The 65,743-nt window shown below is 60.0% G+C and overlaps 1 protein-coding gene and 1 long non-coding RNA gene across 5 annotated transcripts; one reads left to right on the top strand and one right to left on the bottom strand.

Annotated features, from left to right (window-relative positions):
* Positions 1 to 1,834: 1,834 nt before the first annotated feature.
* Positions 1,835 to 8,166, top strand: LOC115512858. The gene is made up of 4 exons (XR_003968524.1): positions 1,835 to 2,144; positions 3,087 to 3,139; positions 6,618 to 6,769; positions 7,035 to 8,166. It is a non-coding gene; the product is annotated as an uncharacterized LOC115512858 (long non-coding RNA).
* A 2,324-nt stretch (positions 8,167 to 10,490) lies between these two features.
* ACOX3 (acyl-CoA oxidase 3, pristanoyl) lies at positions 10,491 to 57,383 on the bottom strand. Of its 4 annotated transcripts, XR_003968521.2 has the most exons (19): positions 56,063 to 56,156; positions 50,694 to 50,851; positions 50,128 to 50,361; positions 48,938 to 49,012; positions 48,484 to 48,573; positions 45,985 to 46,128; positions 41,255 to 41,343; positions 38,255 to 38,351; positions 36,436 to 36,618; positions 34,623 to 34,745; positions 33,013 to 33,133; positions 30,651 to 30,773; positions 30,358 to 30,471; positions 25,297 to 25,412; positions 20,632 to 20,806; positions 19,498 to 19,565; positions 17,256 to 17,342; positions 14,183 to 14,627; positions 10,491 to 11,057 (listed from the first exon to the last, which is right to left on the bottom strand). XR_003968521.2 is itself a non-coding variant. In XM_030314296.1 (18 exons), the coding sequence occupies exons 2-18, from the start codon at positions 50,835 to 50,837 to the stop codon at positions 14,508 to 14,510; spliced, it is 2,103 nt and encodes a 700-aa protein (XP_030170156.1). In that variant the 5' UTR covers positions 50,838 to 50,851; positions 57,285 to 57,383; the 3' UTR covers positions 14,152 to 14,507. The 4 variants fall into 4 exon arrangements, 3 of the variants coding, with proteins under 3 accessions (XP_030170156.1, XP_030170155.1, XP_030170157.1); XM_030314296.1 differs by lacking the exons at positions 10,491 to 11,057; positions 56,063 to 56,156 and adding an exon at positions 57,285 to 57,383 and having other exon boundaries at positions 14,152 to 14,627; XM_030314295.2 differs by lacking the exon at positions 10,491 to 11,057 and having other exon boundaries at positions 14,152 to 14,627; positions 56,063 to 56,217.
* Between the last annotated feature and the right edge of the window lie 8,360 nt (positions 57,384 to 65,743).

The raw sequence follows: 65,743 nt of genomic DNA on the forward strand, positions 1-65,743 counted from the left end.
ACGCCAGTCCGAGGCGCCGCCACTGGGCCCCCAGAGCGGTGGGAGCATGGAGGCTGGCTCGGGGGGTAGCGGTCCCAGGAGGGCCCCAGAGGGAGGGAGCACCCTGAGCCTTGGCAGGCCCAGGTACCAGGGGGCCGAGGGTCCCCTGGGAATCCAGCTGGTGATCCCAAGGATGCGCCTTCCTGGGGAGGAGGGGGCCGGGCCAAGCTACTTTCTTGGGGACCTGGCTCCGGCTGCCTGGTCCAGGGGAGGCGGGAACCCAGGGGCCCTGGCACCTGCCCAGCGCTCTCCCACGGTGGGCAGACCTTCCCTCCAAGGGTCGGTCTCCTCGAGGAGCAGAGAATAAAACCTCTTTTGAGCCTGGCTCCCCCGAGACGCGGCCCCACCCGAGGGCTGCGCCCGCTGCCAGGAGACGCACACACACGCACGCTAAACCCACGGGGGGTCTCTTTCCAGCCATGAAATCAAAACGTTCTGGAATAGCAGAGCCGGCACTGGGGGGTGAGCTGGCTGCCGCGTCCCATGCTTTGCTGTTGACTTTATAAATTGGGATAATGAGTCTGAAATGGAAACTTAGATCAGCCATTAAACAACAAAAACGTTCGTGGACCGCAACCCAGAAATTCTGCTTCTGGGAGTGCATCCTAAAGAAACAGTCCCAAATACGTGGAGGAGAGGGACGTGCACGCAGCCGCCCATCCACCCTTGCTGTGCCGTTCGCCAGGAACCGGAACGCAGGCTTCGGGTCCAGCGGCGGGGGAAGGGCCGAGGGACGGGGCCGGCTTGCTGGATGGAATAGTACGCAGCCGTTTACAAGGTCCGCACGAGCGCTGCACGGCGCCACGGGAAACACCAGAAGTGGAGCGTGAACAGAAGAAACAAGGGAAGGATGGGTCAGCCCGGGAGACTCACTGCAGGAGGGGGTGTGCAGAGCACCATGCAGTGAGGCACTTGTCCTCTGATTTTGGAACCTCATAGAATTTGTTTATATGGTTTGTATGGTTTTAACCAAGAGAGATGCTCTCAGCTGCAAGGCCCGTGCTAGAGCTTTGAGTTCAAACCCGCGCGTTTAGGAGCCGGAGGAACTGAGGCACGGCCGGGAAGGGGGCCCGAGGCTCCGTGGCAGAAGGGAAGGCGGAGGCCTCCTCACGCACAGGGCACCGGGGCACGGCCCCACCCGGGGGGTCTTCCTCGAGCCCCCAGCTGGGCCGGGAGCTGAGGGTTTCCTGGAAGGACACAGGCCTAGCCTGGGAACACCCTGCAGCAGGGAGGGGACGGGCCCCGGGCCCCGGGGGAGGGGAGGAGCGCTGCCCGGTGAGGGGAGTGCCCGCCTCCAGGAGCTGGAGCCCAGGCGCTGCCTGGCTCTTCCACACCCCGCCCCCGCCCCGGGTCCGCAGGGCTGGGCTCCCCGGGCGCCAGAGTCTGCGTCTTGAAATCCTCAGGCTCAGGCGCCCTCCACAGGGGTGTCGCCGTCAGCTGTGGGAAGAGGCGCCGTGGGGCCCCCCCGACTCACTCAGCTTCATCAACCATCGGGGAACCACAGACCGAAACCGCGGCGAGACGTTTCTGCACCGCCGGAGAGGAGGCAGTGTCGAGCGGGGGGGGGGGGGGGCCGAGGAGCAGGCCACGTGCAGTCCCCCGGCCGTGAGCTCCCGGCGGAGACGCGCCGGGTGCACCCAGAGACCCGGGACGGCCTCAGGGCAGCCGCGCGGACACGGCCCGGACGCACGGGTAAACCGAGGCGCGGCCGCACGGCGGAGACCACGGGGCGTGACATGGCGGTCTCCAGCCACACACGTCACTTGGGCGCTTCTCCCAGATGCACAGCAGAGTGAGCACAGCCAGACACAGAAGGCCTCGCGTCCGCGCCGAGCGGCCACGCTTGGGTGGTACAGTGACCCGGGTGGGGGTGCGGGGAGGGGACAAAGCAGGCCGGGTTCTGCTCACGCGGCCTGGTCAGTAGGAGCAGTGTGAATCTGCCCGGGCAACCGGCCGGACGTCCGTCACGCAGAGAGAGAGCTGTGCACCGCGGTCCGGGGAAGAAGGCTGTGGCTTCCCCGTCACCCTCTGGGCTCCCATCTCCTCAGGACATCTGCCGAACGAACGGGACAGGGCCTTCTGGGCCCTGGCCGCTGCCTGCTCGGGTGGGTCCCTGCCCTCCTGGGCCCTTCCAGGAGAGTTTGGGGGGTCGGGTGGGGTGGCCAGGAGCAGCGTGCTCTCCCGTCGTGGTTAGCTTCCTGTGGGCCGAGAGGTCACAACAGAAGTGGGGGGCCGAGGACCGAGACGGAGGACTCCAGCAGCGTGCGAGGCAGGCCCTGGCAGGGGCACGGCGGGGAGCCGGCAGGGTCAGGGGGTCAGCCATGGCCTGATCTCCCAAGTCAGGGTGGTGCAGCAGCCAGGCCCTGTAGGGCTCCCCACCCCCCCCCAAGGACCCCCACACTCACCCTAGACATGCTGTGTTCCGAGTGCTTGCTGCCCAGAGGGCTTTGAGGGTAGCAGTAGAGTTTGCTGCAGAACGGGGTCAGTAGCAAAGAGAGAAGCCCTCCGCGTGCTCCGCAAGCCCACTGCACCCCTGCAGCGGGGCTTGGCGAGGCAGGTGTCAGGGCCGGCTCGAGCCCCCACCTCTCCCTTCCCGGCAGCTGGACCCTGGCCGGCCTGGCGCACAGGTGGGGAGACGCAGCTTGAAACGACCTTGAGATTGAACAGCCTAATTAGGATTGACTTTCCCCAGCTGCAAGCAAAGGTCGTGAGGCCACCTGGATGGAGCTCAGGTTGGGGTAGGGGGACTCCCAGAGCCCTCCAAACACAGGGACAAACAGCCGCCTGCCCTTCTGCCTCCACTCACTTGCACCCTGGACCTCCCACCGTCTGCATGTGGGGAAACCGAGGCCCAGAAAGGGCCAGGAATTCGTGTCAGACCGCACAGCAAGGAACTGGGCCCTGGGTCCTTCTGCCAACCCAGGACACTGGGGTTCCGATGACAAGCATTCGAGGCCTCGTGCCCCGGGGCCAAGGGGCTGGGCGGGGACCAGGCAGGATGAGTGTCACAGCCCGGACACATCGTCAATACCGTCCTCCGCAAACAGTTGTCACAAAGAAGGTCGGCTTGGCAGAAGCGATTGCTGACGACTGGCGAGAGGTAGGAGGGTCCTCTGGATTTGGTGCCTCTGTGGCCTGGGGCCTGCGGTGCAGGCGCCCCAGATGGGCCGGGGGTCAAGCGTGGGCACGGGGAAGAAGCCGGCCCCTTACAGGGGGGACGGAGAGGCCAGGCCTGTGCTGGTCAGCCAGGAGCGCTGCAAGGGACAGGACACCGCCCTGCAGGGGCCTAAACAGGGGGTCTGTCCCACCAGCAAGCAGCCTGGGACTCAGATGGCCACTCAGGGGCCCTGCTGCTGTCACTGCTTTGCCCATCGCTGTCCCTGGAGGCCCCCATGGTCTCAAAGCAGGTGCCACCTTTCCAGGCGGGCGGGTGGCGGAGGGCAGAGGGGCTTCCCAGAATCTATCACTTTCCGAAACCTTCCCAGAAACCCCATCCCCACCGCTGACACCCGCTGCCCAACCTAGGAGGCGCGGCGAACTGGCTTCCCGGGGCCACCGTAACAAAGAACCACACGCTGACATCTGTTCTCACGCTTTCCAGAGGCCAGAGGCCCGAGGTCAAGGCGTGAGGCCTCTCTCCTTGGCAGGGAGCTGTCCTCTCCCCACGTCCTCACGTGGTTGTGCCCCTGTGTCTGTGTCCTAATCTCCCTTTTTATAAGGACACGGCCCTAGCGACCTCATTTTACCCTAGTCACCTCTTTAAAGACCCCATGTCCAAATACGTCACGTCTGGGGGGGGCACCACTCAGCCATCACGCGTGGCCACCCCCAGCCAGTCCAGCGCGGGCCGGACAGGTCTGCGCGCTGGCCCAGGGCTGGTCAAACCACAACCGTTGGAGCCCGCTGTCTTGTCACCCTCTGTCCTCGAGGCTTCCTACTTACTCGTTTAGCCTGAGGGGTCTGCTCCCATGTGGTGACCTCACCAGAAAGAGGTATCCGGGGGCTTCTGCCCTGGCGCAAAGTCTATGCAAAGGTAACAGGTGGTGAAATGTTCTGGGGCTTCCTTCACCAGGGGCCTGAGCCAGCCGCAGCCGTCTGGAACTCCGCCCGTGTTTACTGAGCACCTAGCATGTGCCCAGCACGGCGACAGGCGCTTGGCGGGCACAGCGAGAGGCAGTGGCTTCCCAGGAGGTCCAGGACGCCCGGGGGAAGTTCTCGGGGGCGGCAGGAAGGGCGTTCCAGGCGAGGGAGCAGCCGTGCCAAGGCCCAGCGGTGTGAGGAGGGGCTGCAGGCAGCAGCGGGAGGCAGGCTGGAGTCCAGGCTCCTGCCCGAGGGCAGTGGGACCCCCGCGAAAACTCCGGGCCGGGGCTGGGCTCGGGTTTGTGTTGGACACACCTGGGGAGACTGGGCCGGAAGGATGGGCTCCGAACAGGGGGGAGGTGTGCAGCTGGGACCGACGCGCTCAGTAAGAACCTAGAGCAGCTGGACGGAGCAGGGAGGCAGGAAGGACACACCCGGACATCTGGCAGGAGCGAAGACATAGTCATCCTTGCTGAGTGTGGGGGTGCTGGGTGAGTGTGGGAGGGGCGGGTGGATGTCCAGCGGGAGCGGGAGAGATGGGGGGGTGGGGCTGGTGGATGTGGGAGGGGCTGGGTGGAGGTGGGGGAGGGGCTGGTAGATGGGGGGGCTGGTAGATGTGAGAAGGGCTGGGTGGAGGAGGGGGTGGGGCTGGGTGCAGGTGGGAGGGGCTCGGTGGAGGTTGGGGAAGAGGATGGAAGTAAGGGAGGGGGATGAAGATGGGATGGGCTGGATGGCGGCAGGTAGGATGATGGAAGTGGGGCAGGGGTGTGGAGGTGGGAGGGGCTGGGTGGAGATGGGAGGGACTGGATGGAGGTGGGAGGGGCTTGTGGAAGTAGGAGGGGCTGGGTGGAGGTGGGGTGGGGGATAGAAGTTGGGGGAGGGACTGGATGGAGGTGGGAGGGGCTGGTGGAGGTGGGAGGGGCTGGCGGAGGAGGGAGGGGCTGGTGGAGATGGGAGGGGCTGGGTGGAGGGGGGAGGGGCTGGTGGAGATGGGAGGGGCTGGGTGGAGGAGATAGGAGGAGCTGGGTGGGGTGGGAGGGCCTGGAGGAGATGGGAGGGGTTGGGTGGAGGTGGGAGGGGCTTGTGGAGATGGGAGGGACCGGATGGAGGTGGGAGGGGTTGGGTGGAGGTGGGAGGGGCTGGTGGAGGTGGGAGGGGCTGGGTGGAGGTGGGAGGGACCGGATGGAGGTGGGAGGGGTTGGGTGGAGGTGGGAGGGGCTTGTGGAGATGAGAGGGACTGGATGGAGGTGGGAGGGGCTGGCGGAGGTGGGGCACAGGATGGAAGTTGGGGGAGGGACTGGATGGAGGTGGGAGGGGCTGGTGGAGGTGGGAGGGGCTTGTGGAGATGGGAGGGGCTGGAGGAGATGGGAGGGGCTGGGTGGAGGAGATAGGAGGGGCTGGGTGGAGGTGGGAGGGGCTTGTGGAGTTGGGAGGGACCGGATGGAGGAGGGAGGGGCTGGAGGAGATGAGAGGGGCTGGGTGGAGGTGGGGCGGCGGAATGGAAGTTGGGGGAGGGACCGGATGGAGGTGGGAGGGGCTGGTGGAGGTGGGAGGGGCTGGAAGGCCCAGGCACCCACGGTGCTGGTGGCCACGGCACCCCCCTGCCCCCGGAGTTTTCAGGGGGGCTTGGGGAAGTGCGGTACCTGGTCGGAGGCCCGGGTCTGTTGAAACCACTGTGGTCCTGGTCCTGGAGCACACCAGGGAAAGGACATGGTGGCTCCCCGGCAGCCGGTGGAAGGGGCACTTCTCCAGCCTGGCTGCGGGAAGACAGGGAGCAAACACAGACCAGACGCCCATCTGATGCCAGCAGCTGGGCAGGATGCCCATGCCAGCTTCCCTCCTGTCCCCACAAAGGACCGTGTGTCCCCCTGGCTGGGCTGCTGTCACAGCTTTCTGCGCGAAGCGAGGTCTCGGCCGCCTGGGCCTGCCGAAGGCCAGCCAGGCAGGGGTGGGGTACCCTGGGATGGGGGCGGGCACCGTCCGCAGAGCTGTCATCATCGCCGTCACCGTCACCATCACCATGGCCGCAGACAGGAAGTAGGAGGGGTGCAGAGGTGAGGGTTCTGCGGCCTCCTGTCCCTGAGTGCCCTGTACCGCCTGCCCTCTCTGGGAGGTTGGGTCTGCCTGGCTGTAAACCCAGCTCCTCACACCCCCAGGGGCTCACCTGACTGCAGGTGAGTGAGCGCACGGGGGTGGGGAGGGTCCGACCGGACACCCACCTTCTTCACGGTCCAGTGAGGACGGACCATCCCAAACTCCTCGGGCTTTCTATTCCGTAACAGTCTTTCCTAAATCTTTAACACTCCCTGCCCACCCCAAACGCTCCAGAAAGAACCACCAACTTGTGTCCTGTGACCCCCTGGTATGCCAGTGTGGCTGGAAGGGCCTGAGGAGAGGGTGGAGGGAAGGAACCTTCTAGAAGGAAGAGCTTACCACAGACAGAACACCCAGACAGACCACAAGGCAGAAAGTCTCCCTTTGCTCTTTTTCGCACACAGCGGTCCCGGAGCCTCCTCTGGACTAGCCCCTCGCCCGAGGGAGCCCTCCCCGAGGTGACCGCAGGCTGGTCACTGAGGCCGTCCCAGTATCAGCCTCCTCATCTGGAGAATGGGGATGACCCCCACCTCTCGAATCAAGTGACACGTGGACGGTAAACTGCTGGGGGCCTGCGCTGTGGCGGAGGGGGGGTTGGGTTTGCCCCCAGCTCCCGCCTGTGGGCCGCTGCCCACCCTCAGGGCTCACGTCCTCGCTCTGACGCTGGCTGTGTGGCGGGCCCCATGTGGACACTGATTCCCCAGCCAGCGTCACGCACACGTCTCCCGCCGCCTCCCCGTGAACATCCGTGTGGCCCAGTGTCCACCCGCCCTGTGAATTCCCTGGACACACGTGTCCCCTTATTTCTCTCCGGGCAGCAGAACCAGAAATTGAAATCCACACACCCCGCGTGCATGCACCCCACTGTCAGAGGGACCCTGGGCCAGCCGCCATGCCACTCGCTGCCTCAGTTTCCTTCTCGGAAATGGGTGGAGATCCAGGCTTCTCTCCTCACGCTTCTGGAGGCTGGGAGTCTGAGATCCAGGCTGGTTCCCCAGAGGCCTCTCTGCCTGGCGTGTTGACGGCCATCACTCCCCGTGTCCTCACATGGCCGGCCCTCTGCATGTCTGTGTCCTACTCTCCTTACAAGGACATTTGTTGCACTGGATCGGGACTCACCCACGTGACCTCATTATCACCTCCGTAAAGTCCCCATCTCCAAACACGGTCACGTTCTGAGATGCTGGGGGTGAGGGCTTCGCATATGGGTTTGCGGGGACACGGTTCGGCCATGACACCTTGGGTGGCTGTTACTTCGGGGAAGGAGGGCGTAAAAGCCGAGATCCGAAGCACCGTGGCCACAAGACCCGGGACTTCAGAGTCCTTCTTGCGGAGCTCCCCTCCTCCACTCGCCCTGCCCGGCAGCCGGCCCCCTCCTGCACGGGTCCCCACGGAGGGCCTGCACCCTGCGCGGAGTGACGGGCTGAGCATGTGCGACCGCAGCCTCCTTGGGCAGTTCTGGAGTTCGTGCTCACAAACCGTCATCCCGCGTCCTGTCATCCACGTGATATTCTCCACGGGAATAGACCCGCCTGCCTCAAAGGCTTCAGTTACTGCAACTGGCAAGCGAGCATCTCTGGAAACAACATTTGTTCGCTCCGTAGGACTGGAGGAGAGCTGCGGCTTGCGCTTTTCTCCTTGGGATGATTTTTAAAGAATTTCAACTGCAATGATGTTGCAAGAGGAAAAACGTGTTTTTCACCGGCTCTTGAGCTCTGTCTGGTCCTAGGGCTCCAGCATCAGTTTTGAGGCTGTCCACAGGGTATGCCTGCTGGAGATGGGACTCCATCCGTCCTTGGGGTGAAGGACGCGTCCACCCCTCTGCTCACCCCTCCCTCCACCCAGCACCTCATGGGCGGGGCCCTGTGAGGGGCTCAACAAGAACCCCCTCCCTGGTCCAGAGGGAGGCAGCCCCACCCAGGGGCGGCTAACCAGAGGTTGCAGCCAGCATTGGGGCTGGAAAGGTGGCAGGGGTGGGGAGGGGTCAGCGTGGGGGCCGAAGCAACAGCACAAACCCAGGCTAGTGACAGGAAAGCCCATGTCTCCTATGGGGAGGGGTGAGTCGCCCCACTTGGTAGAGTGATGAGACCACAGCTGTATATGCCCATCGCTAAGGAACTTGGGGCCAAAATGGTCCTCCTTCCCTGTGCAATATCTAGACCCACCCAATTCATTCATTCATTCATTGATTCATTCATTCATTGATTCATTTCATTCATTTACTCATTCATCTTTTTCATTTAACTCATTGATTCATCTGTCCACCCACCCACCCCCCATCCACACACCCACCCACCCAACATTCACCCATCCATCCACCCTTCTATCGATCCTTCTACTCACCCACTCACCCACCCATCCATCCACCCACCCACCCATCCACTCACCCATTCACCCACCCACTCACCCATCTATCCACCCATCCATCCATCCATGCCTCCCTTCAGTGCTTGCCAAACACTTCCCATGAGTGGTCTTGTGCTGCGCGCTGAAGGCAATGGAGGATTCAGATCCAATCCAATCCCTGACTTTAATGAGCTTCCAGGCTGGTGGGAAGACTGACCACAAACCAGTCAGTGTTTTCCAGGGAATTCTGGGCTATGACACGGAGGAGGAGGAATGTCACGTAATCCCTTTTGGGAAAAGGGGGACAGCTGGGCAGGGAAAGTAATGGGCCGCAGTAGCTGTCACGTGAAGTGGGAAGCAAGATCCTTCCCGGTACTACACCCGCATCCACACAGAAGCCCCGAGGAAGGACACCGAGGGCGCCAGGCTCAGGCGCGGTGCCCAGCGGCTATCCTGGGGCTGGAAAGTCACGTGGGCAGCCAAGCAGCACCCAGGGATGGAGCGAACTGCCCACCAGACCCCTGGCCCTTGATGACCGGGTGTTGGGGGTGCCCATACGGAGACAAAGACCACGTAACCAGGGCGCGCCCAAGGGGTGGCCCTCTGTGCAGGTCCAGGATCCACGGGAAGTTCCTGCTGTGGCCACCCTGGTTCCTGGAAAACACCCTCTTTTGAGGTGGGAGGGCTGGAGGCCAAGAGCAGAGCTGGCCCCTGGGCGCGTGTGGGCAGCTGGCGGGACCACACAGGGTCATTCCCCATCTTGGCATCTTTGTAAAGGCCATGGGACGGCTCTTCCCGTCCCCAGGGTCACTGGCTACCCCGTTCTCCCCAGAATCCAGGCCCATAACAGAGGTGGGGGTCCTCAGACTCCGCACATCACCACTGGCCACAGTGCCCGGTCACAAGGGTCCTGGTCAGTGAGCTGTAGGCCTTCCACATGCTCGGGGCTATGACTTATAAAGGAGCAAACACCCTCAGGAACGGGAAGCAGTGTGCCCAAGCCTCCACACCCAGTGACCACACAGGCCTTGAACCTGGACCCACGTCCAAAGCTGGTCCTCTCCAGAAGCTGCCACCACCCTCTCCGGGCTGCCAGAAGGAACATCGGGCGTTTAAGGACGATGACCTGAGAAAACAGTCCCGAAAACTGACTTTGTTTCTGCAAGCCTTGCTCAGGGGGAAGATCTCGAGAGATGTCAGAACTGTTTGCGAACTGAATTCAGGCACTTGGGACACGCACCCAGGGACTGTTCTCGCGTCCTGTTTTCACGCCCCAAGCCTCCGGCCTTTGTAGGCGCACACTCAGGTTTCCTCTTGCAAAGCAAACAGTTCAGCACAACGTGGGCCCCTCCCCGAGAGACTGGCGAACCTAGCTCTATGCGCGAGCACGTAAAGGGAGTGACTGTGCTCACATACCATTTCACGGGGCCAGGACTGCCTGCCTCTAGGGCTCTCAGAGCTGGGCCACCTCCCCGGGCCGCTGGGCAGCCTGGCGCGACAGGAACCAGCTGAGGTCTGTCCTTGTGCTTGAAGGGAAACGGGGCAGGAGAGTTTTCCCGGCAGCCGGCAGGACCCCTGGGTTCTCACAGGGCCTCCCTGACCTCCTGGACTCAGGATCAGTGCCCACAGACGAGAAGAGTCCCCGCACAGAAGTTTCGATGACAGCAGGTGGCCGTAGGGAGAATGCGAAGGCAAAGCAGGGGCTGCGTGGGCTCGCTGGGCTGCACCACGTGGCCAGGAGTCCCCGATCCAGAGACTGAGGATGTCTTCCTGCCCCCCATGGAGAGTGGACCTCACACACACATAGTCAGGAGCCACCCTGCAGGGCTGTTCTGCAGGTGACTGGGGGGCCGGTCTGACGCCGGGGCTCCCTGCGTGGGGTCTGTCGGCCCGGGTGGCCTGCCTTGAGCTGCTCCTGTGCCTGGAGGCCGTTGCCTGAAGCCGTGTGGCCTCCTGTGTCTTCTGACAGGGCCCACCGTCTGGCGGGACCACAGTCCGCATGGAGCGTGGGCAATGTCCAAACGGCTGCGTGCACCAAGTCTCGCGGAAGGGAGGCTTGGGGACGGGACGCACGCCCGTTGCCCTTGGCGTGGTGCCAGGTGCAGCTGGGTGCTGGGTGCTGGGTGCATGCTGACTTTGTGGGAGGGGTGGTCCCGGCGGGATAAAAAAGACCGGGGTAAAGGTGACTAGACTTAGGCCGGGCTATCAGAAGCACATCAAAAGTGACAGTCACCAAACATCAATGACACGTCCCACGGTAACAGAGGGCCCAACAGCCACCGTGGTGGCCACAAGGAAGACCTCAATCCCAGGATGTTAATGGGCTCTCACAAACGATGATGGGGTTTGGCGGGTTCTTCTTCATGCTGGTGTGGTTTCCATTTGTATCCACCCACCGGCCCCACGTAGCCGCAGGGGGCCGGCTCCTCGTCTGAGAGAGGACCCCACTCTGCAGCCGTTGTCCTCGGGGAGTCCGACATCCGGCCACGAGCACACACCTGTGTGCAAAGAGAGAAGGTCCTTCGCGTGGTCTTCTGCCTTTGTCTGTCTTTGTCATACATCCCCCTCGCCCCCCCCCCCCAGCATTGCACCAACGCAAACCGCTGAAGGCATTTCCTGAACGTCTGAAACCAGACAAAGTGTGCCACCATCACCTGTAAGTAAACTGTTCCGGCAGGGCCGGCAGATGCTAGCCAGGAAGGTTAAATGCCCGGTGAAAGTTTTGAAAAGGTAATGGCCAAACCATCGGTATTTGCCAATGACATACAGAGAAAACTGAAGAGAATCAGTGAAAGACTATTATAATTAAGGTTTTTTGAAAGGGACCCGTTACAAAGTAAACATACCGAAACAAGACAGCCTTTTATTAAAAACCTGAAAAGATGGTCTTAGGTGGGAAGACTACTCGCCATATAGGTATAAATTCTCCTGATAGTGATCTATAAATTAAACAAAACCCCCGAATTCCAAAGAATGGTTCATTAATCTGGGGAAGGGAGAGCTCGCAAGGACGAAACGATACCAAAATTAAAATGTGCATACTTAAGAAATGTTTTTCAAAAGATGAGCAACACGGCTTTACCTGCTCCAAAGGATACTGAAAAGTACGAAAGCCACGATAACGGAAACGGGAGGAGCTGACGTGAGAAAAGGCAATAAACTAGAAAAAGGCAGAAATAGGCCCTGGACCATCCATGATTCTGGCATTTGATGCAGGTGGCCGTTCTGGTCGGTCCATGCAAGGGGCCAGCTATCCTGGATCCCTACCTCACACCGTACCTCCAAGTGACTTCCTGGTCAGTTAAATACTGTGATGCACACTGAGAAAAATAAATGAAAATAGCAACAATCTTGGTGTGGGAGAGAACTTTCCAAGCATGACCTCAAAGGCCGGGGCAGAAAAGATTCTTAGTTTTATGTATATAAGACTTCAAATTTTATCTTAAACATCATGTTAAAGCAAAAAGAAAAAATTAATTAAAAGGCAGATGATAAATAAGGAAGAGTCATATAGACCATACGTGTATGTTCAGGTTTATTGTCCTCAATATGTAAAGAGTATGTTTAAAATCAACAAAATATCGTAAAATCGAAAGGCTCCGTTAGGCAAAAAAACCAAGAAGGGACAGTCATCACAGAACACATAGAAACAGTCTCTAAATGGATGAAAAGACCCGTGCGGCCTCAGTGGGGGGCAGAGAAGGGTGCACCTGCCCAGGAGGTGTCAGGGCTCCTTACCTCTCAGACTGGAACCAGGAGGACACTGCAGGGAGGGGCGAGGGAGCAGCGTGGTAACACAGAGACACCCCACACCCCAGGTGCCGCGTGCGGGCCAGGCCTGTGTCTGCTTCTGCATCAGCCCATTTCAATGCCGACAAACCGCAGAACTGGCAGACTCTGGTGCGTGTGGTTTCACCAGGGACACACGGGGATCCGCCCAGGCGATCTGGCCCCGCCTGGCTCTCACCCTATGCTTGTCCACCCTGGCGCCACCATCTGTGACCCACAAACCCCACCCTCAAGGCGCTGGTCCCGGCGAGCCGGCCTCCAGGGGCAGACCCGTGCACGGAGCTGCTCGGAGCAGAAACCCTAACGTCCGCGCCCCTCAGGAGGCTTGTGGACTTGAACCTTCGTGCTGCTGGATAGGGGAATGCCCGAGGTGTGGCTTTAAGCGGGAAAGGGAGTGCGGCAAGAGGATGACCCCGTTTCTGTTAGGGGAATCACACGCACACAGGCGAGTGCACAGACACAGAGGGGGGCCTCGGGAATGGGGCGCCCCGGGGATGAACCACCCACCAGGCCCCAAGCGGTGGGCACAAGTCCGTCAACGTTCGTGCCTCGGAGTGGCGGGGGCCGATCCGGCCAATCAGGACCACAAGGGACCGAATCCTTTGCCCTCTGGCCCCAGAGTAAATGAACACATGGCCAGGGGTTATCTCTGAGAGTGGAGTTGTTTTCTTTGACGGTTCCCAGTGCCCAAGGGCCACGTGTCGGCCGCACGGCCGGATTTCCAGTCTGTATGACGTGCCAGCTGCCGTGCTTCAGGGACAAAGACATTCCTGATGGACGGACGTGACAGCAAATCCTCAGAGAAGCTGCACGTGTGACACCAAGAGCCAATGTGTGGTGCCCTTAGACGCAGCACCCTCGACCCGGACGACCCCTTTGGGGCTGCTGGCAAAAACCACCCGCCGCCCACCGGGAGGCATATTAAATTCGGGCGCCATTGGATTGCTTCCTGCTTAAAACCAGGACACCGATTCTAGTGAGCGCCTGCTCCGTGCCAGCCCCGTGCTGGGCCAACGATGTTGGGACGGCCACGCAGGGGACCTCGTGCCCGGGCCACCCCGCACTTCCTGGCTGTTTGGCCCATGGCGGTGATTTAGGCGTTTGGGGGTCAGCGGGCACGGTAACACGACTCCCCTCACACGGTCGTCTGAGGGTCCAAGGAAGTGGGGACAGCAAAGTCCCTGCGCGCAGTAAGTGCTCATCGGAAGCCGCCCCTGTTACCCACTGATGTGCTCCTGGCTGCCCTGGGGGCTCGGGGAGTGGGGGTGGGGTCCCGCTTTTCTAGGCATGGCGGCCGAGGCTCGAGAAGTCAGGGTCACCACCCAGGGGGTTTCCGAAGCTGGAAACAGAGCTCAGGGCCACTCTGGGCTGTTTGGGAAGATAAGACTCCGTCCTCGTCCGCTTGGTACCACCTGTGCTCTGCGGGCGCCTGCTGCGCTCGGGCCAAGGGGCAGACCCCCGAAACGGAGAAGGGCCCCCCAAGCCCGTCACCTGGAGCCGGGACACAAAGTGACCGGGTGGGTGTCTGGCAACCTCTGACCTGGCCCCCGCCAGAAGGAGCTCGCACTCACGCGCGGCGTGGGGAGCTCCGAGCCTCTGGCTGACTGTGCAACGGACCCACCCGAGCAGCAGACCGCTAGACAGCAACGTGCACGCGGCCGGCGGGTCAGGACTTGAAACTTGACCAGACCGGTGTCACGCGTCTTTTTTCTTTGGAAACACTTCCTTGATGGAAACTTCTATGTTCCCATAAGGGAGTCATGAAATAGATTTTCTTCTCCTTAAACATCTAACACTACGTCATCCGGGTATGATTAAAATACAATTTAATTACCTGATAAAGTCACATTAGTTAACGAAAAGCATCACGCTGGCATCACTAAGCGTTCAGTGAAGCAGAGCTTTGTAGAAGAATCAGAATGCAAAAGGTCATCCAACCAGAGAACCTCTTAATAACGAGCGGCTGGCGGCCTCGTCCGGCCCACGCTCCGGGGCTGAGCCCTCCCGGTGAGGTCGGGAGACGGGACGGGCACAGGACCATCAGACGAGCGTTCAGAAGGCGGCAGCCATTTCCAGTATCTTCCGGAACCAGCATTTGGGGTCAATGTCCTCATCAGCTGGATGAGCTCACCCAGACTCAGCTGAGCGTGCCGGTGCGCCTACAGCCTCGACTTCAGACTTTCCACGTGGGTCTTACTGGCAGAAAACTCCGCCCACCACGATGCCCGCTCCAGCACTTGGCTCTCCTCAAGGACGGCGGTCCAGAGGTTTTTATAGAGCTGCGAACAAGGAGCACACGCGTGAACGATACGCGAGGTTCCTGAGGACGGCCGAGGGGGCAGACGCAAACCCCCTCGTTAGCTTTTGCTGAAAACACAGGACGTTCTGTCACCTTTTAGAAACCTTTAAGGGGATCTAATTCACGCAAATCTTTGTCTCTAACCGAAAGCAAAGGGTAGAACGCGTTTACGAGGACGGCTCCTCACGCCTCCTGCCCGGACTCTGCAAGCGTGCGCTAGCCTTCGGCCCTGACGTGCCCTATCCCCACGCGGCTGCCGGCGGGGCGGGCGCCCGGCACGCGCTGTCCCCCTCTGTCCGGCTTGCCGCCTCCTCCGGGACCTCCACACTCAACTGCCTCCTGCTGGGCAGCCCCGCGGGACAAGGAGAGCGGCCGCCGTCCCGGACGAAAGGCCGTGAGCGTCGCGGGAGCTGGTGACTGGTCCTTCGCCCACCCCAAACCCGGCCCCCGGGCTGACCTCCAGCCCGCGAAGACAAGGAAGGGGCCTACGCTGTGCCTGGCTGGGATCGACAGATTTTACTTTGGAGAAGCGCCTGCAATTTGCCTCCGACACTGTGCTCTGCTCCCTCCCAGACACAGACGCTCGGGCTCGCCTGGTGCACGGGCTCCGTGGCCGCTTGGAGCTTTGGGCTTCTTTAACGATCGTCTCTAATAACCTCTGGCGGCTGTGTTCGTTCACTCAAGACGAACGTCTCACGTGGCAGCACCTGGCTACAGTGTGCGTCACAGAAACCACCCCGACAGGTGAGCCTCGGGCCGGCTCTGGTTCCCGCCGTGGAGTCCCCACACCGCGGGACGTGCCCCCGGGCACCGGTCGCTCTCTTGCCCGTCAGCCTGGCTGCCTCTGCAGGGCAGCGGCACGGGCTCGAGTGGGGCAGCGGCACTGGCGCCTTCTGCAAGTGCCAACGCCCCCCTGTGCTCGGGGCCCCGGGGGCGGCCACGTCCCCGCGCTCCGTGACGCCACCGCCCCTGCCGTGTCTCCTCCTCACGCGCCCCCCACGGGCCCGGGCCAGCCCTCTCCCACGGCCTTGTCGGCACGTCCTCCTCCGTGCGCCTGAGGGGGCCCTGGCCACACCGGGGACCCATTTCGGCCTCCTGCCTCCTCTCCAAACGGTAGATCTGTCCCCAAACCCTGGCTCCGTTGCCCCTGGCGGGGCAGCTGTGGGCAGGCCACCTGGCTTCTCCGGAGGGTGGGTTTCTCCCCGGCACGATGGGCGTGCGACATGCACCGTGTGGGAGGGGGCCAGACGCCCAACCCTGCAGCGCGAGGACGGCAGGCCTCCGCGGGGGCCACCGTCCCCCTGCCAGCCGGAGTCAACGGGGGACTTCTGTCCTGCCCACCCTGGGGCCCGGTGCACCATCCCAACCCCACGTGTGGCCTGGGCCGTGCCCCCTTCCCGGATGTGATCTTGCAAAGTACCGACTCCAGCGTTCCCCTGAGCACACGTGCAGGGGTGCTGTCCCCTTTTGTCCGATTTCCATCGAAACAGAGCCTGGGTCAGCGGCACGTGTGCCCACGGAAAACGCATGGTCTTGGGGGTCGGGGGTCAGGCGGGAGTCAGTCCTGTTCCACTGCTCACAGTCGCGAGACCTCAGGCAAGTGACTTCAACATACTGAAACGTCCCCGCGGTAACACAGGGGCAAACACGGGGCCGCCTGTTGACAGCGCAGCGCTGGGAGGTGCTGCACAGACCCGTGGGCATCAGACAGCACACAGGGTTATGAGCTGGCTCAGTAAGGAGCACAAGGATCGCAGGGCAGGACAAGGTGGGGGCACACGCCTGGGGGGGGGCACACGCCTGGGGGGGACACGGCAGGACAAGGTGGGGGCACACGCCTGGGGGGGGTCACACGCCTGGGGGGGGCACTCTGGTTGGAGCCAGAGAAGACCCGAGAGGGGGCATTCTGCCTGGACCCAATGAAGGGAAGTGCTCCAGGAACAGCAGGTACAAAGGCCCTGGGGTGGGAAAGCTCACACACCACCACAGAGAGGGACGGTGAGGCTGGAGTCCAGATGGCCGGAGGAGCACGGCATAAAAGGACCTCGGAGAACCAGGCAGAGGTCAGGCCGCCAGGCTGGGGGTGTGGGAAGGGCGGTGCCTGCAGTTTCCGGTAGGAGGGCTCAACAGAAGAGCAGCCCGACGAGATCACTTTAAGAAATCATCCTGCAGCATGGCGTGACAGGACAGATCGGGGAGCCGGGGGGGGGGGGGGGGGGGGGCTGCCGGGAAGCGAGGGAACGAGGGGTGAGCGCCCGGTGGCCAGAAGGGGTCAGGAGCCAGCACGGGAACAGGCCCCCGGGGGTGTGACCGCACGAGGGCCTGTGCTGACCTGGCGCCCCGGGCCGACGAAGGTGGTGCCGCCGCCCCCATCTCAGAGGAAGGCGGGCTGGGGGGGGCAGGATGGCTAAGTCACCCCAGACATCTCCCGGCCGCTCCCTCCACCGCCGCCCGAGCGTGACAAGTCCCCAGAAGGCGCCAGGGCGCTCCGGGCCCACGTCAGCATCTCGGGCTCTGCCACAGCCACCACCGGCCCCCGGAGCAGCCCCCGCTCGCGCTCGGACACACGGCGGTTCCCGCCGGGCCGCAGGGGGACAGCTGCGCTCACCTCGCCGTCGGCTCTGCCAATCGGTGAGTCCAGGATAAAGTCGGGAGGGGCGATCACGTCCACCAGGGCAACGGCGTCGTCTTTCAGCTGTTGGGAAACAAAGTCCGTATGCCTGGCAACCCCTGCAAATCTCCATGGCGACCCCTAAGAAACAGAGCCCGGGCCGCCTGTTGCCACGACCCGCTAGCAACGCTGACCACAGCAGGCGCGCGCGCGGCTCGGCCAGTAACGCATTATCTTTTCGTTGGCCTGGACTACAGATCCCCCGGGGGCGCGTCTGAATATTTTCACCACGTTGCTAATCACTCAAGACTTCCAGCGTGTTAACTGCTTTTCAGTAAGGTAGGGGCCCCTCGTAAAAGCGTCCTGCAGGCTCGCTAACTGGCAGCCGTCCTCCGAGATTTGTGTCTGAATCCTGACCCATCTGGGCAGCTGCCGCCGCAGCAGAGGAAAGTATGTCCGGAAAAAATGTGACGGGGAAGGTGTTTATGGGGGCCCGGGAAGGCTGTCCCACGAAGGCTGCTGGTGCACAGCGCTTTTATGACTCTCCCCTCCTGCGAGTCACCTTTCACTGGGACACGTGGAACTTATGTGAGGAGCCTCCCAAGAACTCTCTCGAAATGCAGAAGCGTTTTTTTCCCAAAATAACCGTGAAGTGTCCCGGCCGCACTGACCGGAGCCCTGGAGTGGGGCAGCCTCTGCGATGGAGGCAAGCAGGCGGCCAGCGCGGAACAACGGAGTCCGCGAAGCAGAGGAAAGAACACCCGCGGGGCTCAGAGGCTGCTCTTTAGCGCCCCCGCCCGTCTGCCGCGCGGCTGCGTGCCCTCTGCCCCTCGGGCCTCGGATGAACAAGCCTGGAGCCGTCCGCGGGGCGACCCCCTCGTCCAGACAAGGAAACGGTCCGGCTCGGGGGCCGCGCGTGGGGTCTCCGTCTCACCGCGCACCTTGGCCGAGGCCGCACACCCGCCCACGATGCCCACGTGAACCACCGGACGGGGCTGGCGCCCCTCCGCCTGCCTGACCCGGGCCTCCCCGAGCGAGAATGGGGACCTGGCCCTGCCAGGCGGTGGAAGGAGACGAGGCGTCGGCTGCACACCGTGCACGTGACCACCTGCCTGCGGGGGTCACGGTCACCGGGCGGGGGGCTCGGGGGGCTCAGCCGTTTGAGAGCAGAGGAACACCCGCCGCACTCTTTGTGAACGGCAGCTGGCCCCCGCGGAGCCCACACAGGAAATCCCTGTGGTCGCTGGTTTTGCTCGAGGAACAGTAAACGTGGCCACACGCCGGGGCGGTGCAGCCACAGACGCTGATCCAGAAACCAGGAGGCAGAGGGACCACACTCACGAGGGGTCCGGGGAGAGGGGTCACCTGGAACTACATCAGCTCCGAGCACGGAGAGGGGCCAAATGAGGTGGCCCGTCACCGGCCATTGAGACGTCTGATAAAATGCTGGCAGGGCCTTGACTTAACTGCCCAACGTCAGGAAGACAGAGGACGCAGCTACCTGCGGGGGCCCAACAGGGCAGCACCAGCACGTGTGGCCCTTTAACTGCAAATCGGTTCAAAGTAAGGACAGACACCCTCAGCCACACCGGGCACACTTTCACCTGCCAGCCGCCCACGGGGCTGTGGTGATCCCAGGGGACAGCACGGCCCCAGGACACGTCCACCCCCGTAGACGTTCCCACCGGACACGGTGCCACACGGACATAAAGCGGGGGCTGGACCCACCTGACCTTTCTGGATGACAAAGGTCAAAGAGGACAATACACAAAAAAATAACGAGGCACCTGGGCGGCTCGGTTAGGCGTCCGACTCCTGATTACGGTTCAGGTCATGAGCTCATGGTTCGCGGGATCGAGCCCCAGGTCGGGCTCCGCGATGCGCTGACAGCACGGAACCTGCTTGGGATCCTCTCTCTCCCTCTCCCTGCCCCTTCCCCACTCGCTCCTGTGCACTAAGTACCTAAACAAATAAGTAAATAAGCCACGAAATGAATTTAAGCTGGACACCGAGTACCTTGGAAGGCTCGAAAAAAGAATTACCAAGGTAGCTGTAAAACAGCGTATTACAGAGTCTGGATTCTAAGACGCTCCCCAAAAATCACTCTTTGCCTAACATTTCTGACACGAGCATATTTTCCCGTTCTGGCCCAAAGTCGCACGCACGCTCGTGTGTGTGTGTCACCAGGCAGCGGTTACCTGGAACGCGGGTGAATCACAGGAGGGTGATCGCGACTCACCTGTGCGCACAGGTCCAGGATGGCGTTCTCGATCATTTTACCCGCCTGCTCACCAGAAAAGTAGCCACCTGTAAGCAGAGGGCGGGTCACACTGGGCACGGGTGCCCTGCGGCCACATGGGCCCCTCCGGGCGCCCCGCCCCGCCCCCGCCGCAGGAGGGCTCCCTGCCACGCAGGCCCGGCTGCAGCCCTTTTCCAGGAACATGCTGGCCGGGGCCAGGGCTCCCCCGTCCCTGTCCCATCACCGTGCATGAGCCTGGAGGCCGCGGCCACCACCGTGGCCGGCTTGCGGTGGCATCTAGTGGGCCCAAGCATGCGGCCTGTGCAGTTGAGAGCACATTTGCTGCAGAATCTCTTCTTTGCCTTTTGTGATGGAAACTGCCCGTCACTGGGAGTTGTGTCGTAAAGCACGCGGTCTCCTGCCCTGCACCTGCCACACCCTCTGTTTGAACCGCCCTCCCCTCTGCTAGCCTCGCCTGAGCTCTCGTGGCCTCTGGGGGCAACACCAGCCCCGAGGGGGAACCTGGTTCTTGGCAAGGGGAGTAGGGCACACAGGCTGACTCCTCGCCAGGCCGGATGCACGCACAGGACACTTACAGACACAGCATTAACGTGTCAGGAGGGAGACAGGGGAAAAAGGTCTAAAGTCTCTCCTTGGAAGGACAATAATGAAAACAGGTTGAGAAGCTCAGGCTTGCCCCATGTTCACCAGTCTCCCGGGAATCAGCCCACACACCACCTCCTCCAGGCTGCCCTCCTGGGTCCACAGGCTGGGCGTTCCTGAGGGTGCCTCCCAGCAGCCTGGGCTTGTGTCTATGTAGGACCTATGGGACTCGAGGGGTGGGTAACCAACTCCCTGTCTGGCTAACGTGGGCCTTCTGGAATATTCTCTGAACTGGAAGTGGACTTCAAAGCGACCCTGAGTGAAAGCGAAACTACGTCGGCAACATCGTCCTGATGCCACTTTTCCTGCCACGGGGCCGGAGCTCCTCATCTGCCCACAGGCTTACGCAGCCTGTGAGGACCGCTCAGGACGAGGAGCCAAAGCCTCCCGGACAGAACAGGCTGCACTCCGGGGCGGGACGGGGCGGGACAGGGCGGGGAGGCGGGCTCAGGGGCGGCCGCAGGGCCTCACCTCGGTAGAGCAGGGCCGTGTGCTGGTTCAGGGACCACAGGGCGTAGAGAGCACCGAGCCGCTGGAGCACGGCCCGCAGCGGGGGCGGCACGCTGGGCTGGTGCACGTACTCGTGGAACCTCCGCACCACCGTGAGCTCCAGGAACGTCAGGGCCAGGGAACGGCAGCGGTACACCTTAAAACAGAGCACGGCCCGGGGCCACCGACCCCCGTGAGCGGGCGGCCGGGGCTCCCGTCACAGCGGTTTCTGGTGGAAGAAGCCCTCGGGAACACAGACGAAGGTCTGAGCTCCGGCGCACGTCCGGACGCGGGGACGACGACAGCAGGTGAGGCGGTGCACGGAGGGGTTACGGCGTGAGAAACGCCCCCGCGGGAGCGCTGCGGACAGGCCCGCACGCCAGAATGCCCAGCTCGAAGCTGGCGTTTACGCTCTCCGAGACCTCGGGAAAGCCGGCGTCAGCGGCCCCGTCTGGAGCACACAGCCACACCTGCGCCCCCAGGGGGCACGAGGGCATGCTGTGGGTCCCCTTGCGCGCCCGGAGCCACGGAGAAGTCGCCGGGTGACCCGGGCCAGCCCCTCGGGGTGGCGCTGTGCCCCCTCTCCTGGGCTGCTGAGGAAACCGTTTCTCCATCCCACTCACACATCTGTCCACAAGTTTGGGGACGGCTGACGGGCGGCCAAGGCGTGGGGCCGCCCCGGCCGGGTCTCATCTGCGGGCGCGGTGCTGACACTGGCTGGGTCTGTGAAAGCAGGAGGTCACTGCAGACCTCTGGGCCCGGTGTCTCCTTTTTTACCCGGCATCCGAAGTACCTGCCGGTCATTGTTAGCTCTGCTCGTCAGCTTTTCTTTCTCCATCTCCACTCGATCATCTGACCGGATTTTTTTATTTTTTTTTAAATATTTTTTTTTCAACGTTTATTTTTATTTTTGGGACAGAGAGAGACAGAGCATGAACGGGGGAGGGCCAGAGAGAGAGGGAGACACAGAATCGGAAACAGGCTCCAGGCTCCGAGCCATCAGCCCAGAGCCCGACGCGGGGCTCGAACTCACGGACCGCGAGATCGTGACCTGGCTGAAGTCGGACGCTTCACCGACTGCGCCACCCAGGCGCCCCTGACCGGATTTTTTTTAATCAGAAAAACCGCACTGGCATCACCTGACCTGTTATAACCAGCAGGTGGCGCCTTCGCACGGCAGCCTCGGGGGACGCGTCTACGCGGGGGACGGCACCGCTGGCTGGGCGTCGGCCACCCCGCGCGTCACCTGAGAATCTGCGCAATGACGGCTGTGGAGCCCACGATGTGAGGGCCGCACGTGCTAGGTCCAGATGGCCGGGGAGGCAGGACGCCTGTGTGAGGGAGGCGCGGCCCAGCGGGAGAGGCCTGTGGCCTCTGAGACTCGGTGGGCCAGAGGGCAGGTCTGCTTCCGTTGGCTGCAGCCCCAGACCCCCCGAGGACCGCTGCACTCAACGTCAGGGGCGCTCTGCTCGCTTAAGTCTGCCCCCAGGGACGTCTGCCACCTCAGACACCTCTCCGGTTCTCAAAACTCAGGGGTGGTGTTGACGTCTTCGTGGGTAGAGGTGGGGGCGCTGTTGAGCACCACACAGAGCACAGGACAGGCCCCCGTCCCACCGAGAACCGTCTGCCCACGTGTGCACACTGTGGGGGGCCCCTTGCCTCTGGACGGGTCCGGATGGAGCCCCTGTTCCCCCAACCTCCACTAGCCAGGGACATGCGGTGGGGCCACAGCTCTGCTGTTCAGCTCCCAAGCGGTCTTCTGACCCTCCAGCGCCGTGCTGTTTAACCGTCCCCTTTGGGAGTCTGATGAGGCACACCTCGGACCCGATGTGGCCGAGGGTCACCTGTCACTACGCAGCAATGGACCTGGGACCCCGTTTGCAGAGAGCGAGCACTCAGAGGCAGGGCTGGTCACACGTGCAGAGTCAGGAGGGGTGGCCCCTGCCCCCAGCCCTGTCCCCTCTCCTCAGTGTCCCCCCTGCCAGGCTCCCCTCTCCCACGAGCCCCACCCCCACCCCCACGACGTATAAACCAATCGGGGTCCAGGTATTCATTTCTGCTGTGCTCTGATCACTGAGGACATCTGCACGTTAACAAGCGACGGATACTTCCGGCCAAAAACTAACTCCTAACTGTCCCGGTGTGGACGTCGGCACAGCTGAGCCGGGGCGTTTCTCTTGGCCTCGATTTCCTTACGCATCAGAGAGGCGGGCACGAGACGAGACTATGCGAGGAGCCCGTGTGTGGCCGGGGGAGGAAAGCTCATCTGCGTTTGCGAGGCAGACGGCTCTGGACGGGGCGGGGGGCTCCGGGAGGGGGGCTCTGCAGCCCACCTGTTCACATTTTCTCACTTTGAGCCCGGGAGGGGATTACTCGGCCCAAAGAGGCAATAAACGCAACTATTCGAGAGCCTACTGTGTGCGGGCAGGTGGCGGGTTAGCTGAACGGCAGCGGTCTCTGGCGGCCTCCCCCCGCCGAGTCCCGGCAAGCTCGTGCTGGGACGACACGAGAGCAGCCAGCGTCTGCCCCCAAGGACACAGCAGGTTCGCTCCCTCCATGACCCGCCGCCGGTCACTGTCCTTCGACCCGTGTGGCCCTGGTTCAGGTTAAGCAACTGTCGTGCCTGCCGCCTCGGGCCAGCGGCTGGTTCCCCGCCCGGGAGCCCTTTCCCTCACGGGGACGCTGTCTGTGGGTCATGCTGTACGTGCTTCCCCAGTCTGTGGTCTGTCTCCTGATTTCTGTTTATAGAAAGAGTGAAAGTTTACAGTCTGATCTGACAGGTTTTTTTCTACCGCTTCTGGGTTTCCTGTCTTAAGGCTGGCCCCACGCCGAGGCTGCATCGGCTCTCTGACACGTTCTTCTCACGCCGTCCTGCTGCTCTAGTCATGACGCGGGAAGGGACGGCGTCTTCTCTGGGACACACGAACGTCCAGCCCCGGCCGTGAGAGCTCTCGGCTGTCAGAAACGACCCAGTGCTCGGTCTTAAAATGCTCCGTGATCCAGACCAGGTGTGGAAAATGCAGACTGCTCTTGGGGCCATTACCCCCCGTCCAGGCCTCACGGCCGCTCCCCGTGCTACACCCCAGCTTCTTAGGGCCGGTCAGCTCAGCAGCTCTCCCCAGGCACCCCGCCTCTGCTGGACCCAGAACCCAGGCTGGGCCGGCTGGCCTCTCCGTCCTTTTCAGCCATGCCGCTCACTGAAATGCCGCTACGAGGTCCTTCAACGAAGGTCTAAGGGAGAATTATTTCTAAAACGGCTGCGCCCCTGCTCGGGGCCCGCCGTCAGGGTGTCGGGCACAGGGGCGGAGGGACAGCACGGAGACCCACAGCCACCCCCGGGCAGCTCTCTGGCATCCGGATGGGGGTGCCTCTTGTACCCTCCTCCCCTCCAGAAATGGAGGACCTGTTCCATGTCAACAGTGACGGCCCGACATGCAGAGAACGGAGGGACGCGGGACAAGCTAATGTGCTGCCGTCGCTGTCCAAAAGACTAAGCCTGCCGTGGCCCCAGCCATTCCAGAAGGATCATTTCCCTGCCCCCCAGTTTTGGTCATTGTGACACGAGCTACAGTTTGCTAACTGCAGCCACCTGCTGAATTCGCTTCCTTGAGGCCCTGGGGCCGACCTGGGTCTACTCTTCCAGGCCTTTCCAATCAAGACGCCATCCTGTTCCCTGAGCTCCACACCTGGGCAGGTGTGTGCGGCAGGTCCCGGGAGACACCACCCGCTTTGCTTCTGGCCGCGTCCACCCGAGCGCGGAAGCCGCCGTCCCAGTGTAACGGGAGGGGGCGGGGGCATCTGCAGATGCGCGGATGAGGACGCCGAGTTCTCGACGCAGAGCCTCACGAAGTGAGACCAAGGAGAGGGGACGCCATCAGTTCTAGAGACTTCTTGTTCCCTTCATCCATGGCCTCCCCAACAATACCCTGGGTCATGACGGGCCAGCTCCTGACGCCAGGAGGCGTTTTAGAGCAGGCTGCCTCCATACCATGGATTCCGGAACCCAGGAGCTGGCCCTGACCGAACACGAGAACCAAAGCCACCCTGGGACCCAAGGCTCCTTGAGAAGGGCAGTAATGACCTGAGAGCAACCAAGTGCAGGGCCGGTGGGACCTCACGTGAGTCACCAAGCTGTCGCTGGTCGGCTGGGAGGGACCAGGGCTGGTGCCTGGCCCCAGAGCCCAGTGTCCCAGCTCCAATAGTGACAGCTCTGGACACTGAGCACTTTGTTTGTTTTGTTAATTTTTTTTGAATGTTTATTTTTGAGAGAGAGAGACAGAGCACGAGTGGGGAAGGAGCAGAGAGAGAGGGGGACACAGAATCCGAAGCAGGCTTCAGGCTCCGAGCTGCAGCACAGAGCCCGACGTGGGGCTCGAACCCACAAACCACAACATCATGACCTGAGCTGAAGTGGGACGCTCAACCGACTGAGCCACCCAGGCGCCCTGAGGACACTGAGCACTTTAAACACGACACCCACAATCCAGCAAGGTCCCTGCAGCAAACTAGGGTGCAGACAGGTCGTGCACCTGAGGGCACAGGGGCAGGAGGGCCTGGCCGGCCACCAGCAGGACATTCAGCTTACGGGGAGAGGGCAGCACAGAAATCCAAAGCAAATTCAAAAAGCAGTTTTAAGAACAAGCATACCTGACTGTTGTTTCTTGCTTCAAAGTCACTGCTTCCTGCTCTCTTCTCTTCGTTTACCTTCTGCACACTCTCTCGGAGCAGGTAACAGACCAGCCACTCGTATGCCGCCAGCGGGACTTCAAGACAAGACACAGAAGAGAAAGTAGCGATAGAGCACCCACGTGTGCAGAGCACTTACGCGGGCGGGAGGGACAGAGGGTGCACAGTGCACAGTGATCTTCGTGGCGAGAGTGAGAGGCGGGCCCGGTTCACGGACACGGAGGCACCGGGAGGGCACGGCCCCAGGCTGGGACAGGCACCGGGAGGGCACGTTCTGGCTCCGACTGAGGCCATGGGGCCACAAAGCCACTTTGGGATGGCGGCAGGTTCTGGGTGACGAGACAGGGCACGTCGCCTCAGTGTCACTACGGATCCGCACGGACGAGAGCACGGCTTCGCGGCAGATGGCGGGCGAGTGGCGGGAGGAAGGGGTGTCTGTTCACTGGCCAGCACGGCCCTTGGTCTCCCTGGGACTAGCGGGCAGCTGAGCGGGGGCTTCTCGCTGGCCCTCCCGGAGCCTCAGCCTACGCGCCTTCCTCCCAAGGAGCTCTAGGCAAGAAAGGAGATGCCACCACAGAGTGTAGACAGACAGGCACGTGCTGGGAGGGGCCGGAAGAGGGAAGGCCGCAGGGCGCCCCCGGGCCCGGGAGCCCTTCTGCTCAGCGGTTGCCGTCGGCGCGGGGCCCCCAGAAGGGACCACGGGGACCTGGCCACGCTGGGTCCGGCCCCAAAGCCTGGGCGAAGGGTCCTGGGGATTCCTCCTGCGTCACACAGCCCACTCCCGGGGAAGACAGGCAGCACTCGCCGGGGCCCTGCCGCGGACACTCGACTGTCTCAGCACGACTGAGAGGTCCGTGAAAGCACAAATAAACTCACTCACAGGGCCGAGACAAAGCTCACACGCCGAGCGCACATGGCGGCCCCGGTTCCTCTGGGGCCTCCTCGAGCCCGTACCAGAGTCCGGCCAGGTGTGGGGCTCCGCGGGGACCCCCCAAAAGACACGCTCACGTCCTGACGCGAATCCTACAAGTGTCTTTCTTGGGAAAAGGCAGACGTAAGCAGCTAAGGATTCTAGAGATTCCCCTGGAGAGTGTGGGCCCTAAGTCCAACAAGCGTCCTATAGGGTCAGAGGGGAGATACACATATGGGGGGGACATAGGGCATGGAGGAGACACGGAGTGATGCGACCATGAGCCCAGGAGTGCCGGGGGCCCTGGAGGCTGGGAGAGGCAGGAAGGACCTCCCACCCCCAGCCTCTGCAGCGAGCGCAGCCCTGCCCCACCTCCTGGTCCCGGGGCATCTGGACATACCCGCCGGGCACTTGGCTCCACGAGTGACACCAGAACCCCCCGTGTCATCACCCCTCCCTTCCCCTCCCCTCGGGGGCTTTGTTCTCACCCAGCCCTCCGTCCAGCAAGCCCCTGTAGGCCGGCCAGCCACCTTCCAACCACCTCTCTGCCTCCCCCGACACTGCCTCTGCTGGACCCGTTTCCTGGCCGATCCCCCCTTCCAGGGTGGGGCCCCAACCTCGGTGCGCCCAGAAAGCAAGGCTCGGCTGACTGGCACCAGCCCCCGGGCTGGCGTGGCAGGGTCTGGGTGTGGCCTGCTCTCCGTCCATGCCCCCACACCCGGTGCTCCCACACGACCTCCTCTAAACCCGCAAGACCCCCCGCGGAGCCGGCCGCTGGGGAGACAGCTGAGTTCTCCCTGCTCCGTCCCTCCTGAGGGAGGGCTTGGAGCGGTGGCCCCCAGTGAGAGCGCGCCGTGGGCCAGGCCCCACCCAGAGCAGCGTGGGGACAACAGTGTACTGCAGGGGAAACTGAGGCTCGGAGAGGCCAAGTGCCCAGCCGTAGGTCTCGTGGACTCCAGAGCCTGAGCTCCGTGACTGCGGCCCGGAACCCGCTGAACGGGTGGTAGGAGGTGAGCCTCTGCCTGGTGTGCACACGGCTGTCAGAAGCTGCCTGGTGTGCAGATCAGCCAAGGAAAGGAAAGAACCGGGCCTCGTGTCAGGTGGCAGCACAGGTCCTCAAAGGCGCCGGGACATTTGCGAAACCCGTCCTCGGCACACACGCTGGCCTGCAGATCAGAGGAAGCGGGGAGATGCGGAAGGCAGAGCCGTGACCCCACACCCGCCCCTGAAGGAAACCCTCTGCACCTTCCCGGCAGGCTGTTCTCTGCACTGAAGGGTCTCGTGTCCCGGTCCTACAGAGCTCGAGGGTCAGGAAGATTTCACGTACTCTTTACCGAGGACGCAGCCGACGCAAGCCAGGGCCCACGTGTGGGATGTGATGGCCACAACGCCCCAGGGACAAGGGGCCGGCCACGCGCCGCACGCTGCCTCCTCCGTGCGCGGAGAGGAGCGTCGGCATTCGGGCTCGGGCACTGTCGCCAAAGGAACTTCAGCTGCATTGTTTCCTCCCGAAAACGCAGGCCAGGGCAGTCACAGGGAAAACACGACTCTGTCCGGGCACGTGTCCTGCCGCGGGTTCGCAGGTGCTGCCTCAGCTTTCGGTGTCCGCGAGGGGCAGCTGGGGGGACACGTGCAGAGTCCTGGGAACGTCACGCAGCTGGCAGACCGCTTGTGTTCCATCTGGTTTCACGACGGGTGACGGTTTCTGGGGAAAAATTCTGGTGGCGTTGATGTCGCGAGAGGCATTAGGTTATTTTCCGGCGCGTTCTGTAGCAACGCTGGGCTGGGGAGCTCTGCCACCATCTGAAATCGATCTTCAAGTGTGTCCCACCGTGTGTACAAGGGCAGACGGAGACCTGTAGGTCAGCTACTGTCCGGAAAGCCGTGACAGAACGTGGCGACCGATGAGAAATCAAGCGGTTAGGGCAGAAGCTTCCTGGATGACGATGGAGGAGAGCCAGCTGGGAAGCCAGCCGGCCTGGGTCCTACTCTTGCCCCGGCTGCTGACGTGGGCTAGACCGGCCGGGACCACCCGGCCCAGCCTCCTCTAGGGAGACGTGAGCAGTGCGTGCCCCGCAGGGCCAAGCGGACAGTGTGCGGCCGGTTCCAGCACCCGCAGCTGCTGCGATGTCTCGGGCTCTCGGTCCCTGGCGGGTGGGCGGGCGGGCGGCAGGTCCTGTACCCAGAGGACCCAGCGGCCCCCGGACCCCAGGGGACGCTCACTCTAGGGTCTCCTGATGCAGCTGCCCTCCTCCCACGCCGCAGGCGCTCGGCTGACAGCGGTCGAGGGAACAAACGGCATCTCGCGGTGAGTCTGGGGAGGCCAGAGCCACGCGTGGCTGCGTTTACCGCAGTGGCCAACGGGCCCCGAACACAAGCATGGCAGGAGCACGGTGCCCAGCGTCCCCACGAGAGCCTGTCCCTGCCCACCCGGGGACGCCTGTGCTTCTGGAAGAAGTTGCCTTTCCCCCTGCGGCTGCTGGGTTAAGAGTTGGCTACGTGTCCGGCTCTTGATTCTGGCTCAGGTCATGACCTTACGGTTCCTGGGTTTGAGCCCCGAGCCAGGCTCTGTGCGCTGACAGTGCAGAGCCCGCTCCGGATTCTCTCTCTCCCTCTCTCTCTGTCCCTCCCCGCTTGCTCTCCATCTCAAAAATAAATAAACGTTTAAAAAAAGAGAAGAGCCTGGAGAGGCGGGTGCTGCTATTGCCCCGGGCGAGGCCAGCGGGCCGAGGCGGGCAGGGCCGGAGCAGACCCAGGCGGCCGGGAGCCCCCTCGCTCTCCTGGCGGGTGGGCTGCGCTTCCAGGTCCCGGGAGGCTCAGCGGAAGAGCGGCTCCTGCCCGGCCCCCAGGACGCGTGCTCCGAGGTCCGCCTCGCCGCCAGCCCACAGAGGCAGTCCGCGAGGGCGCGGAAACCGGCGTTTCCGGGAGGAATGAAGCAGGTGCGTTCGGTGCTCACGGGTCGGACGACGGTGAGACCAGTGGCGTTTCTGCTGTGGCTTCGAGTGCCGCGTGTCTGACACGGGACTTGACAAAAAGCTGAGCGGGGCCCCGTGGGAGGCGCAGGCCCGGGCACGAGTTCCAGCCCTGTTCCTGTGGGAGTCTCCTCTGGGGGCTTCTGGGGGCTGGTGCTGGGCCTCGGAGCACAACAGGCCGGGCCTGACCCGGGCTCGGCGCGGATACCACGGACGCGCCGCTGGACCTTCCTGGGCCTGGGCGCCGGGGGAGCGTGGGGACGTGGAGGGGAGCGGACGGAGCAGGGGATGTGACCAGAGCCGCTCCGCCTCACACTGCCCCCCACCAGCACCGCCACCGCCCCGTCCGGGACACCCATCTTCTCTCGTGTTGCTGTGTTCCCACGGCGGACAGAGCGGCCTTCGCTCCAGGGGGACGTTCCGGAGTGAATCGTCACAGTGCACACACAGACCCGTCAGTCAGCCGCTCTCTTCTCCAGAGTCCCGTGTTTCCCCCAGCCCTGGATCAACGCGCACGCTCCGCTGGGCACATCCCCCGCCCCCGCCCCGTGGCCACCCCGTCCGTGTCACTGAGATCTCAGACGGGCTGTCCTGGGCAGTCAAGCCCAGTGTGTGGGCCCCTGCCATGCAGAGCCCCTGCTCCTTTGCACAGGCCCGTCCCTATTGGACCATAATGCCGCGTGAGAGCAGGAACCCGGTCGCGGCGGGCTCTGCCCCCCAGCCAGGCTGTCACGGCCACACAAGATGAGCACGGGCACCCATGGTCATGGCCGCTGAGCCTGTGCAGAGGCCGAGGGGGGTGAGCACACTGCAGAGCGGGGGCCGCGGAGGTGATGCCAGTGTGGCCGGCACGTGCAAAGGCCCTGAGCAAAAGGGCCCCAGCTTCCTGTGAAGACGGCTCAGTCACAGGGGCGGCCGGTGGGCAGGAGCCCAGCTGCCCAGCGAGGCAGGAACCCAGAGCCTCTCCGTCTTCGCCTTCAGAGGGGGAGGCAGCACCCGACTCAGGAGTCGGGCCGGGGAGGTGCTGGGTGAACGCGGGAACCGACCAGCCGCCTGCAGGCCCTACCGAAGCCCCCCACTGCGGTACGGTGTGCCCCCCAGGATCACGAGGGGAGGGAGATGGGGAGAGAGCGTGCTCACCTGACGACTCCAAGCAGCCGGTGACACTGGGGCACGAGAACCTCTGGTCGAGGATGTCGGGATAGGCTTCCAGAAAGTCCACGGTCCCCAGAGGGCTCTCAAGGCGAGCGCCACCTACAAGCACACCCAGGACCCGGAGTGACGGACGCCGCCCCGCCTCGCTGACCCCCCACCCCCACCGGAAGCTGGTGAGTCACTGCCTGAGGACACACGTCCTTCCTGCAGACAGGGTGGACGAGCTGGCCCGGCGGGGCCCGGACGGCCCAGCTGCACCAGCGGGGGCGGGGCCTTACCCTGGAGGCGGAGCTCCAGCAGGCCGAGCAAGTAGCCGCTGGTCTGCTGCAGCAGGACGTTGTTGTCCCCTTCGTACGTGCAGTTGGGGTCGTTCTCGTTCCTGAGGTCGCCCAGGCGGTTCACTGCAACAGAGCCACACGCTTCATCACTTCCTGTGCTCGCGGGACGGTACTGCCACCATCCCCCGGCCCGACCGAGACACTGTGCTCCGAGGCCGCCGAGGCCCCGCTCCTCCCCAGCGGGGTCTCCACCTCCCAGCCTGGCCGCTCTGCCTTTAAGGGGACACAAGGAGCCACGTGGCCAGGCCCCCGACGTCCACGGCGCGGCGCTCGAGAAATGCCCGGCGTCGCCCGCGTCTCCCTCTCCCCTGCTGACCGCGGGCCTCGCGAGGGTCGCTGACAGACACGGGCCCCTCAGGGGAGCTGCCCACCCCGTGGCATTTTTTTACACAAGAAACGTCAGGTATCAGAAGACAACGCTCAGCTTTTTTTTGTTGTCTCTCCCGCCGATGACCAGACTTCGTTCCTCTGCCTGTTTTACAAGGTACGCTTTCCAGACCCTCCCGTCGGGGTCTCCATCCTCTGACGGAGAATGTTCTCCACAGGCCAGGCTGGGCCGGGAGGAGCCAGAGGGAAAAGCGGGGGCCTCCCAGGCTCACACGCTGCTGGGAACAGGGCCAGAGAGGGCGCACGAGGTTCTGTAGCCGCCGCCGGGCTTGTGGTCACCTGTGCCACCCTGATCGTTTTCCCCCGACTCGGTGCCCCAGGCCGTAGAGAGACCTCCCTACAGAAACAGTCGGGCGAAGCCACGGAGAAATAACTTGCAATTGCTATTAAACCTAGACAGGGCCCGTGACGTCTGCCCCGCTGAGTCGGGTCTCGCCCATTGCGGCCTGGCGTTTACACACAGGACACGGACACAGGAGTTTCTTGTCGTCTGCACTGCTGCACGTTCAAGTTCATTATCCCACTTACGGCCCAAAACGGCCAACTGTTTACAGGGACTCCAGGAGTCGTAACGACAGAAACTACAGAACGCTGCACAGAGGACAACATGGGTGAGTGACACGGCACAGCCACGGTCGCCTGTTCGTCAGCAGGGAAGGGGGAGGCGGAGGCAGCCGAGGGACGGCCGAGGGCCGCCCGCGTGACAAGGAACGGGACAGATCCTCGCCGGGAGCACGTGATTATCCACAGCCCGTCACTGACATGCTCGAGCTCGGCAAGAGCCTGCAACGCTTCTGAAGGTATCCTCTGATACGAGGCTGCCGCGTTCTGCTGTTTGGGAGGCGCATGGCCTTCTGGGAGTAACTGGATGTTACCCGTCAATTATTGCAGAACAGGGGACGCCTGAGCGGCTCAGTCGGTTAAGCGTCCGACTTCAGCTCAGGTCATGATCTCAGGTTTGTGAGTTCGAGCCCCGCGTCGGGCTCTGTGCTGACAGCTCGGAGCCTGGAGCCTGCTTTGGATTTGTGTCTCCCTCTCTCTCTGCCCCTCCCCTGCACACGCTCTGTCTCTCTCTCTCAAAAAAATGAATAATCGTTAATTTTTTTTTTTTAATTATTTCAGAGTGGCACACGGGAAGCTCACGAGTGGTCACGGCATCTGCGAGAGTACTGCAAGTTCCAACGGTGACGTGGCCCCCGGCCACGTGCCACAGGCCCGACGCGGTGCCAACCACTTTACGTGTATTAACTCACATAAGCACCGCACGTGCCCGTGTCGCGGTACGCTTCTGTCGACCCTGGTTCGTAGGTGAGGAAACTGAGGCACAGCGAGGCTAGCTGGCGGGCCCGTGGCCGCGCGGCTCGTGACTGGCAGGGCAGGAGCTGGTCAGAGGCTGTCGGCTGCCTGCTCTCCTTACCACACAGCAGCTGCCCAAACGACAGCGATGCCAAGAAAAACTCTCTTTTCCTCTGTTTGAGAATTTTTCACCAGAACAAAACGTGCTGTTAGCTTACTGACAGGTCAGTCGCCGGAAAGTTACGACTCAACGAACGGATCACGTGCTTTCTGCTCTGGTTGTCGGCGGGCCCTTCACAGCGTCTCTCCTCAGACGTGGCAACATGAGGCCTCGGAGAGCGCAGGGATGTGTCTAGGCCAGGGGGTCAGCAAACTTGCTCTGGAAAAGGCCAGACGCTGAGCCCGAGCTCAGGCTCGACGCAGACGACTCGACTCCGTTCGTCGTGCGAATGCGGCAACAGAAAACCCATGGACGGATGGGTGTGGCCACGTGCCGATAAAACTTCATTCGCAAAAACCGGCGGTGGCTGACTTTGGGCGCCTGGCTGCAGTCTGTGGACCCCTTGAGTCAAAAGGAGGGCTACGGACGGGAAACGGTCACGCGCCTCTCGAGACCTACCCGCCAGATAGCCGTGTCCTCCGCACGCCTCCCGGCATTCCTGAATTCCCCGCTGTGCGGTCCACGAAGCCAGGGGCTTGCTGCCCGACACCAAGGCGTGGATCTCATGTCCGAGCTCTGCCTTGGGAGAGGAAATCGACAAGAAGAGATGAAAAGAGGCTGACCTCTTGTCATCAAGAGATGACCAGAGGTCAGAGGTCAGTTCGCCCCTAGCGTCGAAGGCTCACGTCCCCTCTAGTCTAATCTAAGACACGCGACAGCTGCGGGAGAAAGGAAAAAAACAAAAAACCACCTTAACCTGAAAAGGGGGGTTCGCCTCCGAGTGGCTACACTGTGGTACAGACAGCTCCATGGCAACGAGCAGATGGACCGGGGCTCTGTGCAGCAAATAGACGCCAGCGGCATAAGGGTGATCACAGATGCAAAGCACAGAAGCAAGGAGTCCATCACGGCTCACTTCCCGTGAAGCTCGTGAACCTGAAACGGAGCACTTGCGGAGGAGAGAAGAACCGAAGGCGGGGTGGGGAGGGCGCGCCCCTCTGAGGAGAGGGGCGGGCAGGCCCGGGGCGCAGGAGACAGCGTGGGTGACAGGGAGCCACAGGCGTCTCTGTAAGGGTGTCCCGGCCAGCGTCTCGGGGCGGGTCTCACCCTTTGCTTCTACCTGACGTTTCACAGAAACAAGAGAGATGAACACGCACCCCCGCTAAATGAGATGGTCCGTTTTGCCAATGTTTTCAACTTGAAAACGTCAGGGCCACTCCCAGGCCCTGCCGTGTGCCGGTTAAACCGCTGGGTTTCAGAAAGAATAAAGCGTGATTACTCTTTAGAACGTTACGAACGGGAGGAGTCCAATGTCAGCTGCAGAAGCTTCAGTGACTCATCCCCGTGCTCCCAGGGCCTGTGCTTTGCCGAGCAGCGCACCCTGCTGGCCGCCTCCCGACTCCCGGATGTTTACGCTGAATGTTCCAAAACGTGCTAATTTGATACAGGCTTTTTAGGGTGTTGGACTTCACACCGATCGGCAGGATTTCTGACCTGTTTTCAAGCCTGTTTTCTCGTGATTCACATTTCACTCGTGCCCGGGAGGCAACGTGAGGGGCTATGGAAAGTCCGTCATAAACTGTTTACACAGGAATCAGCCAAGGATGACTCGACACAGTGCCTGAGCTCAGCGGACGCTCAAACCTGGCATAAATCCTTGACTGTCCATTCAAATCCAGTCAGCTGGATTCAGCCTTTGCAGGATTGTTTACGAAAGGATCGGAGCCGTGAAATCTACCCTGGGGCCGGTATCGTGGATTGTGCAAACTCATCACGTTTTCAATAGCAGAAGGCCAGCTGAGCTCACGGACTGGAATTAGGAGTCACGTCAGCCCGTCCTTGAGGAGCAGGAATACGGACGCACACCCGAACGGTCCACACCACAGCGAGGATTCTGGGGGTCCTGAGCAGGGGGGCAGGGCACGGCTAAGGACACGCCTCCCGTTCGCCCCACGAGGCCGCCACGGACGGACAGATGTCGTTCGGGAAGACGGGTTGACGTGTGCCGTTCAACCTCGGCGACAGCTAACGAGGTTTGACACCGCGGAGAAAAGAGAATCGCCTCTCACCTGCCTGGTGCTGCAGTCCGTTCCCATGAGGCCTTGCTGAAACTCCGCCAAGTTCAGGAAGAGCCATTTGGAAAAGTGGTCTAAGGCATACACAGCCGCCAGGTATGGAAGTAAGCGCCACCGCTAAAATCGACGAGACGCTCACGTTAACACAGTACGGTCCTCCCACAGAGCCCGCCCCCGCTCGCAGACAACACCCTCCTCCTCCTGAACCCACCCCCTTGGCGGAGAGCCCCCCCACCCCGGGCAGAGACAGCACCCCTCCCTTCGCAGGGAACGAACTCCTCCTCAGAAAACGCACCCCCGCCTCGTAGGGAACCCAGCGCCCCCCTCAGGGACCCCCACCCCCCGCCCACTTGCAGGGAACCCAACTCAGCCTCACTCAAAGGTGCTCTTTGTGTAGCAGGCTCAGGGGTCTCACCAACGGGACCACTGGGAGGGTGACTATCACCGCCGCCCCCCCCCCCCCCCCCCCCCCCCCCCCCCGCCACGCCGGGCTGCACAGGTGATCGCTTGTGCTTTGAATGCCCACCAGGGGCCAAGTGATGACCCCTCAGCCACCTGGGAAAGTGAGGCCCACAGGGGGCCAGGAGTCCGCCCGGGCAGGGAGGGGGTCTCTGCACGCCCAGCGCCGCACGGCTGGAAGGGCGTGGAGGAAAAAGCGGGAAAAGACCCGGCAAACGGGCACCACCCCCACCTACCGCTTATGGAACAGAGGGCCACACATCCTGTCAACCGCTCTCTGTGGACTCGGGCATTTAATCCTCATTGCCACCCCACGAGGAGGTGTCATCGGTTCTGGTCCGTGAGGAACCCAGACCCCGGGGAGGCGGCACAAGGCGGCCCTGCCCAAGGGCACGCGGCCAGCAGGGTGGAGCCCGAGCATAGTGGCCCGAGCGGGCTCCCGGACCGTGATTCGCCCTCGATGACCAGCAGTCGGGCGCGCTGACCTCGCAAAGGCCACGGCGCTCGCGGGGAAAGGAACGGCGTGTGCCACACAGAAGTGAGCCAGACATTCTGCTTCTCCTCGTTTGCTTATTACAAAAACAGGCACGTGGCCACGGTGAGAAGCGGGAGAAGAAAGAGATTCTCTTACGGTTCCCTCAGGCTCTCCCTCAAACACCCCTGCGTTTCCACAGTGCTCGGCCCGAGACAGGGCCAGGCTTCGCTGCCGGACTCGGACAGGAGCCCCCTGTCTGACCCTCAATGCCCCCACCTGTGAACTGGGAATTGCGCCCCACCCGGTGAAGGCCAAGTGCGCCAGGAAGGCGTGTGAGAAGTGTGGAGGCCGGGCGTGAGAAGGGCGGATACCGCACAAGCACTGCGTGCTCCTGGGATAAAACCGCGCCCCCTTTGGCATCCAGGCCGCCTCGTCCCCAAGGACGGGCCGGACGAGCGTCCCTCCCGCTACTCTAAATGCTGTCACCACAAACGGCCCGAGCGCCCGGCTGCCGCGGCGGATTGTTCCCGCGGGGTCGCTTCTTCGGGACGTGGTGAGGGAGCCAGAGAGTGGGGCCCGGGACGAGCCGCCACCGCCGGACCCCGCGGAGGCTTTGCGCGCAACTGCGTGGGAGCCTCACCAGCACACGCTTCTTCCAAGGGCCTCATTCGGGCTACCGCACACACGCCTTTTCCCGAAAACGCAGGTTCAAGAAGCCTCCTGCCCAGCGGCCAGGCTCCCTCCCGTCAGTTGCCCTGACCGTTGCCTGACGGGGTCTGACGGCCCCCCAGCAGCCAGAGCGCAGCGGCTCAGAGACCCGCAGGTGCCCCCGATGCCAGGAGGGACAGGCCGGGACGCCCGCCACAGCCGTACCTGCGTCTGATACTCGAGCACCGGTACCTCCTCCTCGTCTGTCGGCCCGAACTGACGCCGCGTGGCTGAGAAACGAAGGGCTATGGAAACGGCCAGCTTTAAGTTCACGACGGACATGGCCACGATGAAGGCCCGACCTATGGAGAGGTTGTTCAGGGACGCCCCGAAGCGCTGCTTGGCGTCCTACAGGGAAAGCACACGCGGTGAGCGCGAGCGGGACTCCCGGCGGCCTCGGGGACAGCAGCACGCAGACGGCTGCGCCCGATGGTTCCCTGGGCGCCCCCCCGCCGTGCACCCCCAGGCCAGGACCGCCGGGCGGGCCGGGCTGCGGAGGTGCAGGTGTCATAAGGCCCCCAGCAGGGACCCTCCGGCTGCAGGAGGAGGGATGAGTGCCCCACAGGGCGCCACCCCCAGCCGCCCGGAGCCCCCTAAGGCTTAGCCACGCCCGGCACGAAGCAGGGACACAGCGCCGAGGCGTCTCCACTTGGTGCCAGCGTCCCGTTCCCGTGACCCCCGGTGCCCCAGAATCCTCCCTCCCCGCGGAAGACGACCTTCCTGATGGCGTCCTTTCACGTGTTCTTTCACGACAGCTAACGGCCTCACGGGCACCGTGTCAATCCGCCGCAGACCTCAGGGCCCCGGGCACCGTGTGCCACAGTGGCGGTGCCATGGGCACATCCCGCTGCCAGTCTTAACTCCTCCGGGCACCCCGACCTCCCTCATCTCTTGCCGCCTGCCCTGGCTTCGCTTCTTTCATTCTTCAGACTTCCCTTCCGCGGTTACACCCACGGTGGAACTGGCATGGCCACCTCGCGAGCCCGCGCCCGCCGGAGGGCATTCCCCACACCCCACACGCGCACGACACTTTGGGGGTCACCACGCCGCCTCCTCGCACGCAGAAACCCGGAGGCTCAGGGAGCTTCGCTCCGTGGGAGCCAGAGCTGCGCCCTCTCCCGAGATCCCGGGTGCGTCTCTGGGAAACGTTCTCATGTCTCTGCGGCGTGTCCGACGCGTGGGCTCCCGTAACCCGTCCCTGGTGCCGCACGGGCCCTCGGTCGGGTCTTCTCCCCGTCCTCGGACGCTCCTCGCCCCTGCTGCTCCCACACTTGCCTCCTCTCGCGCTGCTTCGGCCTCTCCTGCGCCTTCCGCGGACCCCTCCCTCGGGCCTCCCAGCCTCTGACCCGCACCTGCTCCGTTCGTCCCCTCGTCATGTGCCTTCCGTTCCTTCGCCGTCTGGTTAGCGTCTAGCGAACGGTTGATGTTACTCTTTCCGTTTCAAAGAGACTCTGGTGTCGTGCTGATTTCTCGTCCCTAGCGCCCCTGCCATGCTTCCTTCCAATCCCGCCGTCCCGACTCCAGTCAGGCGGTGCGTGTCCTTGCACAGAGTCCTCCTCCGATGGGCCCACCTGACCTCAGACACCGGGAGGCGACCAACTGCTCCAGTGTGTCTGTGACCATCGTGTGTCTATCACTCAAAGGACTCCGGGATGTGGTGAGCCCCGGACACCAGAGAACACTGTCACCCCCATTTGGGATGGCCACCACACGCCCTTAAACCCTTTGGGGGAACAGCACCAGCAGGGGGCAGCCTCCCTGACCAGCCCTGGAGGGCTGGGGGGTGAGCAGCGTCTGGCATCATGCCCTGGGGGTGCAGGGGACCCAAGTGCCGCCTTCCTTGTTGGTGACACTGGAACCTGAACCGAGAGGGGTTTGCCACTGGCCAACCCAGCTGGGGCGGGTCTCCGGGCAAGCCCCGGGAGCGTCCTGTGCAGCAGAGGGCCTTCCACCCGCGAGCTTCCCCACCTGGAGACACCTGTACCTTAAAGGGGGTGACGTAGGTACCCTCGGGGGTGACGTCTCCAGTCTGGTTCAGGAGGGCTCGGCGAGGAATTCTCACCTTGTGGAACATGGCAAATCTGTGGGGAGATATGGCAGGACTTCTGGTGACACGGGGCTCTGGCCCTGACATCAGTCTCCTCTCCTTCCAGAAACCCAGTCAAGTAAGAGCAAAGGAAAGCCAAAAGGGTGCCAATCCCCCAAAGAAAAAGAAAATGGGAGAAGATAACAGAGACAGGAAATTTCAACGAGTTTTTTTTTTTTTTTTAAATTTTTTTTTTTTTTCAACGTTTATTTATTTTTGGGACAGAGAGAGACAGAGCATGAATGGGCGAGGGGCAGAGAGAGAGGGAGACACAGAATCGGAAACAGGCTCCAGGCTCTGAGCCATCAGCCCAGAGCCCGACGCGGGGCTCGAACTCACAGACCGCGAGATCGTGACCTGGCTGAAGTCGGACGCTTAACCGACTGCGCCACCCAGGCGCCCCTCAACGAGTTTTTCTAGCTAAAAAGCTTCGATAGAGGCTGCCTGGGTGGCTCAGTCGCTTAAGTGTCTGACTTCGGCTCGGGTCACAATCTCACGGTTCGAGCCCCGCGTCGGGCTCTGTGCTGACGGCTCAGAGCCTGGAGCCTGCTTTGGATTCTGTCTCCCTCTCTCTCTGCCCCTCCCCTGCTCTCACTGTCTCTGTCTCAAAAGCAAATAAACATTAAAAGAAAATGTTTTTTTAAAAAGGTTAAATGAAAAAATGTGATGTGCGTGAGGCGGGGCTCGGGGCCAAAACAATGGCCACATACTGGGAATCACGAGCCAGGTTCCTGACGCCGCTGGGACAAAGCTGGTCGGTCAAGAAAAAAGGAGACAACTGATTCTTTTCAGGTTCTCACCCTTCAATTTCATACCAGAATCCACGATACGATGTGAAAAATCAACAAACTAAGGTTTTGAACTCTCGTGCGACACAAAAGAACACCGTTACCGTATCAGTGATCCAAAAGCAAACAAACCCGTTTCTTCTGAAACTCTGAGAAGAGCCAACTCGCTCCCACGTCACTCAGGGAAGCTATTTTCTACGGCTGTCAGGTTGGGAAAGCCTATTCCTTTGTCTAAGGGACAAGGTCAGGCAGAGGACTGGATGTTCCATAACCTGAACAAAAACCCCAAACCACCTTGTGAATATCGAGAGCTCCCACGGCGACCAATCTCATGACCAAGAGCACTCTGAGTGCCCTCCAGAACGCTCTCTGGCTCACCCACGGGAGACGGCGGTTTAAAGCACGGTGTCATCGAGCCGGAGGGGAGCAGGGCGCCAGTTCCGCCCAAGCAGGGTCCTGGCCACCTCCTCCCTCCGTCCGTCTTCGTCTAGCGCCCACCCCCTCCGGCCCGGCTCACTGACACAACCACCGCTGGGCTCTCTGCCGGGCCACGTCCTCAGTCTGTCCTGCACGCGGGAGCACGGCCCTTTCCAAACTGCTGACCGGAACGGGGACGCCCCGCACAAGTCCCTTCAAGCCCCCAGCCCCTCAGAGAGATGTGGGGAGCCCTCAGACAGGGGCCCTGCCTACAGCCGGGGGGCGCCCGCCGTGACCCTCAAACAGGCCAGGCTCTCTCTCCCGTGGTCCCCGCGCAGGCGGCCCTCAGAGCCCGCCACCCCCTCCAGAGGCCCGTCAGGACTCTCCTCTCACCCCCCTGCAGGGGGTACCGGCCCTCTCCCCGCACCACTGTAGGGCGGCCCCACTCTGCAGTGACCGCCTGCTGTCCACGTCCTTGCTCAGCCACCTACTTCTCGGTGCCAGTTTCTGTGGGTCCGATTCACCCTCTTATGACGGGGCCATCGGGCCTGGCACCTGGCGGATGCTGAGAGAGCCACGAGGCGGGCCGACAGCAGGTGACACGCTGTCTCCTGGGTGCCGCTGATCTCTACGCCACTCCCCGCGTCCAGGCCGGCCTTCCAGGACCCCGGGGAAGAGCAGAGACGGGGCTGTGCGCAGGGCGGGCAGGAGGGGCGCCCTCCCAAATTCCTTACGAGGCGCCCAGGGGATCTGCAGGTGAGGGATGCTCGGCCCCTGGGGACCTCCAACCTCCGCGGGCCGCCCTCCCGAGCACGGGACGAAGGGGAGCGGCAGACGGACCCCGCTGGGAGACTCTGAGGCCCTGCCGGGATCGGCCGCCTTGTCCGGGCCTCGTGGGGTGGCTCCGACCGGGCGCGGTGGAGGCCGCGGGGGGCCCAGACGGGGCCCAGACGGGCCCCCCCCCCCCCCCCCGGGCAGTGAGGGCAGCCATCCGCCTCTTAAGAGCGGACTCGGCGCCAGCACCCCCGGAGAGCTCCAGCTTCTTGCTTGAAAGCTGAGGAATGCTTCTCGAGCACGACTGAAAACTCCAAGCGCCCTTTTTAAGGAGTGGAAAATCTTCCCCTGTCGTGCCACAGGAGCCGGAACAAGGCTGAGCCACATTTCTACTTGTGCAAGTATTTGCTGGAGTTCGACCGAAAGCACGATCTCACACACTCTCGTCTGGGCACGTGCAGACCACAAAATCTGTTCCAGAAACAGATGGTGGCCAGCCCGCGGGTGTGGGCGTGACAGGGGCTGCGACGTGGGGTGTGTGACCCCAGAGTGTGTGCAGCACGATGTGTATATGACACGGGGTACGTGGGACACGGTGCGTTGGACACGATCTGTGTGCATGTGAGAGAGGGTGTGACACAGGGTGCGTGTAGGGCACGAGGTACGTGACACGGAGTATGCGTGTGACACGGGGCGTGTGGCCTGGGTGTGTATGTGACACAGCTCTCAAGCCACAGGTGACGTGTGCGTCCCAGCACGCTTTCCTGGCCCCACAGGCGGCCGGGAGGGTGAGGACAGCACTGAGGGTCCTGGTGGCTCCCAAGCTGGAATCAGCAGGCACCCGAGAGCCGAGCAAGCACCCTCGCGTTAATGACCCTGCAGGGGAGACCGCGGCCATCGGGGCCGGGCACACACTCACCCGTTGTCGATGCCGTTCAGCCCAAGCTTCTTCCCTATGTCGCCAACCATCACCCCCGGCATGGGAAGAAGGGTCTTGGGGTTCCGGATCTGTACGAGACACAGAAAGCCGCAAACGGCAACTGTTAGGACCACACAAAAATCTCAAGAATACGTTACAAAACCCCGGTGACTAAGCCATGGGCTCCCTTCGTGTATCTGCAGGGGGTAAGTGGTGCCCTTCAGAAACGTGACCTCGTCTGGGATCTTTGCGACTGTAATTAAGTGAAGGATCTGGAGACGAGGGGGTCCCGGATGACCCAGCTGGGCCCCAAATCCAATGACAAGTGTCCTGTAAGAGACAGAGGAGAGGACGACGTGGGGAGGAGAGGGTGCGGCCACCAGGGGCTGGGACGAGGCAGGAACAAGATGTCCCCTAGAACCTGGCGGGGGGCGGGGGGTTCGACACGGATCTCAGACTCCCGGCCTCCAGGACCGTGACCTCCTGTTGTTTTAAGGCCCCGGTTCGTGCCGTTTGGCTACAACGGTGCCGGGCCAGCAGCTGAGGAGTCCCCGCAGCCTGGAGGCCGTCCGGAACATCCATGTCACGTTCAAGTCGGCCACAGGGCTGGCGCCGGGCTGTAGCGAATGACGAGATGGCCGGGTGCGGGGGGAGAACCATCTTGAGATTGGCTTTGGGCGACGGGTAAACATGCTTCCCTAAGTACAGGTGCGACGAGCCGACAGTTCTCACTGTGCGAGCTCCGTGCAGGGACACGGAGCGTCCCCCCGGAACACCGTCACGGGGGCGATTCCGCACCCGCTGTGAGCCGGCACCCTCCCCCCGACCGCCGGGGACGAGGGCGCCTGAGGCCAGCTGGCTGTCCCTCCCAGAGGGCGCCCCAGGCATCCAGCGCTCGGGTTGGCCCCACCACAGGAGGATCACCCAGCCCGAAGGTCAACAGCGTCTGGGAGCTGGAATACTGAGTCTGCACTGTTGGGAACTTTTATTTTAGAGGAACACTCTTCTGCCTACACTGATCATCACGATAACGGTATTTTGGGTACAACAAAGGCTGAACCCCCGATGCAAACACTCTTCCCCCCCTCCGACTCTTCGGTAAGACCCAGTGACACTTCAGGCACTACCTTTTTATAACACTTTAAAATAGAAAATCGCTGGAAAGAAGGTGCACGTGGAGAGAAGAGGCACTAAAAGAAAACAAGCTGGTGTGTTCCGGGTCATCGCACAGAAAGATACCGCCAGGGTGGGTTCCGGTTCACGGGGAAATCTACGATGGCGCAGTGGCCACAAATACCGCACCGACCTCCCAGTGAAGGAAAGGAGGCGGTCTAGAGTCCACGGCAGAACGCGTTAACGTCAAACTCCTCAAATAAACCTGGTCGCGTGGATTTCCGTATCACAGTGCCACAGTCTGCAAAGGCTCCCCGCCTGGTATAGAACCAACCTGTGACAAATCGCGCCGTATCGGCCGCGACCTGTGAGGTGCGTCACAACCCTAGAAGAGTCTTGTGATCACTCCTTTCAAGCTCTCTCCCTCCACGGGGACAGGGAGGCGCCCCCCCCACCCCACCCCACCCCCCGCGAGCCCCGGCCTGACGCACACTTGGCCTCGGAAATGCTCCCCCCGGATGGAGGCACGACACAGTCCTGCTGAGTCCCTAGAGCACGGTGCGTAAAGAGTCTAAAACACCACGGCGCTCCCGACCACGGCACAGAAAGACTGAACAGGGGGGCGCCTGGGTGGCGCAGTCGGTTAAGCGTCCGACTTCAGCCAGGTCACGATCTCGCGGTCCGTGAGTTCGAGCCCCGCGTCGGGCTCTGGGCTGATGGCTCGGAGCCTGGAGCCTGCTTCCGATTCTGTGTCTCCCTCTCTCTCTGCCCCTCCCCCGTTCATGCTCTGTCTCTCTCTGTCCCAAAAATAAATAAATGTTGAAAAAAAAAAATTAAAAAAAAAAAAAAGAAAGAAAGACTTAACAGGGCCGAAGGCTAGCCAATTTCCCCCTAGAAGTTCACGTCGGGTACAAACGCATACACCCAGAAACAGCAGGGGGCGGCCTGGGGTGAACCTGGTCTGCAGTGGCTCCGATGTGAATTGGAAAATAAGGACACGAGCAACAAGGGAAAAAGGGGCTGGAATTAAAACGCTTTGCGCCTCCAAGGACACGAACAAGAAAATGGGAAGACGACCTACGGAATGGGAGACAACCACCTACCGGATAAGGGGTCGGCCTCCGGGACGTGCGGAGAGCTCTCAGACCCCAACAACAGAGACAAACCGCCCACTTCAGAAATGGACCGAGGGCACCTGGGGGGCTCAGTCAGTGTAGCATCTGACTCCCGATTCGGCTCAGGTCACGATCCCCGGGCTCGGTGCCGACGGTGCAGAGCCTGCCTGGGATCCTCTCTCTCCGCTCCTCTCCTGCTTGCACGCACTCACATTCTCTCTCTCTCTCTCTCTCTCTCTCTCAAAATAAACAAACTCAAAAAAAGAGAAGAAAAGAGACTGAACGTATGGCACCGATGGACGGCCTCCCGACCAGTGACCCTGGAGCTCTGACCCACAACCCGCAGCAAACAGTGCAGGCGGCCAAGCAAGATGCCTGTGACGGTCGGTCAGAGATGGGGTCACTTAGCTCGGCGGGGAGCTAACAGCTTCTCCTCTTGTCCTGCTGCCAGCCCAGGACCAGCCTGAGGAAACCAAGCCCACTCCCCTGGCCAGACTCAGTCACTGCCCCAACCTCCCCCTCCAGGCAGCTCCGAGCACACAACCTTTGCCTTTCCCATAAGGGAGGTCTTGGCTTATTTCCACAGGGCAAAGAACTTGAACAGACATTTCTGCAAAGAAAATATACACATGGCCAACTGGCACACGAAAAGATGTTCAGCATTACTGGTCACGAAGAAAATGCGAATCAAGAGGCGCCTGGGTGGCTCAGTCGGTGGAACGTCTGACTCCTGACTGCAGCTCAGGTCGTGACCCCAGGGTCGTGGGATCGAGCCTCCCCCCACCCACCCTGCCCCCGTCGGGCTCCGTGCTGAGTGTGGAGCCCGCTTGGGATTCTCTCTCTCCCTCTGCCCCTCTCCCCTGTGCACACTCTCCAAAAAAGAAAAAAAGGAAAAGGAAATGCACATCAAAAGCACAACTGGGGTGCCTGGGTGGCTCAGTCGGTTGAGCGTCCGACTTCAGCTCAGGTCATGATCTCACCGCTTGTGAGTTCAAGCCCCGCGTCGGGCTCTGTGCTGACAGCTCAGAGCCTGGAGCCTGCTTCGGATTCTGTGTCTCCCTCTCTCTCTGCCCCTAACCCGCTCGCATCCTGTCTCTGTCTGTCTCCAAAATAAATAAATGTTAAAAAAAAAAAAAAAATACTACCATGCCCGCTCGTGTGCATAGTTAAGAAAAAAAGGAAGATACGTATTGGCGAGGATATGAGAACATCCGAACCCTCACGCGCTACTGATGGGAGTATAAATTGGCAGAACCGTGGAAAGCGGTACAGCAGTTCCTCCGACAGTTAAACACGGAATCACCCCAGGACCCGGCACTTGCACTCCTGGGTGCGGACCCCCGAGAACGGAGAACACGCGGTCAGACAGACCGGTGCTCATGAACGTTCATGGCAGCGTTATTCACGACAGAAACAAGGTGGAAACAGCCAGAATGCCCATCAGCAACCAGGTGCACGCACTGCGGTCCATGCACACGAAGGCTTATCCCCCCCCTCTTAAAAAGCACGGAAATTCTAACACATACTGAGCACGTTCTGACAACGTGGATGGCCTTCAGAAAACAGGCTGAGGCACGGAGGTTCACGTTGGAGGGTTCCTTGCGTGTGGAACGTCCTGTGCAGGCGAATCCGTGGAGGCAGAAAGCAGGCGAGTGGTTGCCGGGGGCGGGGGGGGCGAGGAAGGGTGCGGGGCGCCCTCCCGGAGACGGAAACGCTTTAGGACTAGACACGGGTGCGGATGCCCGACACTGGGAAGGCACCAAAGGCCCCTGAATTTCGGTTCACTTCGTATTACTTGAATTTCACCTCAATGAGGACAAAGGGACACGGCTTACTTTCTTCTCTTCCGAGAGGCCCCTCACCCGGAAGGTCTTAACAAGAATGCCAGAGTGGGGTTGGGGTGCAGGGCAGCGGGGCTTCGGTCAGGATCCAGGTGGCCAGGACAGGAAAGTCCGGACAAGCTTCCGGAAGCTCCGGGTTCAGGGACACCGCAGCAGCCCCGGGCGGTAGGGAGACAGGCCCCACCAGGGAGGCAGGAAGCCCAGGCCTGGCCATCGGTCCCAGGCGCCCCCGTGGCAGTAGCTGCTGCGTGTGGCCCGGGAACAGGAGACGTCAAGGCCCCGAGTCAGACTTTAGGTCGGCACGGGAGGCCACATCGGACGTGCTGGGTCAGAACCGCAGGAAGGCGGGGCCGGGAAGCCCAGGTTTGCGAAGAGTGTCTGGAAAGATGGCGACGTGGCCGCCGGAGGAACAGGACGACTCTGCCTCAGATGACCTCAGGTCTAGACCAGGGTTGACCAAGCCCGGGCCACCGCCATCGGGGGCTGGATAATTGCCTCTTAGGGGTGGGCGGGCCGTCCTGTGCGTTACAGGGCGTCCACCGTGTCCTTGCCGCGTGCTCACTGGACGCCAGGGGGCACCCCCGCCCCAGCTGCGATGAAGGCGTCTGCCGGTGAAGCCGAGTGCCCGTGGGTGAGACCACCCCGCCGAGAGCCCCCTCACCTGCACCAAGAAGGAATGCAGGCCGTGGCAGCGGCCCCCGGGCGTGTACAGCTGGGCAAACACCACGGCGTGGGTGGCCGTCTTGCCCATGTTGCCGACCCAGAATTTGGCGGCCTCGAAGTCCGGGGAATGTAGGATGAACTCCTGCGCAAGGGGAAAAAGGTTAGAGCCGTAGTCCAAGTTGCAATGAACAAGTCAAACACGTGCAGAATCCCACGTTCTCTGCTCAAAGTCCCCGAAGAAGAGCAGAACCGAGCGCACGCTTTAGCGCCCGTGTGGCGCGAGGGGGGGCCCGTACACGGAGCGTATCCCTGGGTGTTGTGACTTAACGAAGACACTGGTACGGAAAACCACTCCGGGGTCAGACGATGAAACATACGCCAACTTCTCCGGAAGCCGGCCGGTGCCCAGGGAGCGGTCACCGCGATGCTCGTCTTCCGCGGCCCCTCCTCTGTGCGCTCCTCCCTGACCCCTCCCTGGGCTCTGACCAGCGACAGACCTTCTTTTCCCACGGTCTCCCCCCGTCTACGAGCTCCATGAGGGCCACGTGCCCAGGAGCACAAGGCACCTCAAGACATCAGGGTGAGTGAACCCGGGGGTCACGGGAGGGGCCGGGAGGCTCGCCGGGTATTCAGCAAGGCAGGAGATGAGCAGGGGAGACACGGGGCGGGGGCCCTGGCTGGGGGCCGGGAGGGTCCATGAGTCGGGTGGGGTAGGGGAGCCTGTGAGCGATACCAGGGTTGGGCGGGGGGCTTGACAGCTGGACAAAGCCAGAGCGTGACGGCGAGCTGCCTCCCGGGTAACTTGCAGGCCACTGCGGGCAGACCCCGGCGGGTGTCCTTCTCCCCGCAGGTGGGAAGCTGTGAAGGGCACACGGGGAACCCCCTCGTGCCGCCCAGCGGTGTGCACGGGGTCATGGCCTCCAAGCGCACCGTGTGACTACCTCGCAGATGTTGACGCCCCACTGAAGAAAGGCGGGGGGGATGGGGGACTGGAGTCCCCCCTCCGCTCCCCCCTCTGCAGGCGTCCTCCCTGCATGTGGCATACCGCCACCGTCCCCTCCAGGTCTCCATGGCCCCCTGGCACACCTAACTTCTTGCGGCTGTCCGTCCGTGTCTCCGCTCGGGCACGAGGGATCCCCCAGAGCAAAGATTCACGTGTCACGTTCGCCGCTAGCTGCCCGGTCCCTGAAAGCCGTGCCCGGCACGTAGCAGGTGCCCGACCAGCGGCCCACAGAGGACTTCGGGCTCCCGATCTCCCCTGCTCCGACGTCACGCTCACTTAAGTACAGGTGCCGAGAGGAAGCAGGTCAGAAGCAGGCTGCCCCATGGACGGCCAGGCTTCGCCCAGGCCCCCAGGCCACATGGGATCTGCCCTCTCCGCCTCCCCACTTAGCACCGAGAGCCCTCGGCACCAGAGGGCAGAGAAAAGAGACGGGGCCGGGCCAGCAAAACCTGGGTTCGGATAAAGGTACCTGGTGGCTGAAAGGCCAATAGAAAACCCAAGAGGGCTGTCGCTGACAGCTCTCTGCCCGCCGTTCTCCGGTGCACGGGACCACGGGCACTGCACCACGACCACCTTCCCCTTGGCCCTGCCCTGCCCCGCCTCAGCCCCCCTCGGCTTCATGCCTCTGCTCTGCTGGCACACAGCCCCTCAGCACACAGTGTGCACGGAGCCCACGTCACTGAACGCACGAAGGAAGGAATGAGAAGCAAATACACAAGCACAGGGCTTTACTTTCCGTTACACGGACTCTTGCAAACCACGCTACCGACAAGGGGCAGGCGAAGGGCTCCTGGAACACTAGGGCAGGTGCAGAACAAGCAGCGGGGACCGCGGTCCTCGGAGGAGCGGACGAGACTGACCCGGCAGTGGGAGAGGGGCCAGGGGGTGGGAGCGGCACAGCACAGAGGCCACGGGCGGAAGCTTCCCGACCCGTGCGCCCCATCCTCTCCCTGCCCTCCCTTCCCTCCGCGCCACCAACCACCCGATAAATCATGATCCCATTTGCGGACACGTGTCTCCCCGAGAGCGAGGACAAAGCCCGCGACTGCACCGTGCTGCGACCGACACCTGCACAGGGACGTGCTAGACGGAGATGCGGACATGGGAGGCAGCGGCCAACGGCGCAAACACCACACACGTCTGCACGCGGGCCACGGGATGCAGGAGGGCGGTGGGGCCGGAGGGGCCAGACACGGGGGCAGGAGTGGACGAGGCAGGCCCCGGCCGGCAGAGCCTGGTGCACACGGGGGGCAGGGGCAGCCAGCAAAGACCAGCGCCCGGGAGACTCTTCTTCACGCTGTTGGTTTTGTAAACGAACCGGGCCGCGTCCAAACCCCAGCAGGCAGGTGAACAAAGAAAGGAACCTCTCCCCCCAGGAGCCGCCACCCTCCCGGGTGAGGAGTCTCCGTGTGCACGGTAGAAGCACACGTGTCTAAAGACGGGTTTCTGGGCGTAAGGACACCGCATCACACGCGACGCGCACGTAACACCTACCTCCGTGGCGGGGTCGTAGTGAGCGGTCGTTCTGATGGCCTTGGCGTTACTCCCGTGACTTACTTCAGTCAGAGCAAAACATCCAAAAATCTAACGCGGGAGCACAAAACAACGTAAGGCAAGAAAGGTTCCAGGAGGGACCCGCTGCTGTCCTTCCTCGAAGGACAAAACCCCAGGTCAAAGCACTAAATCCCCACTCCCCCGCCCAACCCACCAGGGTGTTAGGGACACCACGTCCCCCAGCCTGTGAGGACGGCGGGTTAGGTGAGGTGACAGCCGCCTTGCCAGGGCCGCGAAAGGAAAGGGAAGGCCTCGCTTTGACAGCAACAAGCTAAATGCACCGGGTGCTGGGGTTTCGGCGCACACGGCCCCCCAGAACCTCCTCTGGCACGCGGCCCTTTGCAGAGACATCTGGGGACCACGGGCTCACGGTCCGCCGGGACTCTGAGCTCACCTCCATGTTGAGGATCTTGGGAAGGTATTCTAAATGTCTTTCGGAGCCAGACTTGTAAATCGTGAATCCAAAAACCTGAAAATATAGAATCATCAGAGAAAGCGGTGGCAGTCAAGGAGTCCTGAGGTCCCGGGGCCTCAGGAGCCACACACGCTTTGACACCCGTGGCAGGGAAGTGGGGGGGGGGATGGAATCCGCGTCTGGTATGCTCAGCAGAAGCACTTCAGATGCCTTCGGGAGGTCCCGAGGGGCCGCGGACAGGGGGAGATGGCAGGGGACAGGGGAGAGGAGGGAAAAGGGTGCACACGGGCCACATGTCCCACCCAGCCACACATACCTCCCCACCTCCGCCCGTGTGCCAGCGGGGGGCACTGGCATCTCCCCAGACCTGCTTTCCCTTCCCTTCTTGTTTTTGGCTTTTGGGGGGGGGTTCTTTTAAGTTTTTTTGGCATAAAAGCAAAAGAGTCCCCCAAAGTTCCTTCTCTTCCGGAGTTTTCACTGCTTGGCACTCCCGTCGAGGACTCACGTGTGCAAATTTGCACACACAGCCAGAAGAAGCTGGACTTCTCCCTCAAACATCACGAGATCTGCCCACACATTCTAATCTCTGGTTTTGCTTCCTATATTATTTTTTATTTTTTTATTTTTTTTTAATGTTTATTTTTGAGAGAGAGAGAGAGACAGAGACAGTGTCAGCAGGGGGAGGGGCAGAGAGAGGGAGACACAGAATCCGAAGCAGGCTCCAGGCTCCGAGCTGTCAGCACAGAGCCTGACGCGGGGCTCGAACTCACAGACTGTGAGATCATGACCTGAGCCCAAGTCAGACACTCAACTGACTGAGCCCCCCAGGCGCCCCTCCTATATTAGTTTCTAGAAATCTCTTAAGAGAGCAACGGCTGGCTGCCTCCGTGGGTACAAACAGCACGTGACTCTTGGTCTCAGCGTCGCGAGTTCAAGCCCCAAGAAAGTAATCTCTTAAAGAAACCTCCCCCAGACACACACACCCCACGAAACCCTACGAGAGAGCAAACACCAGCCGCCGCCACACCCCGCGGGCAGCATCTGCCTCTCGTGTGCTGAGGACCCTCTCTTGCACCTCCTCCTCCCACCCGGCCCTGGACGGCGCCCTCCCCCGCCTCACGTGGGGCGTGAAGGGCTCGATCCCCTTGGCCTCCTCGCCGCCCACTCACCAGCAGGTGCAGCAGGAACTTCTGAGCCAGGGACCAGTCGTACGTGCCCAGGCAGGTGATCAGCGTCAGCATGGACAGCGGGTTCCGCACCATGTCCTCCACGCGGACGAGGGTGCACCCGAAGAACCGCTTGCAGCGGAGGAAGGTCAGCTCTCGGTGCTTCTCCAGCGAGAGCTCGTGGCCGCGGGAGCGGGCGAACAGGGGGTCGTCCTCCAGGGCCGAGAAGATGCTCTTCTGGAAATGCAGGAGACGGGAACGGCCGGCTCGAAGGCGAAGGACGGCAACGCGCCGCGCTCTCGCTCAGGCTCTTCCCGAGGCCGCTGGTGCCGTGGGACACGGGCAACCCCTGCAACCCCGGGGCGGACGAAGGCCCCTCTGGCCGCGGGCATGGGGACCTGAGGCCTCAGAAGCTTAACCAACCTGTGTTCGCCCGGGGCGGGGGGGGGGGGGGGCCTCCGAGTACACGGGCCAGGCCGGGGGCCAGCTAGGGTGTTTAGGGTCCTTAGGGGCCGCACGGCCCCCTGTGCCCGCGAGTCAGACGCCTGGCGCGCCACCCGGAGCCTCACCTTCAGGCGCAGCATGTCCTCGCCTTCCAGGAACAGGGCCAGCTCCTTCCAGCAGAAAGAGGCGCGGGCGCGGTAGGCCTGCAGGGGTCCCCCGGGCAGGTCCGGCAGCAGAGAGGCAGCGTCGCCTTCAGACGGGGCCGCCATCGCACCGCGTCAGCCTGCGGGACGCGGACACTGGAGTCGGCCGCCGTGCCCGTTCGGCCGCCCGCAGCCGCGCGACAGGCGGGACAAACACAACAGACGGACTCGGAAGGGCCGGCAAGAGTCGGTCACCGCCCGAGACCTCGTGCCCCCTTCCCCAGAGAGAAGGTCAGGAGGCAGCCCCGGGCAGCTGAGGCCAGAGGACGCCTCGCCCTCTCGGGGCCACCGGACCCACCCCCGAAGGCCATCGACCCCGCGGTCCGGGAAGCCGCCCTCTGGAGTCCGGCCAACACCGGCCAGTCCACTCTGGCCGCACAGGACGGCCCGCCAGGGCACGGGACACCTGCCAGAGAGCCTTTGAACACAGCCTTTTGCCGCGAACTCTCCCGACGGACACACATCTGGCTTCCCACCCCCGAAGCGGGCACCTTGCAGCCCAGCCCTCCTGACCAAACAATCCTCCCGGGTCTTCTCAGAGGACTGCTCCCTTCCCGCCGTGGATTCCCACTGGATTCGAGGAGCGGCGGGCGGGAGAGCGGAGTCCGGGGTGCGGACACCCCCGCCCCCTCCCCCACCCCGGTGGATGCCATCTAGGACGCTGGGTTCTGAGTTGCTCAATTTTGCCCAGAAGCAAATGGGAACTTGATGAAACAAGTTCATCTCTTGATGAAACAACCTCCTGTGTTTGTTTCCACGTGAGAGGGGCAAGGTGGGACGGGGCCTTCCGAGCACCCGAGTGGCTGTTGGGGACCGCGCCCTGTGGACTGTCTCTTCTGGAACCCTCCCCCAAAGCGCAAGCCCATGCTCACGTCCCTGCTGAGGGATGGAGAATCTGAAGCTCAGCCGGCACTTTCTGGGGCTCCCGGGCTGCAGAAGGGCAGCTCCCGAGCCCAAGTCCCCCTCCACAGGCGCCACCTTGTGATGGAGAAGCATCAGCACAAACTAAACCAAACGCAAGCAGACGTTAGACGGTGAAGATGGTGAAGACGGGAGCAAAAATCACCAGAACAGAAAAGAGGAGAGCAACAGAGAAAACCAACAAAAGGCTGGCTCTCTGGAAAGACTGACAGAATTGACAAACTTTTAGCTAGGTTGAGCCAATCCAAAAGGGGACATTACTACCGAGCCTAAGGAAACAACAATGATCCTGGGGCACCCGGTGGCTCAGTCGGTTGAGCGTCCGACTTGGGCTCAGGTCATGATCTCCCAGTTCGTGGGTTCGAGCTCCGCGTCGGGCTCTGTGCTGACAGCTCAGAACCTGGAGCCTGCTTCGGGCTCCGTGTCTCCCTCTCTCCCTCTCTCTCTCTGCCCTTCCCCAGCTCGTGCTCTCTGTCAAAAATAAATAAACATTAAAAAAAAAATTTCAAAAGGGAGGGGTGCCTGGGTGGCTCAGTTGGTTGAGTGTTCGACTTCGGTTCGGGTCATGATCTCGTGGCTCGTAAGTTCAAGCCCCGCGTCGGGCTCTGTGCTGATGGCTCAGAGCCTGGAGCCTGCTTCAGCTTCTGTGTCTCCCTCTCTCTCTGCCCCTCCCCCACTTGTGCTCTGTCTCTCAAAAATAAATAAATGTGAAAAAAAAAATCAATAAACTGCCCACAAAGAAAAGCCACAGGGCTTCAATTGTGAATTGTAGCAAACATTTAAAGAAAAACACCATGTCCACAGTGTTTTCCAAAAGACAGGAACAGGGTGTCCCATGAGGCCAGCAGGAGACAAGGGAGTCGTGCCCCAGGAAATTAAGGCCAGGTCAACGTCTGAAAGTCAATCAGGGTAAGACACCACACCAGCAGAATAAAGGACAGACATTCACAATTGTGCCAACGTGTGCAGGAAAAGCATCTGACAAAATCCCGCACCCTTTCGTGAGAAATTCTCAACAAAGTGGAAACAGGAGGAAACTCCCCCCACCTGCTAAAGGGTGTCTACAAATACCCACAGCTGCCCTCACACGTCAGTAAGGATTCATCGCCTTTCTCTGAACATCGGGACCAAGACGAAGATGTCCGCTCCGCCCTCCTAACCAACACAGTGCTGGGCATGCTAGCCACCGCAGTTACGCAAGAAAATGAAATCAAAAGCATCCTAATCAGAAACCTCTCTCTTATCTGCAGATGACATGATTTTGTATATAGAAAATCCTAAGGAGCCCACTAAAAAACCATTAGAACAAATTAGTTCGCTCAGTTTACAGGCTACAAAATCAACTGTATTTCTATATACCAGCGATAACTCCAAAATGAAATTAAGAAAAAATTCAACTTACAACAGCATCGAAAACAATAAATTCAATAAAAAAAAAAAGTGTAAAGCATTTTTGAAAGAAACCTGAGACCTGAATAAACGGAAAGGCACCCCCCTCATTCATGAATCAGAGGGCTTGATGTCGTCACAAAGCCGACACTCCCCAAGTGATCTGCAGAGCCCCTGTGGCCCCAGTCAAAATCCCAACTGGCTTTGTTCTGCGGGAATTGAAAAGCTGATCCTAAGATCCATGTGGAAATTTAAGGAACCCGGAACAGACAAAACCGTCTGGAAAAAGAGCAAAGTTGGAGAATCCATTCTGCCTGATTCCAAGACTTGCTGAGAAGTGACAGTGACGAAAACATCATGGCGTCGGTAGAAAGTCACATGTGTGTAGACGGACAGAACAGAACTGAGAGTCTGGAAGTAAACCCTGAAATGTAGGGTCAACTGCTTGGGGACAAGGACGCCAAGACAACGTCATGGGGAAGGAACAGTCTTTTCTCAAACGGTGCCAGCACCCCAATGTCCACGTGCAAAGGAATGAGGGCCAACTCTTACACACACACACACACACACACACACACACACACACACACACCACTGAACTCAGAAGGGACACAGACTTAGATGTAAAAGTTAACACGAAAACCTCTAAGAAGAAAATGTAGGAGTAAATCTTTACAATCTGAGGTGAGCCAAAGCCTTCTTGCACAAGCTATAAAAGTAGCTAACTTAAACTTCATCAAAAAACAAAAATAAAATCTTCTGCTGCAAAGGATGCCAACGAGTAAGTGAAAAGACAAACCAGAGAATGGAAGTTATTTGCAAATCACGTATTGATGAGGGACTTGTACCCAGACTGTACGAAGACTCTTAGTAATGAAGGCAAATAACCCAATTTAAAGGCCTCAAATAGAGTTTCTCCAAAGACACCACAATGGCCGACGAGCACATGGAAAGACGCTCAATATCATGAGCCGTCAGGGAAGAGCAAACTGAAACCATAGTAAGACAGCACATCATAGCCACCACGATGGCCACGATCAACGGGATAAATGACAAGGACGGATGAGGACGTGCAGAAATTAGAGCCCGTCCACCTTCTTCAAAAGTTTAAATATACAGTCACCACGTGACCCGGCAACTCCGCTCCCAGGGATACGCCCAAGAGAAATGAAACATCCGCACAAATCTGTGTGCGGGAATGCTCGTAGCATTTTTCTAACACCCCAAAAAGAGGAAACAACTCCTACATCCATCAACTGATGAATGGATAAACACAATGTCTTCTTCCCAGAGGATGAAATACTCTTTGCTACAACACGATGAACTGATGAACGTGGACGATGTTACGTTAAGGGAAAGAGGGCACACACAGAAGGTCATCCGTGCCGTGACTACCGATGCAAACTGTTCACGTTCAGCACAGGTACGTACGTAGAGACAGAAAGGAGATCAGCAGCTGCCAGGAGCCTGGAAGGGACTCCTAACGGGGCCAAGGTTCTTTTGGAGTGAAGAAACATCCTAGAAACATCTTTTGGAGTGAAGCAGCATCCCTACATAGGGATGATGGTTGCACAACTCTGCAAATACAGCACTGAATTGTACAGTTGAGATGGATTGATTGCATGCTGAGTTAGATCTCCACAAAGCAAGACTATTTTGAAAGTAAGGCCCTGAGGGCACCTGCGTGGCTCAGTCGGTTAAGCATCCGACTTCGGCTCTGGTCATGATCTCACGGTCCGTGAGTTCGAGCCCCGCGTCGGGCTCTGGGCTGATGGCTCAGAGCCTGGAGCCTGTTTCTGATTCTGTGTCTCCCTCTCTCTGTGACCCTCTCCCCATTCATGCTCTGTCTCTCTCTGTCTCAAAAATAAATAAACATTAATTTAAAAAAAAAAAAAGAAGTTACATGATCTCAACGGTGCTGGTGACGCCATGTATTATCAGTACTCTTGACTCTCCAACTCTTAATTTCCCAGATGAGCAGACTGGAGCTTGTTAAAGTGAACTTGCCCAAGATCTACAGCTCGTATCGCACCCAGTCTCAAATCCCATGACCCAAAGCAGCCAGGAAGATCCCTAGGTCCCCATGCCACCAGTGGTCACCAACATCACCACAAGATTGTGCAGCTGTTACCAACCAAGGATTCCGAAGCCACAATGCCTGACGTGAGATGCCAAAGTCAGCGCTGGCTTCCGAGTTGGGTGAACTCAGCCTGTCGCCTCACCTCTCTGTGTGTCAGGGTGACCACACGGAAACGCTAGCCTGCTGTGTAGTATCCAGGCTGCTGCAATTCACAGGGGCACTGGAGCAGTCCCCGGCAGGGAATCAGTGCAAGAACGACAGCCGCCTTCGCTCAGTTTTCCTCTCGGGGGCACAAGAGGTGACTCTAAAATGCGGATCTGATCTGATCATCCTCCCTTTAGGTGACAGCTGTGGGGTGACCTCGGGGGGGCAACGTCCGCACTCCTCAAACTGTCTCGCACGCTTAGCGGCCGGGTCCCCAGCAACCCACCGCGGGGATGGATTGTGTCCCCGGATCTTTGCACCTGCCGACCCCACCCAGGAACTCCACGCGGTTTCAAAGTTAAGGCCTTTGTTAGCAGAGAAACCGCTTTAGCTTTGCCAGGTCTCCAGGATCTGTGAGTCACCTTCAACACATGAAGGTGTTTTTGGAAACTCCCTTTATCCCTGACACACGTCCCCCCCCCCCCCACCCCCGCCTTAAAAGTATATACTCAATTGCTCCGACAATCCCAGGGCAGCAGCCCTTTCTGCTTGTGGGCCCTGTCCCCAAGCTTTAATAAACCTCCTTCCTTTTTTTTTTTTAAATGCATAACAAACATCTCAAGAATTTCTCGACTGAAAGATGGGCAGAGTGGTCGTGGGAAGAGAAGGATGACCCCCCCCCCCCCGGCGCCCGCCCAGCTCGGGCCAGGCACTCCGTCCCCTGCCACGCGCGCCCCGCGGCCCCACGGAGTCCGACCTTCGATCTCGCTCGCCCTCCCGGGAGCTGGTCCAGCGCACACAGCGGGCGCCCAATAAATGCCCTCTGGAGCGCGCGCACGTCCGCGGGCGAGCGCTTGCGAGAGCCCGGGCGAGCGCTTGCGAGAGCCCGGACGAGCTGGCCAGAGCGCTTGCAAGGCCTGGCCCACGCGCGCACCGCCTCCCGCCCACCGTCCGGCCCTGACGTCATCACCCCGCGCCGCCCCCACGCCCTCCGGGCTCAGCGAAAGGGCGGCGCGCGGGGAGGGTGGCGGGGCGGCCTCCGGGCGCGGGCGGACGCTCCTCCCGGCCCCTCTCTAACTGCATCGGGGTATTTGCCAAACGTGCAGGCGCCCGGGGCCGACTCCAGAGCGCCGGCCTGACACGCCCGGGCGGAGCCTGCGCCTTTTCCGGTGACCGAGCTGGAGCAGGTGCCCGAGACCGCTCCAGACCCAGCCTGCTGCCCAGTCCCCGCGAGCGTCCCCGGCAGCGGCGGCCCGGCCGCGCGCGCTAGTCCGCAGCCCCGCGCTCTGCCCCCACCCCGCCTCGCTGCCCCGGGCCTCTCTCCTGCCGCCGGGTCACCTGCACCCAAATCCTGGTCCCGGGCTGTTTGGGGGGGGGGGGGGTGGAGGGAGGTCCAAGCTAAGATACGCAGGGCATGGGAGCCTGCCTCATAGAGCTCGAACCTGATGTGGAGGAAACGTAGAAACGTACGTTTCCTACCAGAGGAAACGTAGGTAGAATCAAATGTCCTTCTAGCCGGGAACCCATTGACAAATCCCTGAGGCAGGCAGAGTGTGACATTCCCCCAGGAACTCCACGCGGTTTCAAAGTTAAGGCCTTTGTTAGCAGAGAAACCGCTTTAGCTCTGCCAGGTCTCCAGGATCTGTGAGTCACCTTCAACACATGAAGGTGTTTTTGGAAACTCCCTTTATCCCTGACACCCGTCCCCCCCCCCCGCCTTAAAAGTATATACTCAATTGCTCCGACAATCCCAGGGCAGCAGCCCTTTCTGCTTGTGGGCCCTGTCCCCAAGCTTTAATAAACCTCCTTCCTTTTTTTTTTTAAATGCATAACAAACATCTCAAGAATTTCTCGACTGAAAGATGGGCAGAGTGGTCGTGGGAAGAGAAGGATGACCCCCCCCCCCCCCGCGCCCGCCCAGCTCGGGCTAGGCACTCCGTCCCCTGCCACGCGCGCCCCGCGGCCCCACGGAGTCCGACCTTCGATCTCGCTCGCCCTCCCGGGAGCTGGTCCAGCGCACACAGCGGGCGCCCAATAAATGCCCTCTGGAGCGCGCGCACGTCCGCGGGCGAGCGCTTGCGAGAGCCCGGACGAGCTGGCCAGAGCGTTTGCAAGGCCTGGCCCACGCGCGCACCGCCTCCCGCCCACCGTCCGGCCCTGACGTCATCACCCCGCGCCGCCCCCACGCCCTCCGGGCTCAGCGAAAGGGCGGCGCGCGGGGAGGGTGGCGGGGCGGCCTCCGGGCGCGGGCGGACGCTCCTCCCGGCCCCTCTCTAACTGCATCGGGGTATTTGCCAAACGTGCAGGCGCCCGGGGCCGACTCCAGAGCGCCGGCCTGACACGCCCGGGCGGAGCCTGCGCCTTTTCCGGTGACCGAGCTGGAGCAGGTGCCCGAGACCGCTCCAGACCCAGCCTGCTGCCCAGTCCCCGCGAGCGTCCCCGGCAGCGGCGGCCCGGCCGCGCGCGCTAGTCCGCAGCCCCGCGCTCTGCCCCCACCCCGCCTCGCTGCCCCGGGCCTCTCTCCTGCCGCCGGGTCACCTGCACCCAAATCCTGGTCCCGGGCTGTTTGGGGGGGGGGGGGTGGAGGGAGGTCCAAGCTAAGATACGCAGGGCATGGGAGCCTGCCTCATAGAGCTCGAACCTGATGTGGAGGAAACGTACGTTTCCTACCAGAGGAAACGTAGGTAGAATCAAATGTCCTTCTAGCCGGGAACCCATTGACAAATCCCTGAGGCAGGCAGAGTGTGACATTCCCCCAGGAACTCCACGCGGTTTCAAAGTTAAGGCCTTTGTTAGCAGAGAAACCGCTTTAGCTCTGCCAGGTCTCCAGGATCTGTGAGTCACCTTCAACACATGAAGGTGTTTTTGGAAACTCCCTTTATCCCTGACACCCGTCCCCCCCCCCCCCCCCCGCCTTAAAAGTATATACTCAATTGCTCCGACAATCCCAGGGCAGCAGCCCTTTCTGCTTGTGGGCCCTGTCCCCAAGCTTTAATAAACCTCCTTCCTTTTTTTTTTTAAATGCATAACAAACATCTCAAGAATTCTCTCTTGACCCTTCATTCCTGGATCCCGTATCACATCAAATCACATCAGAGTCAACTGCATTTGGCAATTCACCGCATAGAGAACGAGGAAGAAGTCAGAAGGTTTCCGTTGAAAGGGAACTGAAAGATGGGCAGAGTGGTCGTGGGAAGAGAAGGATGACAAGTTCGGTGTTGAGATCTGTGAGATTTAAGATGCCGGTGGGCGATTTTCGTGGAGATGCTCAGCTGACGCTTGAAAAGTCTGTCTCTGTTCCCACCGCACGTTGCAATACCTTCTCATTTGTTCCGTGACAACGCGTCTTCACAGTTGTGAAGCTGTTATTCCCATCCAAACCAGACTTCTAGTTGGGATATGTGGAAAATGTTGCGGTTCGGAGCTGACAGCCAAGAAAGAATTCTTGAGATGTCTTCAGTGCAAAAAAAGTGGTTGTATTTTTTTTTTACGTTTATTTATTATTGAGAGACAGAACATGAGCATGGGAGGGGCCGAGAGAGGGGGAGACACAGAATCGGAAGCAGGCTCCAGGCTCCGAGCTGTCAGCACAGAGCCCGACGCGGGGCTGGAACTCACGAACCGTGAGATCATGACCTTAGGCAAAGTCAGACGCTTAACCTACTGAGCCCCCCGAGGTGCCCCAAGAAAGTGGTTGTATTAAAGCACGGGGACAGGAACTGTGGGCATAAAAGAGCTGCCCTGGGATTGCGACAGACGACGGATTATATACTTTAAAGTTGGGTGGGGGTTAGGGACTTTTGGAAGGCAGGCAGAGGCAGCTGAATCCAAGGGAGATCGCATGTACGGATCTTCCTGAGTGGAAGGGGTCATCTGTAGGCTGGAAGTTATGGCAGCCAAGGGGTCTCAGCACCAGGTGGAGAGACAAGGGAGAAAACAGAAAAACAGGATTTGAATAACAGAAGGAAAAAGAAGTTCGTCAGGTGCCTGGGTGGCCAGTTGAACATCTGCCTCTTGATTTCCACTCAGGTCATGATCCCAGGGTCATGGGCCGGAGCCCCGTGTTGGGCTCCGCACTGAGCATCGAGCCTCCTTGGAATTCTCTCTCTCCGTCTGCCCCTCTCCCCTCATTGTCTCTCCCTCTAAAATAAATAATAATAATAATAATAATAGAACTAAAAATAAGCCCAAATAAGAGTCCTTTGGTAGTTGATAAAAATCCTCTCCAGTCCAAGAGTTGAACCAATCATTGAAAGAAAGACAGGGATCTTCTAAAGAGCCAATCTGAGTGTTCATGTCAGTTAGAAACCCAAAAATATTCCTGTGGCCATCTGGAATGTACACACAGCATTCTGTGTTTACGAGAGTGCGAGTTCCACCTCGCGCAACTGTTCAAACATCTAACGCCATTCTGTTTTGCAACACAGCCTTATGCATTTGTGTTATCTCGGTGTTTCTCAGGGCAACGCTACTCTGTGTCATTTAGGACTTTGGCTGCATACTTATTAGGGGCTTCCACGTGCCAAACAACATCCTCCAGTCCCAGAGAGGGAACAAAGCTGGGTGCTCTGTGGTCATGCCTTAGAAACAGAGCGTGTCCACTGTCGTTTTAAATTTGGAGGGTTAGCTATGTCGGTAATGGTTTTGATAACGGGTCCGGGCAGGCAAAACCCAGAGTACAGCGGCCTGTGCTATCCAGCCTGGGGGAAGCCATGGCCACAGGTTAGAGCTGCACAGCCATTGGGCCCTGTTGGGAGCCAGCCATCTGGCTCTGGGCCTCCTTGAGCTGCAGTGAGGATAGCAAGGGTCATTGGGGTCTGGAAGCCAACTTTTCAGGGGACTGTGAATGCCAGGCCAAACATAAAATAGTAATTAATTTTTAAGGCTTGAGCCATTTGCTGAGCTATTTGTGCAATAAAAGACAGTCCGTTATGGGACGCCTGGGTGGCTCAGTAAAGCGTCTGACTTCAGCTCAGGTCATGATCTCGCGGTTTGTGAGTTTGAGCCTCGCATCAGGCTCTGTGCTGACAGCTCAGAATCTGCAGCCTGCTTCAGACTCTGTGTCTCCCTCTCTCTCTGCCCCTCCTGTGCTCCCGCCCTGTCTCTCTCTCAAAAATGAATAAACATTTTGGGGCGCCTGGGTGGCTCAGTCGGTTGAGCGTCTGACGTCAGCTCGGGTCATGATCTCACCGCTTGTGAGTTCGAGCCCCGCGTCGGGCTCTGTGCTGACAGCTCGGAGCCTGGAGCCTGCTTCGGATTCTGTGCCTCCCTCTCTCTCTGCCCCAACCCACTTGCATTCTGTCTCTGTCTGTCTCAAAAATAAATAAACATTAAAAAAAAAAGAAAAAAAAATGAATAAACATTTTTTAAAAATTTAAAGGACAGTCCAAAGGACTGAGGGAGTCCAAATCGAGGGACGATTTCTCTTAGCAGGGATTTTGTCACTTCAGTGGTCTTTTCTGTTCTACAAGGAAAGGCCTCTATCCATCTAGTAAAGGGGTCTTCATAAAGCAATAGGTACTTATATCGTTTACAACATGGCATGTGTGTAAAATCTAATTGTCGGCAGTCTCCAGGATATGTCTGCTGCCTGGGAACTGGCCTTCAAGGGGGCGGGGGGAGTGAATTGCACCCTCTGGGTTTGCTTGCCTGCGAGTAGCACATGATTGACAGGCCCGCTTCGTGCAAGTGGTTAATTCCCTCGAAGGTGTTGTTACCCATCTGTTCCAAGGCCTTTTCACCCAAATAAGTAGCCCGGTGTGACCCCTGTATTATCTTCCTTTGGTTATTTTTGGGGGTGTAAAGATTTTTTTCCCTGATTATTAACAAGCCAGTCCTGTGCATGTTTTGAGTATCCTCGTTCCTGGGCTATGTGAATAGCTGGGCTATTCCTGGGCTGTCCGAATAGCTTGGAGTTATGGACTTCATTGACTTAAGACCGGCGTAAGACTTAATATTTATTCTGTGCCATCTCTTGGCCACATAGCCTGACAAATCATTTCCTTCAGATCCTACGTTCTTATCCTTCTGATGTCCTTTGAGGAGAATTGCAGCTACCTCCTTAGGTCGGCATACAACCCCAAGAAGAGTAATCATTTCAGGCCTCTATGTGGGGAGTCAGGGCTTGGTTACAATCCCTTTTCTTCCACAGTGCTCCGTGGGCATATAGGACTAGGAAGGCATATTTGGAGTCGGTATAGATAATAATTCCGAGGCCCTTTGCCACCCGTAAAGCACGAATGAGTGTTACCAACTCTGCGTTTTGGGCAGACGTATTTGCTGGGAGGGCTTTGACCACAACAGTCTGCATCAGACTGGCCACAGTGTGCCCAGCTTTTCTTACGCCCTTTTCCACGAACCTACTGCCATCGCTTAAGCCAACTGTTGTCTGCATTTGCAATACGGGAGTCTTTTACGCCTGATCGGCTAGGATAAACAATAATCTGTGAGCAGTCACGTTCTGACGCGGAAGTACGACCATCAGGCCCAGGCACAAGGGCAGCTGAGTTGAAAGTCTGACGGGTTTTAAGTATTATTTCAGGGGTGTTTATAACCATAGCCTGGTATTTAATAACTCAGCCTCTGGTCATCCGTTGGTGGCCTTTGGTCTCTAAGACACCCTGGACCTGATGTGGGGTCCTCACGGGCAAGGACGGTCCTGTAGTGAGTTCTGAGGCTTCTGCTCCCAGGAGGGCTGTTGTATGCTCGGCTAACGCTTCTATTTTCAACTCTACATCAATAGAGGTGACTCCTAGGACAAATATGGCTAAGGGATAAAACCACCAAGAAGGCCTCTTTGAGGACTAGCCTTCATAATATCCTCATTATGAGGAATCACTAGCAAGTGGGAGACTTGTCTCAGGACCTAAGGGCATTCCCGAGTGCACCGTCCAAACCGATCACAGGGAAAGGGGAACCATCCATTGTCTCCACAAGTCCACAGTTATTCCCACGGAGGGGGGGTCCGCTTTGGTTTTTAAGGAGCAATTTTGTCATCCCGGCTACACGGAGTTGGTCAAGGTGACAGGCGAGTTATACGATTGCTGGGGAATCCACCTCATTTTCCAGCTGTTCAAATCATCATATGCCCGTGGGGGCCTGTGACCCCCACAGAATACAAGCATGGAGACTGCCTGTACCTGAGCTGCTGTGGCAGATTCTCTTAAGTGTACCTCAAGTTGTCTAGCCGAGGCAATCAACAAACGTTCAAAGACAAACCAGGACGAGAATTTAACGTATGCATGATTTTCCTCTCTCAAGCCGCCCTTCTTTCCAGAGAGAGTCAAATTAAGACTAATTTGTTTGCAAAAACAAGGCCAATTTTAACAAACGTGGCCTAGTTATTTACCTAAGCTCAGCAAAAATAGCGACTGGCCACATAGATCTCTTAAAACAATTTTTTTTTTTTAAATTTTTTTTTTAACATTTATTTATTTTTGGGACAGAGAGAGACAGAGCATGAACGGGCGAGGGGCAGAGAGAGAGGGAGACACAGAATCGGAAACAGGCTCCAGGCTCCGAGCCATCAGCCCAGAGCCTGACGCGGGGCTCGAACTCACGGACCGCGAGATCGTGACGGGGCTGAAGTCGGACGCTTAACCGACTGCGCCACCCAGGCGCCCCAAAACAATTTTTTTTAATGTTTATTTATTTTTGTGAGACACAGAGAGAGATACAGAGTACGAGCAGGGGAGGGACAGAGAGAGGGAGACACAGAATCCGAAGCAGGCTCCAGGCTCCGAGCTGTCAGCACAGAGCCCGACGTGGGGCTTGAACCCACGGCCCGTGAGATCATGACCTGAGCCGAAGTCGGACGTCTAACCAACCAAGCCACCCAGGCGCCCCAACCTTAGTCCATCCTGAGCACACATAAAATTCCTTTCCAAAGATTTCCCTTCACGAAACTTCCACGACTTGCCTTTGCGTTCAGATTTTGCCCGAAGCCCTTTTTCTCCCAACAACCAGTCTCGTTTAGGATAAGATTACTTTCTTTTACCTTCAACACAAATGTATTTCCACACCTTACATCTTTCTTACAGTTGCTTCCCTTATTTCCGTCAGTCTCAATTACACTTGGCAGAATTTTAATGCTTAGGAACCATAGTCTCCGGGGAAAACTAAATAGTAACCAATCGTGAACTGTTACACCAGAATTCTTTAGATGGCAAATTTGTGGATACACGTAAGCACAAAGCAGGTTTTCCAACAGACCCAAATATCCTTAGTTTCTCTGCAATAAGGAGTCAAAAGCAGATAAACCTTACGCTCAGTCATCAATGCTCTAGCATTTTATCCTAGTTACGAAAGACTTAGATGTCCAATGGATTCAAGCCCCGTTTATCATCCAAACGAAACTTTGAAGCTTCAGGTTACCAAAGACTTTGAAAGCTACCCTAACAATTACCCATGAAAACTTAGAGACAAAAGCCACCATTGAATCAAGTCATCCTTTTGCTAATTTCAACGGAGATCACATGAGCTTATTTGACCTTTAGCAAACCTAGGTAGAACACGAGTTTCGTATTTAATGCTGATAACTCTAACGACGTGTCCATTTCAAACTTAAATTAGATGGAATTCAAATTATGTTCAACCTGGGTCCACTTAAAAGTCAATCGATCCAGGGGCGCCTGGGTGGCTCAGTCGGTTAAGGGTCCGACTTCGGCTCAGGTCACGATCTCGTGGTCCGTGAGTTCGAGCCCCACGTCGGGCTCTGTGCTGACAGCTCAGAGCCTGGAGCCTGTTTCAGATTCTGTGTCTCCCTCTCTCTCTGACCCTCCCCGGTTCATGCTCTGTCTCTCTCTGTCTCAAAAATAAATAAACGTTAAAAAAAATTAAAAAAAAAAAAGTCAATCAATCTGTTCCCCATTGTCATTTTTTTTTTTTTAACCTGGGACCTCCGGTGGGGAAATCCGAAGCGGGCAGTCCAAGGGGGTGCTCTTTGCTTCTGGTCCTCCAGGGTGGGAGAAGGAGCCAATGTTGCCAGAGGCACGGAGTCCGAGGGTGGCATAGAATCAGTTATGCAGGCTGCACCCCAGGTGGTGCAGAAACAGGAGACAGAAGAGGGGAGGTGCTGTCAGGAAGCAGAAAGAGCGTTCCTGGTTTTCAATCAGCTCAGACGGATGAGCAGAAGCCGTGTTTTCTTCCCCCCACCAAAGTGGAACTATGCCATCCAAGTTGGGCTGGAGAAGACGGGGCATTTCCCCGAAACAAAGGGAGATTCAGCAGCTGCTTAAAGTCCCCGTCCTGAGGCAGACTCACCAAACAAAGACAGCGGTTCCAATTACAGCCATCAACCCGGGAAATGAATGAGGGAGAAGCCCCCACATGTATTAGGAGGAGGAACAGTGAGAAAGAGTCAGCGTCCCCTTTGTCAGGGATGGCCTGTATTTCCTCCAGCAACCTGGGTTTATTTGGAGGAGGGCTGTTTAGATAATAAGAGGCCCTTAGGCCCCGATTTAGAGGCATGAAGGCCTGGACCTGGGGTACCTCGGTCCATTTGCCCTGTTCCCTGCAGAAGAGAGCTAACTGCTGGGTCCCTACTAAGGCCACGCAGAGTTAGAGGACATTAGTCCTTTCCCGAATTGTTTCCAGGGGGTTAAAAGGCATCCCAAGAGAGAGTCCTTGGGGACCGAGGAGGAAGCTCCCACGCTCCTAGAAAAGTAGTGAAGGTCTGTTACCAAGAAAATCCCCCCACCCCCAACACCTGGGTGGAGTCCCACATGCAGGACACGTCAGAGGTGCCTGGTGTCAAAGTGACCTGAAGCGTCACTGGAACAAAATCGCTACGATCACCGCCTGTAGGAGGGAGGCCAGCCCTCCCCCCCCACCCCCCTGCGCTTCCCCATTGCCTTCTAGACTACAGTGGGTGCCGGTGTATGGACTGAGTTTGCCTTGCTGAGAAGGCCTTGCTGAGCCTTGGCTTGAATCCTCCCCTCAAGACCGGAAGAGCCTTAGATCACAGAAAACTTCCCTCTTTCTGTAACCTCTGAACCCCGTGCCTGTGTTGAATGTTGCAGTTCTCGTGTTCCATAGCCATCGTCTTAGAGGTCTGCCTCTATGGTCGCCCTGAAGGTTTCTCAAATGCAGGGTCTTAATTAGCTCTGCATTCTCAATGCTTAGCGCACCCAGGTCTGCTCCCCCCTCCCCCAGACCTCCCACCACATATCAGCAGCGGGTAAGATCTGTAATGATTCATCGCGGGTCCTCTAACCAGGCTACACCTGTTGGGAAAGAGTTAGGGGTTGTAGCTGCCAGAAACTGGGGCGAGGCAAGAAGTGCTCTCTCTTAGAGCCTCCAGAAACTGCGAGAGGATAAATTTCTGTTGTTTGAAGCCACCCAGTTTGTGGTTCTTGGTTCCAGCAGCCCCGGGAAAGGAAGAAAGCCTCATTAAAATGGAGTGAGGTGGCCCTGAAGGGGGAGCACTCACACAGGTATC

The sequence above is a fragment of the Lynx canadensis genome, chromosome B1 (genome assembly GCF_007474595.2).
Source record: "Lynx canadensis isolate LIC74 chromosome B1, mLynCan4.pri.v2, whole genome shotgun sequence".
Classification (NCBI taxonomy): Eukaryota; Metazoa; Chordata; class Mammalia; order Carnivora; family Felidae; genus Lynx; species Lynx canadensis.

Excerpts from the sequence above, each read along its gene's own strand:
- ACOX3 (XM_030314296.1), bottom strand. The coding sequence starts at position 50,837 with ATGGCGGCCCCGTCTGAAGGCGACGCTGCCTCTCTGCTGCCGGACCTG. Across the intron at positions 46,129-48,483 it reads ACTACGACCCCGCCACGGAG|GAGTTCATCCTACATTCCCC; the intron begins GTAGGTGTTACG and ends CCCCTTGCGCAG. Across the intron at positions 33,134-34,622 it reads CGGACTGCAGCACCAGGCAG|GCAGAGCTCGGACATGAGAT; the intron begins GTGAGAGGCGAT and ends TCCTCTCCCAAG.